This window comes from Triticum aestivum, chromosome 7B, assembly GCF_018294505.1.
Source record: "Triticum aestivum cultivar Chinese Spring chromosome 7B, IWGSC CS RefSeq v2.1, whole genome shotgun sequence".
Lineage (NCBI taxonomy): Eukaryota > Viridiplantae > Streptophyta > Magnoliopsida > Poales > Poaceae > Triticum > Triticum aestivum.
The window spans coordinates 567,280,435-567,352,317 of record NC_057813.1 but is presented as its reverse complement, the minus strand read 5'-3'; the positions used below and the strand labels follow the sequence as shown (position 1 = coordinate 567,352,317).

Below are 71,883 nucleotides of genomic sequence, written 5' to 3'. Positions count from 1 at the left end.
AGTGATGCGCTGTCGGGCCGAGACCCTCGCTGCCATCTATGAAGCATTGCCGCGCCCCCTCGCCATGACAGAAGAAGAAAGGAAGCAGGGATGGGAAGAGGCAGATGGCGAAAGGTTGAGAGGCGCCGTCCTTCCCGCTCCCCTCCTTATAAAGGGGCGGGGCGAGGCTTGGACGCCCCCTCTCGGCCAATCCGGCCTCTTGAAGTGACAGCGAGCGGGGCCGTCGACCGCCCTCCCCGCTCCATTGAAGGCGCGTGGGAATCGACCCGCACGCGCGCGACTACCACGACCCCTGCGCCTATCATTCGCTTTGCATGCAGTGAACGTGGTGCAAGGGCGGGCGCAATGGGACGCGTGGAACGACGGTTCCCGAGCGAGGGCAGTAAATGGGAGGTGGCCTCGCGTATCAAAGAGACGCGCAAGCCGCCTCTTTACTATCCACCACGAGGTGACGCCAGCATGCCCATGTCATGCGCGCGCACGACCCCCACTTCGCGCGTTCAACGCGGGTCGTGGGAAGCGCAGCGGACGGGACAGTGGCCGCGGTAAAAATCCGCCCCAACTGCCCGCGCACCGTTTTGGGCCTGGCCCAATAACGTGCGGCGCTTATGTATAGCCCTGGCCCGGGGGCTCCTGTCGGTGTACAAAAGTAGGGGTTCTCCTTTTGACCCCTTTACTTGTGCACGGGCAGTCAGAGCCTCCCACCGCGGCCACGCACAGACATGACAGGAAGGGGAAGTCGGAGAGAAGCCGAGGCCACAAGGCAAACGAAGCAACAACAAGGACCAAGACCACAAGGATCAGATGGGCGTAGCAGGTTCCCCCGGCAAGAACCCTTGCCGGGGTAGCCTCAGCGACCCCGGCAAGACCCTTGCCGGGGCAGCTTGCCCGCGCCAGCCAAAGTGAGACACCCTTGAGCCCACCAACATTCGACAAACACGTTGGGGCGAGGCTCTGGAGGCACTTCTGTGGTGGCATGCAGATCTTTGTGAAGACGAGGAAAAGACAAGACCAAATGAGGATAGGAAGGCAACCATCCTCACCGAAGAAACCCACAAGACCCCTAACGAGGTCCCTTGCCGGGGAAACCAGCGTGCCATGGCAAGACCCTTACCGGGCTACCCGGCAAGACCCTTGTCGGGCCACCCGACGAAGCCCTCTCCAAGCGCACCGGCAGGGCCACCGCCAGGCCCTCTCCAACCAAGTATTCACCGCTATTCGCATGCAGCTGCCAACTCAACCAGCTTGGTAGGCACCTGCGTGGCAGCATGCAATCCTTTGTGGAGGCTCCACCACCGCGCCACCTCAGCTGCCTGCCTGCCTACATGGCGCCGCATGTATCGCTGGCCAGGGCGCGTGTTGAAGCATGAAGGAACAGCAACGTATGGGACGGGCCTCGCTCCCATCCCTGATAAAGCGAAGGGACACCTAAGCCTCACATTAAATGCGTCTTGTCCTGTAATGCTAGCGATAAACTCACAATACTGTAGCACTTTCCACCTCCTGTGTGCCACTGTGGCAGCCCCTTTTTCCTATAAAAGGAGGCCCATGGCGCACGGAGAGGGGATTCGGCTCTTTTGAACCCCTCGGCACCCAGAGCTAGTTCGAGAGCTTGAGAGCACTAATACATCCACCAAAGCAGGATCGTAGGGTTTTACGCATCTTTGCGGCCCGAACCTGGGTAAATCCTCCTTGTGTCACCTGTTAGTCCTGCTCTTCTCACGATCCCCGCGCCCTGCAACCGTAGAAGGGATTCCAGTGATCCCATAGGTGTCGTTTTCCACCGACAGGGCAGCATCAGATGGCATCCATCAGTGTCCTCAGACAGATGCTGGTGTAAATTTGTGGGCCAGCGCTGGAGATGCCCTAACTATCATGCTATAATCGCTAACAGTCCTCCATTATTTGGCAGGGAACAGTTATCCCTCGATCAAAATCAGATCAGTGGTGTTTCGCACTCCTCCCGCGTAAGAGTGTAAACTCTTGCTTACATAAAAATGGAGCAAGTGGACGGCACTGTAGCACGTCATATCACTCAAACTAGCCCGCCTAACGAGTGGGAAAGCACTGCCCTCGTCTTTTTGTTCTGGATTTCTATCGATCGATGGCGCGAAAATGTTACGCTACGCAAGTTCTAAAGGAAAAGGCGGCACACTTACAACTCGTACGTGTCGCACCCCCGACAGTCCGGCTTGCACGCCGCTCACCAGAGGGGAAACGCGTTGTCTTCCAATTCCACAGACATGTGGGACTGTAATTGAATAAACCATTGATAGCCGAAACCTAATCGCTCGGCGGGCGTCGGCTGAGAAGAGAGAAACGGGGGAGGGAGAAGAGATCGTCCGCCCGCCATGCAAGGACTCCAAGAAATATATGGTGATAATGTGAAGTGGGCCATGCTGGAGTTCGGACCGCTTCTAGAGCCTGCTCTGACTGCCTTGGCCCCTCAAGACGCCAGCTGCCCGCCACATGCATGCATACCAAGTACTAAAAAACTGGGCTATAAGCTCGCTTATGTGGAGGAGAGAGAGGCATTGACAAAGTCAAGGAGTGGGCTCTGCAAGAGCCCGTCTCTACACGTGCTCCTAGGTATAAAAAAATAATTCTAAAAAAGGCATAAAAACAATTATGTCTAAAAAAAGAAAGGTAAAAAACATTTGAGAGGAAATAGATAGAGAGAAAGTGAGAAAAAGTTGTAACCTTATAGTCAACCTTATAGTCAACAGTATGGTAGCATTACATGAGGAAGGAGGGAGTGGTGCACATGCCAAGTTCACTGGGCTGCCATGTTTCACACTCCTCCGTCGTAACAGTGGAGACAATAGCTTTCATCAAAAATAAACAATGAATACTCGTTACTCGTCCTCTATATCGGAAAGAATACTTTCATTCGCTGACATGTGGGACGTCGACCATCCTGGTCCACCTGCCATGCACAAAATTATCCTGGTCTACCCCGGTCGTATCGTAGGCCCAACCTTTCCCACTGTAAGTTGTTCGGACGAAGGAACCATCATGGCTTTGTTGAATTCCGCTTCTTCAAGAAAACTTATTGTACCCGCAATACTTCTACCACACGCGAAGACTGGACGGCACTGTACCACGTCATATCACTGAAACCCACTAGGCCAAACTAGCCCGCCTAGGTCATCTATTTTGGAACGGAGGGAGTACGTCTCTGCACTGCTATGATTTTGTGTTGTACGTCTCTATACTTTTGCTACGATTTTCCTACCCTATGAACCAAATGAGGCCTGAATGTATCTGTGTCGACTATTGTCTGATCGATCGCTAAGCCTACAATTTTAGGAGCTAGGGCTATTGGTCGATCAACGACGGAGAAGTATAAGCGTACCATGAGCTCATCAGCCCCAACGTTTATCTTCGGTGAGTGTTTTGCAAGTACTATAGCTCGCACGGTAGCTAGCCTACTAACACCAAGAATCATCAAACAAGCCCTACTGATATGATAAACAGTTCAAACTTACATCTAAGCATGCCATATATTACATCAAAAGCTGGTGAGGATACATCTGTTTCCATAACTCGGAGAGGGTTCGCATGATTCACTATCTAACAAAAGTAGCAAGTACCGCCCACACAAGACAGTGCACTAGCCCTGAGATGGTTTGATAACACGCATCGTTCTGGTAATTAAACACAGGGCAATGCAAACTACCCTGAAGGATTAGCGCAACCAACTATTTCTTGTATCGATCTCTCGGGCAATGACCACAGCACGGACAGCGGCATGGGAATCGATCTCTTGGGCGATGTCCACAGGACTGACTGCAACATCGAAATCGACCTCTAGGGCAATGTCCACAGGATGGACAGCGGCATCGGAATCGATCTCTGAGGCGATGCCAACAGGACGGGCCGCGACATCGGAATCATCAAGGACGTCCACCGCTACCTACACAACCCTAACATATTAGCAAGCACATTGCAAATAATCAAAAACCACAACTATGGTAATAAGCCATTATTTTTTACCTTGTGCAGCTCATCGGGGGATCTCATCCCTCCCAGGGCCATCTCCTCGTCCTCAATGGGGGCCATCACCTTGCCAGGGGAATACTGCTTCTCAACGGCGACTATCTCCTCAAACTCGGCCTTGAGCCTCGCATAGGTGGCCATCAGGGTTTCTGGGGTAGGCATGGTGGGGCCCTTGATGTTCTTCCAACTTTCTTTGAGGAGTTTGTCCGCCAACGTCGTCAACTCTTTGTCCAGTGCTTGTTTCTTGGAGTTCTTCGTCTCCATGGGTTGGCCCGCCAACATGGTCAACTCGTTGGTCGGTGCTCACTTCCTGGAGATCGCTGTCTCCAGTGGGTTGTCCGCCGGCAACTCTTTGCCTAGTGCTCTAGGATCCATCAATGAACTGACAAACAAAAAGCAATCGAAAGGAAACCACAATCACAATGAAAACGGGAAAAGAATAGGATGTGAGAATCGGTCGGTGCTTCGCAAAAAGAAGATTCTTGGAATGAAAATATAGCAGCATAACTGATTCACACACCTTTCCTTCATCGGTACAGAAGAAAAATGGCAGAGGTGAGTAGCCTGGAGTGAGGATTTCTTCAAGAAAGGGAAGAAAGGGCTTCAACGAGCGTTCCAGTGAAATGATGGTTGCTTCGTCCAGTCCAACTTGGAGGCCACCTTACCACTACTGGTAAAGGTGTGGGTTTTGTGATATGACGGGTCATGACGGCCACACCGGGGTGACAGGTGAGTCTCGACTGTAGCACCTCGTTGTGATTTGGTGGATGGCACGCGGGCTCGGATGCTTTGAGACTAGACACAGTGGGGAGTAACATACACTAGTAACATACACATATCCCTAGACTATATTACTACCTTCATAGTGGGTAGTAACATAAGTGTGGTAACATGCAAAGCTTTATTTATTAGGTTATATACTCATCATTAGTATTGCATTGGGACATGTGATGTTACAGTAACTAGCTAAGTTACTCAAACTACCTCTTTCCTCATTAACTCATTGACACATAAGCAAATTTGCTGAGTTGGACTCGATGTTACTGCTGAAGTTACTCCCATTGTAGCTAGTCTGATGTCCCACATGTAGATAGAGCAGCTAGTCATATAGGAGTGCTCAATATTGTGCACCACGACCAAGGTAGAGAGGAAAACGAGAGAATTACATAATTAATGCATGAGTTTAATTAGGGTAGTTTTGTAAAGTACGAGATACATTCCTCCAATCGCAAAATGCCTTGGTTCATGAGATTTGAGATTTGAGCCCTATAAAACGGAAGGGAGGGAGTACTGCACGCGGTGGAGTCTAGTCACTTGTTGAAATCTCTAGAAAGGCAAAAACTCATTTCCGGTTTACAGGGCTATACTACTCCCTCCGTCTAGGTGTGTAAGTCATCTTACGAAAACCAAATAGTCCCAAAACACTTAGGCGCAGTGCATTAACTTCTACCTTGTTTATTGTTTCTTGACATATCAACCAATAAAAGATGAGAGGTGTGCATGATTTTAATGACTTGCAGTGGCTAGTTCATTGCATGCAATGCTATTAATTAGCAAATAAACATTGGTGACCCCAGGAGGAAACGGTGCTAAGCGCGTGGACCTAGCAGAATCAGTATCAAACAATGGATGATGGAGTTTAATTGTTAAACAATTCAATGAGGGAAGCTTAGCTACAAATTCAACGACTTACTCACCTAGACGGAGGGAGTAGCAAGTACTAGTACTACAATAGTGGGCTCAAATAGCAATTTTGTCTCATGCAAGAGCCTGGCTACTATATGCATGCTCCAAGGCACCGCACCTTGTGCGGGAGGGATAGCGTGTAGCGAAAGCTTCTACTTACTGATCCTGCCTTTGCATCTATGATAGGTGGGCCCAATAGGTGGTTGTCCCTCCTGTCATGCAGCCAAAGGCAGGTGCAGTTAAGGCACCAGAGCTCAGTCCGCGAGGGAGAGGGCGTTGTAGTAATCAAATTTCTCGGTCTTGTACGAGTTGACGCGACACATCAAAGCACTCCACTCGATATAAGTCTCTTTACACATTTCAAATGGACTACAACATACGGATGTATGTAGACATATTCTGCTTCGTATGTAGTCACTTGTTGCAATCTCTAAAAAGACTTATATTTGGAAACAGAGGGAGTACAACGCATGCATGCATGCCCTGACTTTCCTTTTGATACTTGCATGTGTTGATTTGATGCACCTTGCGAAATTTTGACTATAAATTTAACTAACCAAATTTTCATGCATGTCGCAAAAAATTACGGGGCTGTTTGGATTGTGACTATGTTTGTCTTATGTTTCCACATTATTTTTCCCACACTTTCCTAACTTGAGTTGCTCAAATTGTTAGACACACTTTGGCTTGCCTAAGAGAATCTTGCCACAATTTTTGTGTCTATGACATGTGGGGTTCACTGCTAATAAAATAATTCTTGTCTTAGGTGTGGCTAATAAAAAAGACTTATATTTAGGAACGGAGGGAGTAGAAAATATAAATAATAATGCATGTTGGGGCAACCCACGTGTCCGCTAATTTTAGCCGTGGGCTTGTTCACAATTTTTACGAGGGGGTGGTTGTTCATTTAATGGAGGGACTTGTAGTACCAGACTTGAACGATACAGAGTGCGACTTGGCACACCGTAACACCACTTGGAACAAGCGGGTAGCTATCTCAGAAAACAATCAACAACCAAAAAAATGCGACCTGGCATGTAGTACACAATTTTAAACGATTGTTTTGATGGAGTGAAAAAGGAAAACTACCCCCCTACGTATATATAGGCCGGAGCCTCCGCGCTTGCTTGCTAGGGTTGCTCTATTCACACACTCTCATCCTCTCCAGATCTAAACAAGATAGGGGTGGTAACACTGTCTTTCTCCCTTCAAAAAACACTGTCTTTCTATCCTCACCGTTGGTTACAGATCCGGACATATCCCCCTCCGCCGGTGAAGGGGAGGAGGGGCAGCGTCTAGTCCATCATCGATAGCGAGGGAGGAGACCCGCTGCTAGCCGCACCGTTATCTCTGGTCGAGCGCCAGCGCGGGAGCTCCTCCGATCCCTTCGTCGTTGCCTGTGGGCAGATCCGGCCTGTCGTCGCCCACCTATCCACATCCCGACGACCTTCAGGTACATCTTCGTTCGAAACCGCCTTAGCTCTACTTCCCCAGCTCGCTACGCGCTGCATGTGCATCATTTTCTACCTCTCAGCCCCTCTCGATAGGATGGTCCAACGTCACCTATTTTTTTCGTCTATTGTTAGAGGTAAAGCTACTTCATGGAGTCGAATCTTGTACTCCCTCCGTCTGAAAATACTTGTCATTGAAATGGATGTATCTAGATGTATTTTAGTTCTAGACACATCCATTTTGATGACAAGTAATTCCGGACGGAGGGAGTACTTGGTTCAAACAAGAAATAAAGTGGGGGTGGGAGAATTTAGTATGTACATCGGACTTGGTACAAATAGGAAGGAAAGGGGGTGAAAGTAGTACAGACTGGTCATCCAACCGGTCTCTTGGTCGAAAAGGGAAATATAGGGGTAGCGCTGTACACAGTGGTATGACCAGGACTAAATTTGCTATCCACACATAGGAGTAGGTGGCTAGAGTGAACAAAAATGGGACCAACCCAGATATGTTTCTTGGATGTTTGTTTCTCGGGGCAACAAACTATGAATCACCACTTTATGCCCCTATTTATGTACATGGTGTTGGACTGCTGGTGCACCCACTGTCCCATGCCCTTGTACCAAATATTTAGCTGTTTTTAATCTAATGTCCCTGGTAAAAATGAAGCCATGCCACTGTTATAAGCCATGACAAGTTTAGCCAAATGTTTTTGCCTGTAATTGTTTGAGACTCTGACTGTTTCCTCTGTACCTTTTTGTGCAAACAGGGATATCCAATTCACCTGGTTGCTGTTGTGACCTTTTGGTGCACTGCACAAAACTCTTCTTAAAAGAAGTGACTTTTGTGCTGTTTAACTGGAATGTCAGAATGGAACAGTTGGTTCATTTCGGTGGAACTGCACAAAGGGAGATCTGTGTTCCAATCCTCATCATCCATATTGGCGCCATAACCTTCCTTTAGGTAAGAATGATATTTAATGCATGTGTTCATCTCTATTTTCCGACTGCCATGAGAAAATAATGCTATTTTTTACTAGTACACTTGTACTCCCTCACTGACAAAACCAATTCTGAAATAGAAGGCCAATCATGTACTTGGTTTCACCAACTGGTGAGGAGAAAGAGAAACAGAGCATGAAGAGGAAGAAGAAGAAGAATAAACAGTGCCAAGGCGATCTTGCTGAAGCCAGAGGCCTCAGTCGAGGCCATTCAAGGGCTCCGGCAACGACTACCTTACATGTGAGACGATCCTCCAGGGAGCCCTTCCACTTCTGCTGTCTCACTTAATTAATTAGGAGTACTTAAGTACCACTAATTTATTGCTGCCTAATTTTCCTGTCGGAGTTAAACAAATCTTTAGTAGGACCCTATGCTGAATCATGTACGTGTGTATGTTTGTCTATGGAGGTGAATCATGTGGTGGAGCAGGGAGGGAATATTATTAGTGTCATGACATAATAGTGCTATTGTTTTGCATGTCAATTTATTGCCATTGGTTCAATGAGGCAATGTTTTGCGTATTGTCCATCATGAATTTGATGCTACTGTTTGAGTAATATGCTAATGTCTTCCTATCCTTTCTCACTAAGCTAATGAAGGTTTCACCTTGTTCCTACTTGTGCAAACAGGGATCATGTTGTGCCAATCATACATTTTAGTGGAACTACACAAGACAATACAATGAACTGTATCCCAGCCAGTGCTTTAACTCTGCTGGAAGTTCTTGATAATCTTTCGATATAATCTCAGCACTGGTAAACAAGAGTGATTTCAACCATACATTTGAAGTGCACAAAAATATATACTATTGAGTGATTCCAGTGAGTGCTTTATCATCTCTTATGGGACTACATGAATAAGCTTTTTTTCTCAGGTTGGTACGGGCCTAAGGCCTTCATCCATATTAGTTTGTTGTCATCTCTATTTGTATCGTGCTACTGTCATGAGAAACTCCTTTATCTTTGCACGTTAAAGTTTTGCAACCTATGATAAATGGCAATGCTTTGAGTGTTGAGCTAATTGGCACTGATTAAATAAACTAATACCTCTCTTTAAGCAAGACTACTATGTTGCTAACTTTACCCATTAAGATAATGAGGGTGCTTCTATTTGTTAGTGTATGTTTCATCAACTAGTCCCACTATTACAGTAATCTCACTCTCTCAATATATGTGCCAACAGGGATGCTCGATTTTGGTGGAACTGCACAAAAACTTTAGGTGCTTCATTGCCTCGACAACTTCCGTCCTTTCCTGTCAGTCGCTAATCTTGGCTTGCTTTCTTCCTTTGCTATCAGTCGCTTCGCTTATCTCGGCTTCCAGTCAAAGGAAATAGTAATTGATATGCTACCTCACACAGGTTAGTACTGGTCTTTATCCTGATTATTGTGCTTGTCATGTATTGGTAATTTGGTATTGTGCTACTGTTTGCCGATTTTATAAAGGAGTAACTTGGAGCCTGAACTCGCAGGCAAATCATTGCATTGGGTGATTTCAGTAGAACTGCACAAAATGATCAGATGGACAGATACTTATGCTGCTACCATGTACTCCAAAGTTCACTCAGACAAGCATCGATGTTGACAAGAAGTGCCTATATTCATTCGAGTATCAACCGGCGTCAACCAGTTGTCAAACTCCCAAGTATTAGGAGAGTGAACGCCAAAAATATTGCTTGGCGCATAGCCCAGAAGAACACAGTCCAGTCTTTGGTCCCAACTTGTGCCTTTTGGTTATCGGCAGATATGGTAGCGAACTGTATGGCATGGAGTCTAAAGATTCCAGACAAGTTGGTTGACGCGTATATTCATCTGGCACTTAATCAGTCTGCACGCCAGGGATGCTCCATTTCAGTTGAACTGCACAAAAAATTTGGGTGGTTCATTTTCTCAACCGCCTCCTTTCTCGTCTGCAATGTAGAATTTTGGCGAGCTACAGGACCAAGATGAGCCAGTAAACTAGTTGGATGAAAGTAGTGGCCAAGTTGCTCAAACCTCGCTCGGCACGAGGCCACTATTTAAGGATAAACCTACAAGCAAAGTTCAGATTGTCTATGCTGCATCTTATGTACTCGAAAGTTTACTCGTACAAGAACTAATTTTAGCAAGAAGTACCTCCGACTGAACACCATTTACCAGTCTGTACCCTAGGTAATTAAAGTTCGTCCATGGATCATATTGGCTGTGATCTCAATCATTTGGATGCATAAACATACTGAACATGTGTATATCTGAATCTTTTTGTGAATTATGTATGAATATTGTCGTGTGATCTATCAATCATTTGGATGCATAGATATGCTGAGCTTGTGTATATATGAATCTTTTGAGTTGTTGATAGTGAATGTTGGCTATGAATATGAACGTGTCCTGTGAACCTGAGTTTGATACGAATGTTTACCTTTTCTGTTGTATTTGTGTGTGAACTTGTTAGTATGCCTACTGTGGGGTATGTGACGTGTGGGTGTCAACGGCACACCTTCTTCCCGAGAAGAATTGCACCTGCTTTGTTAGGGTAGCAACGGCGCATCAGCTCTTTTTAATCTTTTTATTACTCTGTCTTCCCCTCTCCCCCGCTCAACCCCTGTCGTAATGTTTTCGGCCTCAAAACAAACATAGTACTGCGTTGTTTTTGGGGCTTGATGAAAAATCGAGTGCTGGTTTCTGTAGGTTGGCCCTCCCAAGAAATGGGCTGCTGGTCCACCACGACGGACTGGGAGGCTAAAAATACAAGTTGTATGGTGAACAGGCAAGTAAAAAATGCTATCAAGAGACATCCACTGAAGAAAAAAATCGCTCCTGATGTGCTTCTTCAGTCGTGCCGCCGCCCCCTCTTTAATCCAGTTCGCTCGGGGATCTGGTATCATTTTTTTCAGAGGGCGAACAAGTATCAGCTAGGCCTATGTTTTTTATTTTAACATGCGTAGCCCACGACATACGGAGACAGTGGTTTCAACTTATTTTTTGAGGTCCATACCAGCCTATGGGATTTTTCTTAAAGATCGGCAACCCAATGTATTTTTTAATAAAACGCAGGTCTCTGTTCTATTTATCTATATATAAGAATAATAATGTTGTGTCCAATTTATGTTTTCCCTTCTAACCACATTATATATATTTATATTATTAGTATTATCGTATATTTTATAGAGACTTGTATATACATTATAAAAACATCCCACGTGTTATTAACTTATAAAAGTAAATTTTTAACAGAAGTTGGCAAGGAAAATCCTGGTTGTTTTTGACTCACATGCAAAGAAAATCCTGGTGATTGCGTACAAAAGCTTGCGAAGATTTTAAGGACCAATTTAATAATAATGCGCTCATTTTTATTTTGAGCAATAACTCGCTAATTTGTTAATTATATATGTATATAATGTGCCTCTCCGGTTTATTCTTTGATATTAATTGCTCCTTCTAACATAACATTATATATATAATGAGCCCAGCTAATTTTTGTATTTCAAGGAAGTGCAAATGGGCTGGGATTTCTTAGAAAATATAAATGGGCCTGATTGATGCGAAATTATTTGTTCACCCAGCCCAGCAAATGGACTGTATATTCTAGAAAACATGGGTCAAATATATGCCACATTTTTGCAGGCTGTATGTGAGCCAATAGGTCGAAGCCTACGCAAGGCATTGTAAACTTGGTCAACAAATGATTGTGGCATCCACAGCCATTGGATTTATATCCAACGGCCGGCATGCACCTTCAATCTCTCATCTTCTTCCTCCAGCGTCGCCAGCACTGCCTGGTCCGGCCTCCGGCGGCTAGCGGCTCTGCATAGCACGCATCACTGCGAAGCGCTACCCACCGCCGGCCAGGCTATCCCTCCACCCCTCGACACCTCCTGTTATTCTCCAAGACTGCAGCCCCACGCCGCAACACAACCAGTTATAACCCTTCTCCTCCTCTCAATCTGCGACTCCACTGCCGCGTCTTCCCATCTCCGAATTGTCCCGTCCGGGGCATTGCTGTCGTCCACCGCCTCGCTGTGCTCGGTGTGGCGTGGTCAACAAACGAGAGTCATCGGAAGAGGACTGTACGTGGAGAGCCTGACGGCTGGGACCCACGAGGTCCATGGTCGCACGCAAGGAAAGTTCCTCCTTATTAAGATGAAAAAATGTTTCCTCCACCTGACAGCTGGGACCCACCGGCTGTATCTTCGCACGGAAGGTTGTTTTGCAAAAAAAAATATTCATCCCGTTAATAGCTGGGACCCGTCAGATTTGGTGGCTGACTTGTGGGCCTACTAAGTGGACGTGTACGCACGGCTTTGTCAACTTAATCAACAAATGATTCTAGCAGCTGGACCGTTGGATGTTAATCCAACAACCATGCTCCTTCTTCAACCTCTGTTCTTGCTCCTGTCTCCCGTGGGTGGCACCGCGGCTGTGTTGTTGCGCACCCGAACCAGTCAAGTTTCCCACTCCTCTCCATCTGCGACTCCACTACCCCGTCTTCCCCATCTCCGGGTCATTCCAGTCTAGGGCCTCGCCGTCGTCCATCGGCCTTGGTGTGCTCGGCACGGTGTGGTCAACGTGGTCAACAACCGAGAGTCATCAGAAGATGACTATACGTGAGAGGCTGACAGTGGAGACGCACCACGCCCATGGACGCATGCATGCAACGGAACGCGGCGTGGTCAATGTGGTCAAGGAACAACTTCCATCGGAAGTGTACTGTACGCGGAGAGGCTGACAGCTGGGTCCACGGCCGCAGCAAGGAAGTGCCTCCTTATTACGCGGAAAATAATGATTCCTCCACCTGACAGCAGGGACCCACTAGACGGGCCACCGTATTTTGCAAAAAAAATGTTTCCCCCTGACTGCTGGGACCCACCTGATGGGCCACCATATTTCGCGAAAAAAATGTTCCCCCCGCTGTCAGCTCGGACCCACCGGAAGTGCCTCCTTATTAAGTAGAAAAAATGAATACTCCCCCTGCTAGCTGGGACCCACCTTGGTGGTAGGCTGACTTGTGGGCCCACTAAGTTGACGGGGATGGAGGGCTTTGTCAACTTAGTCAATATGAACGATTCTAGCTCCAGTGACCGTACGATGTCCATCCAACGGTCGTAGTGCTTCTTCAACCTCTGGTGTTCTTGCTCCAGCCGCCCAAAGCAGTGCCGGTCGTGCCGCGTGCTCCTGCCTCCCATGGTCGGCTGTGATGCCGCGGAGGCCTCACCACTCCCTACTACTCCTGCCGCTGGCCAGGCCATCCCTCTACTCACCCACACCCTCTGTTATTCTGCGGTGACGACAGCCTCACACTGTAGCCGAACGAGTGAACCCTCATACTCCTCTATGCGTGGTCATCCACTGTCACGTCTTCCCCGACTCTGCGTCGACCCCTTCCTTCCTAGGCCTTGCCGTCATCCACCGCCCTGGTGATCTCGGCGCGGCGTGGTCAACGTGGTCAAGGAACAACATCCATTGGAAGAGTACTGTACGTGGAGAGGCTGACAGCTGGGTCCACGGCGGCCGCAAGGAAGTGCCTCCTTATTATGCGGAAAATAATGATTCCTCCACCCGACAGCAGGGACCCACCGGACGGGCCACCATATTTCGCGAAAAAAACGTTTTCCCCCTGACTGCTGGGACCCACTAGCTACATCTTCGCACGCAAGGAAGTGCGTCCGGGCAAAAAATAAAAAAACGATTCGCCCCCCTGACTGCTGGGACCCACCATCTACATCTTCGCACGCAAGGAAGTGCCTGACAGTCGGGACACACCTGGTCGAAGCATACGTAGCGTTGTCATTCTGGTCGCGAACGTGTATGTACATACCGGTGGATGTAGAGGCGCACGCGTGTCGTAGTAGAGGGACGCACGTAGCATGTACACGTACGTACAGCGGCCAGTGTGCAAGAAAGAAAATGCGGCTACATACGTACATACAGGCGGGGTCTCGAACGCCTACTCGCGCATACGTACGGCCAGGGCTCGTGTAAATGGCTGGGTCAAAACGGAGAAACAGCATCGTCGTCGTGTTCATGGGGAGCCAACCGGCTGGGGCGGAACGGAATGCGTCATCGTGTTCATCGGGAGGGCTTGGACGGAACAGGCGATGGAAACGAGGCCTGGCATACCGCAGAACGGAGGAAACGGCCTTGTGTTCGACCGTCCATGTTCAAAACGGGATCATGTTCATCGGGAGGGGTCTGGCGTACAGCAAAATGGAGGAAACAGACCTCCTACGGTCGAAACGGGGGTCCTGTTGATCGGGAGGGGTGTGGCGTACCGCAAAATGGATGAAACGGGCTTGTGTTGGAGCGCTACGGTCGAAACGGGGGTCCGGTTCATCGGGAGGGGTGTGGCATACCGCAAAACGGTACTCCACGGGATATTGTTCATCTCCACCGTCGACCTCCTCGAGCCTCCACGGGCTACTGTTCATCCACCGTCGACCTCCTCCAGCCTCCACGGGCTCCTGTTCATCCAGCCTCCACCGCGCGCTACTCCACCGGCTACTGTTCAACCACCCCCTCTCCATGGGCTCCTGTTCAATCACCCCTCCATGGGCTACTATTCATCCACCCCTCCACCGTCTACTGTTCGTCCAGCCCTCCATGGGGTCATCCTGTTCATCCAGCCCTCCACGTGGTCCTGTTCATCCAGCCCCAACCGGCTCGATCGATCGGGGTCCTATTCATCCAGAGGCAACGCCACGGGGTCCTGTTCATCCACCCCCACCGCTCAATATTCATCCACTCCCCCCTCCCGCAACGCTCATTGTTCATCCAGAGGCAGCATCGATCGGCTTCAGTTAGCAGCAGTAGCGAAGGAATTGCTGGATCGCTCGGGTTCAGTAACGCGTAGCCTGCAGTGCAATTGCTCGGGTTCAGTTAGGCAACGCCTCGCTCGGGTTCAGTTAGAGCCCAACGCCTCGCACACACGCGCATACGTGTACGAGAGAAACACGCATCGCTCGGTCCCCGACCACCCACCGTAACCGGGAAATCCCCGAAATTTTCCTCGCCCTCGCTTCTATCATGGTTTTTTCCATCATGGACGTCCCAAAGAATGTCATGCAGTTGCTTCTCTGGCCCGCCCAGGACGAAAATCCCATTTTCTGTCATGATTTTTTGTCATAGAAGTAGGAGCCCACCACATCTATGATGATACCATGTTTTGTCACAATTATCGTCATAGAAGTGTCATAAGTATGACAGGAAAAAAATTCGTTCGGCCCAAAATGTCACGGATGTGTCTTTTTTTGTAGTGTTCGTCGTCGCCGGCGCTTTTTTGCACGCTCCAATGCCGCCATCTTATTCTTCACCATGGTGGCGGGCTGCGCACAGGTGGAGCAGCAGCGTCGAGGGCGGAAGAGGACGCGGTGGAGAAGCAGAGGAAGAAGAAGGGGAATGGGAGTGCATTGTGCAGACGCATCGGCCTCGACGCCTTTTAAAGGGCCTACTTTCAAGTGGATGGCGCGTGGGCCCGAGCAATCCTGTCAAATCCCACAATGATGACCCACAAGTATAGGGGATCTATCGTATTCCTTTCGATAAGTAAGAGTGTCGAACCCAACAAGGAGCAGAAGGAAATGATAAGCGGTTTTCAACAAGGTATTCTCTGCAAGTACTGAAATAAGTGGTAACAGATAGTTTCGTGATAAGATAAATTGTAACGCGCAACAAGTAACAAGTGTAAATAAAGTGCAGCAAGGTGGCCCAATCCTTTTTGTAGCAAAGTACAAGCCTGGATAAACTCTTATAATAGGAAAAGCGCTCCCGAGGACACATGGGAATATCGTCAAGCTAGTTTTCATCACGCTCATATGATTCACGTTCGGTACTTTGATAATTTGATATGTGGGTGGACCGGTGCTTGGGTGTTGTTCTTACTTGAACAAGCATCCTACTTATGATTAACCTCTATTGCAAGCATCCGCAACTACAACAAAAGTATTAAGGTAAACCTAACCATAGCATGAAACATATGGATCCAAATCAATCCCTTACTAAGCAACGCATAAACTAGGGTTTAAGCTTCTGTCACTCTAGCAACCCATCATCTACTTATTACTTCCCAATGCCTTCCTCTAGGCCCAAATAATGGTGAAGTGTTATGTAGTCGACGTTCACGTAACACCACTAGAGGCTAGACAACATACATCTTATCAAAATATCGAACGAATACCGAATTCACATGACTACTAATAGCAAGACTTCTCCCTTGTCCTCAGGAACGAAGTAATTACTCACAAAGCATATTCATGTTCATAATCAGAGGGGTAATAATGTGCATAAAGGATCTGAACATATGATCTTCCACCAAATAAACCAACTAGCATCAACTACAAGGAGTAATCAACACTACTAGCAACCTACTAGCACCAATCCCGGACTTAGAAACAAGAATTGGATACAAGAGATGAACTAGGGTTTGGAGATGAGATGGTGCTGATGAAGATGTTGATGGAGATTTCCCTCTCCCGATGAGAGGAGCATTGGTGATGACGATGGTGATGATTTCCCCCTCCCGGAGGGAAGTGTCCCCGGCAGAACAGCTCTACTGGAGCCCTAGATTGGTTCCGCCAAGGTTCCGCCTCGTGGCGGCGGAGTCTCGTCCCGAAAGGTTGCCTTCTATTTTTTTCTCATCGAAAGACTTCATATAGGAGAAGATGGGCGTCGGAGAGCCACCAGGGGGCCCACGAGGTAGGGGGCGCCTAGGGGGGGCGCCCCCCACCCTCGTGAGCAGGGTGTGAGCCCCTTGGCCTTCATCTTTGGCGACGATTTTTCTTTATTTATTTTAAGGTATTCCGTGGGGTTTCAGGACTTTTGGAGTTGCGCAGAATAGTCCTCCAATATTTGCTCCTTTTCCAGCCCAAAATTCTAGCTGCCGGCATTCTCCCTCTTCATGTAAACCTTGTAAAATAAGAGAGAATAGCCATAAGTATTGTGACATAACGTGAAATAACAGCCCATAATGCAATAAATATTGTCATAAAAGCATGATGCAAAATGGACGTATCAACTCCCCCAAGCTTAGACCTCGCTTGTCCTCAAGCGAAAAGCCGATAGCAATAAATATGTCCTCATGTTTAGAGGTAGAGGCGTCGATAAAAATAAAATACGAACATGAGGGCATTATGATTATTTCCATAACAGCAACATAAATAGATTTTGTCATATGATTACTCATGTTCAAGTGATGATCTTTTCACAAAGCCAAAGTACGAATCAGAAACCTTATTGAGCACCAACAAATTATAACCTCAGTCATTGAAGCAATTGCAATTTATCATAACATCGGAAAGAGTCTATGTCAGAGCTTAAAAGCAAGTCCACATACTCAACTATCACTTAGTCCTTCATAATTGCTAACACTCACGCAATACTTGTGGTTACGGAGTTTTAATCGGACACAGAGAAAGATAGGGGCTTATAGTTTTGCCCCACAACCTTTTACCTCAAGCGTAATGTCAACAATAATAATTCATGCTCCCCCACATCCAATTATATATATATATATATATATATATATATATATATATATATATATCATGTTCTTTCCAACATGTTGAGCTTGCCAAAGGATAAAATGAAAAAGGAAAGGTGAAGATCACCGTGACTCTTGCATAAGGTAGAGGGTAATAATAAAAGATAGGCCCTTCGCAGAGGGAAGCAGAGGTTGTCATGCGCGTTTAGGGTTGATGCACAAAATCTTAATGCAAAAGAACGTCACTTTATATTGCCCCTTGTATGTGAACCATTATTATGCAGTCTGTCGCTTTTATTGCGTCCACAACAAGTTCGTACAAAGTTTATTTCTCTGCACTAATAAGTCATGCATATTTAGAGAGCAATTTTTATTGCTTGCACCGATGACAACTTACTTGAAGGATCTTACTCAATCCATAGGTAGATATGATGGACTCTCATGGCAAAACTGGTTTAAGGGTATTTGGAAGCACAAGTAGTATTTCTACTTGGTGCTGAGAATTTGGCTAGCATGAGGGGGAAAGGCAAGCTCAACACGGTAGAGGATCCATGACAACATACTTTATCTCAGATGTAAGAAAACATAACTCATTATGTTGTCTTCCTTGTCCAACATCAACTCTTTAGCATGTCATATTTTAATGAGTGCTCCCAATCATAAAATATGTCAATGATAATATATCTATATGTGAAACCTCTCTTTCCTTATTACTTCCTATTAATTGCAGCGATGACCAAAGCTATATTTGCCAACTCCCAACAACTTTTAATAATCATACTCTTTCTATGTGAAGTCATTACTTTCACTAAGATCAATATGAACTCTTTGATTCTTTTTATTCTTTTTCTTCTAATCACCCAAGATCATGGCAAAATACTCAAGCCCTTGACTCAACACTAATCTTTATTATATAGCTCACGGACTCAATTACAAAGAAGGATCATAAAGCAAAACTCAAAACTAGATCATGCCATGACTTTATTCTACTAACTCAAGATACTACTAATAGGATCGAACTAAGAAAAACGGTAAAGATGGGAGTTGTGAAGGTGATACGATACCAGGGCACCTCCCCCAAGCTTGGCAGTTGCCAAGGGGAGTGCCCATACCCATGTGATTATGTCCTCGGAGGTGACGGAGGTGGTGATGATGACGGTGGATAGTCGCACATCGAGCGTAAAAGTTCCTCCAATTTGCGGATAATGCCCTTGAGCCCAGCAATATGATCCTTCAACAAAATATTCTCCTGTGTGAGATACTTGTTCTATATTAAGGGCTAACTCAATCATCTTGAAGGCTTCAATCTCTGTTGGAGTGAAAAGGTTAGGTAAAGGTTGAGGGATATCTTCTTCTTTCACCACCGGAGCTTGAACCTCCATTGCCCTCTTGATTCCTTCATCCTTGTTGATCTCTTCTGGTTCCTTTCTTTTCAACTCTATCTTCAATAGCCAAGCATCCTTGTCTTCGTTGTTGAAGGAGGGAGAAGTCATGGCATTCTAAATCTGCAGCAGCAACAGCTCGAAACAAAAACAGAGGAGATTTGCGTGATACGAGAGTCAAAACCTTCGGGAGTATATATAATGAATTTTTACCGACCAAAATACGTATCGTGCAAGGAAACAGAGTCCGGAGGGCACACGAGGTGCTCACGAGGTAGGGGGCGCGCCCAAGGGGGTAGGGCGCGCCCTCCACCCTTGTGGAGGCCTCGTGTCCTCCTCGGACTGCTACTTATTTTTCTATTTTTCTAAATATTCAAAAACGGAGGAATATTGCCTTAAAAATTGTTTTGGAGTCGGTTTACTTACCGTATCACATACATGTTCCTTTTTGGAGTTTGGAACATTCTGGAAAGTGTCCCTTATGTATTCCTCCGGGGTTACGGTTTCAATAATATTGGTTTCAACATTTATAGGATTACCTGAGATATAGTGTTTGATCCTTTGACCGTTTACCACCTTCGGATTTGTGCCTGCGAAGTTGTTGATTTTTATGGCACCGGAATGATAGACCTCCTCGATAACGTAGGGACCTTCCCATTTAGAGAGAAGTTTTCCTGCAAAAAATCTTAAACGAGAGTTGTATAGCAATACATAATCACCTACATTAAACTCACGCTTTTGTATCCTTTTGTCATGCCATCTTTTAACCTTTTCTTTAAACAACTTGGCATTTTCATAAGCTTGGGTTCTCCATTCATCAAGTGATCTAATATCAAATAACCTCTTCTCACTGGCAAGTTTGAAATCATAGTTGAGCTCTTTAATAGCCCAATATGCCTTATGTTCTAGTTCGAGAGGTAAGTGACAAGCTTTTCCATAAACCATTTTATACGAAGACATACCCATAGGATTTTTATATGCAGTTCTATAGGCCCATAATGCATCATTCAGTTTCTTGGATCAATTCTTTCTAGACCTATTGACAGTCTTTTGCAAAATTAATTTGAGCTCTCTATTGCTCAATTCTACCTGACCACTAGACTACGGGTGATATGGAGATGCAATTCTATGATTAACGTCATATTTAGCAAGCATCTTACAGAAAGCACCATGAATAAAGTGTGAACCACCATCAGTCATTAAATATCTAGGGACTCCAAACCTCGGAAAAATAACTTCCTTAAGCATTTTAATAGAAGTGTTATGATCAGCACTACTAGTTGGAATAGCTTCTACCCACTTAGTAACGTAATCAACAACAACTAAAATGTGTGTATATCCATTAGAGGCAGGAAAAGGTCCCATATTATCAAAGCCCCAAACATCAAATGGTTCAATAACCAGTGAATAATTCATAGGCATTTCTTGACGTCTACTAATATTACCAATTCTTTGACATTCATCGCAAGACAAAACAAACTTACGGGCATCCTTGAAGAGAGTAGGCCAATAAAAACCGGATTGCAATACCTTATGTGCAGTTCTATCTCCAGCGTGGTGTCCTCCATAAGCTTCAGAGTGACACTTGCGTAGGATCTGTTCCTGTTCATGCTCAGGTACACAACGTCTAATAACACCATCTACTCGTTCTTTATAAAGATGTGGGTCATCCCAAAAGTAATGTCGCAAGTCATAGAAAAACTTTCTCTTTTATTGGTATGTGAAGCTAGGTGGTATAAATTTAGCAACAATATAATTAGCATAATCAGCATACCATGGAGTGCTACAAGAAGTGCTTATGACATTTAATTGTTCATCGGGAAAGCTATCATCAATAGGTAGTGGGTCATCAAGAACATTCTCTAACCTAGACATGTTGTCTGCAACAGGGTTCTCAGCTCCTTTTCTATCAACAATATGTAAATCGAATTCTTGCAGCAGGAGAACCCATCTAATAAGTCTAGGTTTCGCATCTTTCTTTTCCATAAGATATTTAATAGCAGCATGATCTGTGTGAATAGTTACTTTAGAATCGACAATATAGGGTCTGAATTTATCACAAGCAAATACAACTGCTAAAAGTTCCTTTTCGGTAGTAGCATAATTTCTTTGAGCATTGTCTAGAGTCTTGCTAGCATAATGGATAACATTCAATTTCTTATCAACTCTTTGCCCTAGAATAGCACCTACAGCATAATCACTAGCATCACACATAATTTCAAAGGGTAAATTCCAATCAGGTGGCTGAACAACAGGTGCAGAGACTAATGCTTTCTTAAGTATTTTAAATGCTTCTACACAATCATCATCGAAGACAAATGGTACATCTTTTTGTAATAAATTAGTCAGAGGCCGAGAGATTTTTGAGAAGTCCTTAATGAACCTCCTATAAAATCCGGCGTGACCAAGGAAACTTCTTATACCTTTGATGTCCTTGGGACATGGCATCTTTTCAATAGCATCAACCTTGGCTTTATCAACTTCAATACCTCTTTCAGAAACTTTGTGCCCCAAGACAATACCTTCATTAACCATAAAGTGGCACTTTTCCCAATTCAAGACAAGATTAGTTTCTTCACATCTCTGCAAAACTCGAGCAAGATTTCTCAAGCAATCATCAAAAGAGGAACCATAGACGGAAAAGTCATCCATGAAAACCTCACAAATTTTCTCGCAAAAGTCAGAGAATATAGCCATCATGCATCTTTGAAAGGTAGCAGGTGCATTACATAAACCGAAAGGCATACGTCTATAAGCAAAAGTACCAAAAGGGCATGTAAAAGTAGTCTTTGATTGATCTTTAGCCGACACAGGTATTTGAGAAAAACCGAAATAACCATCTAGAAAGCAATAGCGGTGTGTGTGTTTGCATAATCTTTCTAGCATTTGATCAATAAAAGGTAAGGGGTAATGATCTTTCGTAGTAGCCTTATTTAATTTGCGGAAATCAATTACCATCCTATAACCTGTGATAATTCTTTGCGGAATCAATTCATCTTTATCATTAGGGACAACAGTAATACCTCCCTTCTTAGGAACACAATGGACATGACTTACCCACTGACTATCAGCAACGGGATAGATTATACCTGCCTCCAAAAGCTTGAGTATTTCCTTTCTTACCACTTCTTTCATTTTAGGATTCAAACGTCTTTGAGGATCACAAACTGGTTTGGCATCAGCTTCCAAATTTATTTTATGTTGACATAGAGTGGGACTGATGCCCTTAAGATCATCGAGAGTATATCCAATAGCAGCACGGTGCTTCTTCAGAGTTTTCAATAATCTTTCTTCTTCATGCTCTGAAAGGTTAGCGCTAATAATGACAGGATATATTTTCTTTTCATCAAGGTAAGCATACTTAAGATTATCAGGCAATGCTTTAAGCTCAAACACGGGATCACCCTTGGGTGGAGGAGGATCCCCTAGGATTTCAACAGGCAAATTGTGTTGCAGAATAGGTTCCTGTTTAAAGAATACCTCATCTATTTCCCTTCTTTCATTCATGAACATGTCATTTTCATGGTCTAGCAAATAGTGTTCTAAAGGATCACTAGGAGGTACGACAATAGAAGCAAGACCAATAATTTCATCCTTACTAGGCAATTCTTCCTCACGATGGTGTTTACTAAATTTAGAGAAATTAAACTCATGAACCATATCATCCAAGCCAATAGTAACAACATTCTTTTTGCAGTCTATCTTAGCATTAACAGTATTCAAGAAGGGTCTACCAAATATAATGGGACAAAAGCTATCTTGTGGAGAACCAAGAACAAGAAAATCAGCAGGATATTTGGTTTTTCCACACAAGACTTCAACATCTCTAACAGTTCCCACTGGTGAAATAGTATCTCTATTGGCAAGTTTAATTATGACATCGATTTCTTCTAACTCAGCCGGTGCAATATCATGCATAATTTCTTTGTATAAGTCAATGGGTATGGCACTAGCACTAGCACTAGCACCCAAATCACACAAGCCATGATAACAATGATCTCCTATTTTAACAGAAATAACAGGCGCGCCTACCACAGGTCTATGTTTATCTCTATCACAAGGTTTAGCAATTCTGGCAGTTTCACCACAAAATTGAATAACATGCCCATCAATATTATCAGACAAGAGATCTTTAACAACAACAATATTGGGTTCTACTTTAACTTGCTCAGGAGGTGTATAAGTTCTAATATTGCTTTTACAAACAATAGTTGAAGCTTTAGCATGATCCTTCATTCTAACAGGGAAAGGTGGTTTCTCAACATAAGAAGTAGGAATAATAGGATCATTATAAGTGACAATCTTTTCTTCAACTTTAATAGGTGCAGCTACTTTTACTTCTATGGGAGGATGATATTTAAGCCACTTCTCCTTGGGGAGATCAACATAAGTAGCAAAAGATTCACAGAAATAAGCTACTATCTCAGAGTCAAGTCCATATTTAGTGCTAAACTTACGGAAAATATCGGTATCCATAAAAGATTTAACACAATCAAACTTAGGTGTCATACCTGACTCCTTACCTTCGTCGAGGTCCCAATCTTCAGAGTTGCGTTTAATTCTATCCAATAAATTCCATCTGAATTCAATAGTCTTCATCATAAAAGAGCCAGCACAAGAAGTATCGAGCATGGTGCGATTGTTATCAGAAAGCCGAGCATAAAAACTTTGCATAATCACTTCTCTTGTGAGCTCGTGATTGGGGCATGAATATAACATTGATTTAAGCCTCCCCCAAGCTTGAGCGATGCTTTCTCCTTCGCGAGGCCAAAAATTATATATATAATTGCGATCACGATGAACAAGATGCATAGGGTAATACTTTTGATGAAATTCCAATTTCAATCTTTTATAGTTCCATGATCTCATATCATCACATAGCCTATACCATGTCAATGCGTCTCCCTTCAAAGATAAAGGGAAAGCCTTCTTCTTAACAACATCATCGGGTATACCTGCAAGCTTAAATAGTCCACAAACATCATCTACATAGCGTAGATGTTCATCAGGATGCTTTGTTCCATCTCCTGTAAAAGTATTAGCTAGCAGTTTTTCCATCAAACTCGAAGGAATCTCAAAAGGAGTTTCATTTTCAATAGGTTCAGTAGGTTGAGTAGGTTGAGGAGAAACTCTTTGCTCTACTAGATGGGGTGAAGATACACCGAACAAGACCCTCAGACAATTACTTTCCATAGTAGCAAGTGACAGAAAATTTCAGCACACTAAATAAATTTTTCCTTACCAAATTCCACCAAAGGCGCTTCACTCCCCGGCAACGGCGCTAGAAAAGAGTCTTGATGACCCACAAGTACAGGGGATCTATCGTATCCTTTCGATAAGTAAGAGTGTCGAACCCAACGAGGAGCAGAAGGAAATGATAAGCGGTTTTCAGCGAGGTATTCTTTGCAAGTACTAAAATAAGTGGTAAAGATAGTTTCGTGATAAGATAAATTGTAATGCGCAACAAGTAACAAATGTAAATAAAGTGCAGCAAGGTGGCCCAATCCTTTTTGTAGCAAAGGACAAGCCTGGACAAACTCTTATAATAGGAAAAGCGCTCCCGAGGACACATGGGAATATCGTCAAGCTAGTTTTCATCACGCTCATATGATTCGCGTTCGGTACTTTGATAATTTGATATGTGGGTGGACCGGTGCTTGGGTGTTGTCCTTACTTGAACAAGCATCCCACTTATGATTAACCTCTATTGCAAGCATCCGCAACTACAACAAAAGTATTAAGGTAAACCTAACCATAGCATGAAACATATGGATCCAAATCAGCCCTTACGAAGCAACGCATAAACTAGGGTTTAAGCTTCTGTCACTCTAGCAACCCATCATCTACTTATTATTTCCCAATGCCTTCCTCTAGGCCCAAATAATGGTGAAGTGTTATGTAGTCGACGTTCACATAACACCACTAGAGGCTAGACAACATACATCTTATCAAAATAGCGAACGAATACCAAATTCACATTAATACTAATAGCAAGACTTCTCCCTTGTCCTCAGGAACGAACGTAATTACTCACAAAGCATATTCATGTTCATAATCAGAGGGGTAATAATGTGCATAAAGGATCTGAACATATGATCTTTCACCAAATAAACCAACTAGCATCAACTACAAAGGAGTAATCAACACTACTAGCAACCTACTAGCACCAATCCCGGACTTAGAAACAAGAATTGGATACAAGAGATGAACTAGGGTTTGGAGATGAGATGGTGCTGATGAAAATGTTGATGGAGATTGCCCTCTCCCGATGAGAGGAGCGTTGGTGATGACGATGGTGATGATTTCCCCCTCCCGGAGGGAAGTGTCCCCGGCAAAACAGCTCTGCCGGAGCCCTAGATTGGTTCCGCCAAGGTTCCGCCTCGTGGTGGCGGAGTCTCGTCCCGAAAGGGTGCCTTCTATTTTTTTCTCATAGAAAGACTTCATATAGGAGAAGATGGGCGTCGGAGAGCCACCAGGGGGCCCACGAGGTAGGGGGGCGCGCCCCCACCCTCGTGAGCAGGGTGTGGGCCCCATAGCCTTCATCTTTGGCGATGATTTTTCTTTATTTATTTTAAGGTATTCCGTGGGGTTTCAGGACTTTTGGAGTTGCGCAGAATAGTCCTCCAATATTTGCTCCTTTTCCAGCCCAGAATTCCAATTGCCGGCATTCTCCCTCTTCATGTAAACCTTGTAAAATAAGAGAGAATAGCCATAAGTATTGTGACATAACGTGAAATAACAGCCCATAATGCAATAAATATTTTCATAAAAGCATGATGCAAAATGGACGTATCACACAACAGTCGTGCACCGGATACGTAGCGAAAGGTGGCGCGGAAATTTAGGCGCCCCTGTCTATCCGTCCCGTTTACTGCAGTGCGCTCTGCCACGCATGCTTCCCCAAATTTTTGAATCCCGTGAGATCCGGGAATCGCAGTAATCAATCGCGCCAAAGATTTTGCGTCAAAACAACACTCGAAGAGTGCCAGCATAAGTTCACTCGACGACCTCTGAATCGATGAAGGCGACTGAAATGAAGCCGAAGTTTCAGCATGGACCTCGAACTTAGTATGAATGCTTGTGAAGCACAAGAGTCAAGGCAGGGCCAACTTCAACTTTCTTTTCACTCGGACCTCAATCCATTCGGGGGCTAATGACGATGCCATAGACCTAGTGTAGGTCCGTAGACCTGACCTATATGCCCTACCCAAGGTCACTACCTTAGAAGCAAGGACATTCAAAGCACAGTAGGAAGTATCATCTGAAGCCATCGAGTGCAATCCACTCGACCAGTCACCTCACTCGGATACCCCCAATTTCACTCGACCTGGATGAAGTCATTCGACCATACAGGAAACCACTCGGAGTATAGAAGACCTAGAGTCACTCAGGATGGCAACGGTCAGGCGTTCACTCCGTAATCTTAAAGATCATTGATAACACTTTATAGCTGGCGTTACCAGTAACACCCTATCTTAATGTACATTGAACTCCTGTAACGGAGGACGGCCGGGGTCCTGGCGCACTCTATATAAGCCACCCCCTCCTCTGGGACAAGGGTTCGCACCCCTTGTAACACACATCCATATTCCAGTCGACCGCCTCAGGGCACCGAGACGTAGGGCTTTTACCTCCTCCGAGAGGGGCCTGAACTCGTAAACTCGTGTGTACAACCTTGCCGTAGCTAGGGCCTTGCATCCTCTTACGTACCCCCTACTCTTACTGTCAGACTTAGTACCACGACAGTGAGCGCTAAGGACGAGAAGCGGCTATTCGGTAGAAGGGTGTTATTCCCAAAAGAGCTAACCTCTGACCATGGAGGAAGTTGAATCAGGGAATCAGGTGGAAAGGGAGAGGTGGGTGGCTTCCGCTCACGGACCCATCACCCTCCTGCCCTAGAGGAGGACCAACAGTGGTGATGGCGCTGCCATCACTGGGACTCAGATGTCATGACCTTACGAGTCTTGACATAAAATTTCCCCTGCTGTAACCAACTCAGGCAGTTTAGCCTACTTAATGCATAGAAGTTTTATATCTTACTTGTGAATTACATATGGGACCAAAGTTTCCCATTTGTATTTTATCTCTGTCCATTTCGCTTACAATTTAGTGCCACTGTCTCTTGAACCTTCCACTAGAATTAACCGAGATATAGCCTAGGTCGGATCAAAATAGTCTCTTGTTTAGGAATCGATGAAGGCACATAGCTTATATGTGTGCACACTCGCCGGCGGCAGACAACTCTTGCTGAACCAAGTCATAATAGAAGTACTTATGTTCGTTGGCCAAAAGTATCGACCATAAGGATTTTATGTTGCGTCCATCATCAACACACTCCTTTTTAGGTGACGTTCGCCAGAAGTCTACCTTGCTCGACTAACTGGCCCCGGTCGACACAAGAGGAGTAGTATTCGGGAATCCTTCTTGTGTTCGATTAGAGCTCCTCAATATTTTCCTAGTATATTACTCAAAGAATGGAGGATTTTTTAGAACACCCTTGATCTTGCCGGATAGGAACGATGCTCGACAATTAGTATTAACTTCATAGCAAACTGTGGCAACGCACGAGTATATTTGCTAGTAAAACAAAAATCTAATAACTAGTTGCAACAATGACAAACTGCGAGGTGATGAGTTTGCTCGAATGTGACCTTCCTTATGGATAGGGAAGATATGCTAGTGGACTCACCATGCTTTATGAAAAAATCATTTTAATTTTTTTGCTTTTTAAAAAATTGTTTGGGATTTCAACAAAAAATCTGAACTTCAAAAAGTGATCCATATTTTTATTTTTTCTTTCAAAATATCACAAAGTTTAAAATTGTTCTTACATTTTAAGAAATGTGAGTATGAATCTTTTTTGGATTTCAAATAATGTTCACAAATTTTAAAATTGTTCCAAAATTTTAAATATGTTCATGAATTTAAGAAGATGCTCACCAATTTTAGAAAACTTTTTATGATTCAAAAAAATGTCCTTGAATTTTAATAATTGCTCCAAAATTGCAAAAGAATTGTCATTTAAAAAACATTTACTAATTTCAAAGTATGTTCCCAATTGAATTCACGAATTCAAAAAAAATCAGGAATTTCAAAATTATTTCAGGCATTAAAAAAATGTGCACGATCTTCAGAAAATGTTTGTGAATTCGAAAATTGTTCACTAATTTCAAAATATGTCCCCAATTTAGTTCACAAATTCAAAAAATATTCATAAATTTTTAGTTGTTTCAGGCATTCAAAAAATGTTTATGAAATTCAAAAATGTTTGCGATTTAAAATATTGTTCACTATATTTTTGACTATAAGCTGTAGGGTAAAACCCCACTGCAATTTTAATTAAATAAAAATAGAGGCCTTACAAGAATAAAAGTCTCTAGCAAAAGGAAAAAACAAAGAAAGAAAGAAAGAAAGAAAGAAAGAAAGAAAGAAAGAGAAGCTAAGTAAAAGGCTTGAGATAAGCCAAGGAGAAGGAAGAAGGAGAACAAATAGAAAAACAAAACAAACTAGAGAAAAGACTATCTATCTATCTACAACAGGGCTTTCAACCATGAAATGAATTGAGCAGCATATTTGCTCTTGATCCTGTGGGAGAACTGCTTCAATTCCCTGAAGTAAATGTGCTTCCAGCCTTGAAAAGATGGTTGTATATTCTCAAAATTCTTGTTATTTCTAGTTATCCAGATGGCCGTGATCCTAGAATGATTATCTCCATGAAGAAAGGTATTCTCAGCTTTTCTTTTAGGTCTTTAAACGCCTCTAACACGGAAAATTTTTGGGCTCTTTCAAGGCAAATAAAGCCCTAACACCGCTTGCCAAAAAGGACACCCCCAGAATAAGTGGTGTCCCCAATTGAGTTCACTGATCCAAAAAAAGTTCATCCATTTCAAAAATGGTCTTGGCATTCGAAAAAAATGCACTAGTTTGAAGATGTTCACAAATTTTAAAAAATGTTTGTCAATTTGGAATAACTTCATGAAATTTCACAGAATGTTCACGAATTTAAAATAAAATCAGGAATTTGAAAAATGTTCATGAATTAAAAAAATGTTCACATATTTGAAAAAAATCATGATTTTAAATACTGATATCAATTTTGAAAAATCACCAATTTAAATCAGTCTTTCACAATTTTTAGCAAAGTTCACGAATTTTGTAAGAGACTCACTGATTTGAAATGGAAAAGAAAAAGAAAAATAATAAATGAAAGAAAACGGACAGTACAAATGCGGAACCGGACTAAATGGGCCGGCCATTTCCGCAGGGAGTTGTGTGGTTTCGCTATCCTTGTTGAGGCCCAGGCCTAGAACGCTACAGTCGGATTGTCAGAGAAAGTGGCGCGCTTTCGACATTGCACTTTACTGCTGCACCGGATTATTGTTGACTCATGGGACGGAGCGGTCGTCTTCATTGACCATTCATTTGGTGCTGCTTTCTGGGCACCCACAGCCCCAGCCCCAGCCCCACATGTTGTCTATACTGCGGGAGTGCGGGGTCAGTGTAAACTGTCACCATCCATCCCTCCAGTCGGTCGCATTGAATTGAATTGAACCGGCCTCCAGCAGCGATTGAATGAAGCAAAGCAACTGGGCTGGGGAACATTGACGACACCCGTCAGAACCTCCGCGTGTGCGTGGCCGTGGCGCACAGGAGGACGACACAGTAGCAGTAGGTGTAGGTGTATCTGGCCGGCCACCGGTATTCATTGCCATGGCTCGGGCATGCTCAGCAACGGATCCCGTCGGTCTGGCCGGCCTCCGTGTGTCCGTCACCGCCAGCAGCAAACGGCGGTGGCGTTCAGGATTTCCTTTGTCCTTCACATTTGTTTTGCTGAGGTGGAGCAAGGAAGGGTTCAAGTTTTTGAACTGCTAGGGCACGGTATGTGGATCCGTGTTGGGGTGGTGACAGACAGTCAGAGCGACGGATGGATCGGGCGGGATCATCGGTGTGCGCATTGCATCCGCTTGGCACCTCTGTGGGCGTGGGGCGGCGTGCGGGGCGACACGAAAGCTGGGCGCGACCACCGCTCCACTAGCCGCGGTAACGATAAACAATGCAATGCGCCCCAGTAAAAGAAGAGAACAAAAGCGTGGAGGGCAAGGGAACAACCGCGCCGGACAAAGCCTCTGCGTCGCCTTGGGCTCGGCGGCCAGCGCTGGCTGGCATGCCTCCAACTGAACCCCAGTATCCCCGCGCCTGGCGCTACTAGCCTCGGCTGGCGCGGAGAAGAGAAGAGACGCGGCGCGGCAGGCACGCACGTAGGCCAGGTCCGCGGATCACGCCGCCTTGCCTCTCCCGTCCCACCTCCTGCTAGCTCCCGCTCCCAGGTGAGGTTCGGGGGCTGTTTGATTAGCATTACCACACTTTATCACATATTTTTGTCAAATTTGCTTAAGGTTAGTTAATCAAAATGAAAGGCATAAGTTGACAAGTCTAAGAAAATCTTACCACATTTTTTGTGTGTATATCATGTGGGATCTAAATGTGGCTTGGCTAAGATGTGGCTTGAACCAAACACTCATCTAAGTTAATCAAACTTTTCTAGTTTTAGGTGTGGCAACATTTGGCAAAGTTAGTCACAAACCAAACAGCCCCTTGTTCTGGCAGTCGGGGCCAGCCCAGCAGCGAGGAGGTGGCTCGCTCGCTCGCTCCTGTTGTCGCGCCTCCTCCTCGGCCTCGGGTCGCGAGTTGGCCACCCACTCCCTCCACGCGGACGGCACTAGCGACACGTTGGAGACTAGCTAGGCGCATTTCAAATTTGAAGTTTGCACGTCGCCTCCTCAGTTAATACTCGCTGCTGCAGTCGCAGTCGCGCCGGTCTCCTCGTTCCCCGGCTCCGGCCCAGCAAATACGCGGACCCAAAGAACCAACACAAACACGCCCGCCCGCCTCCGCTCCGCACGCTTCACTTCATCCCCATTAACTACCTCGCAAGTCGTTCCAGTGATACGTGCGCCGCTTCGATCGTCCTTGGACAAGAACAACGGAGTCCCCGGCGGAGCGGGAAGCCATGCCGTTGCCGCGGAGCAAGGCTAGGAGGAAGGGCTTCCGGTCGCAGCTGGAGCAGGAGGTGCTGCGGCTGCAGGAGGTGCTGCGGGAGGAGACGGCGCTGCACGCCATCCTCGACAACGCGCTCGACCACGCCGCCGTCACCCTCGCCGACATGTCCTACCTCCCCACCCACGTAAGCGCGCCGCCGCCGCCATTCTCTGTCTGGCATCCTTGGCCACGACCTGACTAGAGCATGTATGAATGCGCTTTCCATTGCTCCAGGCCCAGGAGCTGCTCTCCAACATCTCCGCCATGGAGGCCGCCGTCTCCACGCTGGAGGAGGAGATGGTCGCCCTGCACTTCCAGCTCATCCAGGAGCGCAACGAGCGGCGCCTCGTCGAGTACCGCGCCAACGCCAAGCAGCGGCCGCTCCCCCTCTGCTCCCACCGCTCCGCCGCCAAACCCGAGCCCGAATCCGACGTACGTACGCCCGCCCGCCTCCCCCCTCTCCTCGCCACCACATTCTCCGCCCCCGTATCTGAACCCATCCATGGCGCTCTCTCCGTACCAGGACACGGCGAGCGACACCAGCAACTCCACCAGAGGGGAGAAGCCCCACCCCAGCGCCGCGGCCCCGAAGCTGCACAGGCAGTTCTCCGTCAAGGCCCTCGGCGGCGGCGCCAACCCGAACCACCTGTCGGAGGACATCGTGCGGTGCATGCGGAACATCTTCATCTCGCTCTCCGACTCCTGCCGGGAGGCCTCCCGGACCACCCCCTCCTCCGCCGCCGGGGAGAGCCAGCGTGCCGGCCCGTCGCCCAGTGGGATCGCCGCCTTCTGGTCGCTGTCCGAGCCGTCCTCCATCTCCTCCTGGGTGCAGAGCCCCCAGGTCGACCTCAACCAGAACAACAACCTGCTGGCATCCGAGACCGTCTTCGACCCGTACAAGGCCCGGGAGAAGCTCAGCTGGGCCGACATCGGCGGCTACGGCGCCGCGTCGGAGGTCTCGTGGATGTCCGCCGGGAAGAAGCAGCTCGAGTACGCCGCAGAGTCGCTACGGAAGTTCAGGTACGGTGTCAACCAATCCATGCTATATTCAGAGTCTACTGACTATATGAGTAGTTAAGACAGTGTACCAAACAAGACAACAGCACACTTTATCTAGCCCAAGAAATTACAATTTTAGTTCCAAAGTTTGAATACCATAAAACATGGACAGAGTTCTTAGCATTTCATGATGCTTTGGGCAATCAGTACTGATGGACGCTTATTAGAGTGCAGGTTGCTGATTGAGCAGCTGGCAGAAGTAAACCCTGTTCATCTCGGCGACGATGCGAGATTGGCGTTCTGGATCAATCTGTACAACGCATTGCTGATGCATGTACGGTGAATTGACAAACTCGCTTTAGTTGTGTGATTGTGTAGCCTTTCTGGTTGAAGCTATAGGCTCCATTGATGGTTGAGGCGAGATTTGATGGTGCTTTGTGTCCTTTACAGGCTTATCTTGCTTATGGTGTTCCACGAAGTGACATGAAACTGTTTTCACTAATGCAAAAGGTTTGCTTCAAAACTTCTTGATTCTTGCTCATTAAAACCTATATCCATCTAACTATTTTTCCATTCCTCAGTACTTTGTGATGCTTTATGTCTAACATTTTTGCAATCCTATTATTCTAGGCTGCATATACAATTGGAGGGAATTCATTCAGTGCAGCATTCATCGAATATGTTATTTTGAAGATGAAGCCGCCGAATCACAGACCACAGATGGTATGTGAGCTGCAGTGCATCTTTGTGACAAATCTGCTTGTTTGTTCATGAATGCAAACTGATGACAGCTTCTTCTTTGTTTTGCTTAAGGCTCTGCTTCTTGCCCTTCAGAAGATAAAGTCACCTGAGGACCAGAGAAAGTTCTGCATTTCAACAGCGGAACCACTTCTGACATTTGCCCTCAGCTGTGGAATGTATTCTTCGCCTGCAGTAAGTTTAGATAATTCATTTGACGACTTCCGATACAAATGTAGCACCACCATTTTTCTACCTTTTTGTACTTAACTGACGAGCATTTATCACTGCAGGTGAAGATATACACAGCCAGCAACGTAAGGGAAGAGCTTCAGGACGCGCAGCGCGATTTCATCAGAGCATCGGTAGGAGTGAGCCGAAAGGGGAAGCTTCTGATCCCCAAAATGCTGCACTGTTTTGCGCGAGGATTCGTCGACGACAACAGCTTCCCTATCTGGATATCGCATTTCCTGCCTCAGCAGCAGGCTACATTCGTCGAGCACTGCGTGTCTCAGAGGCGGCAAAGCCTCCTGGGCACCCGGACTTTCGGCATCATCCCGTTCGACTCTCGGTTTCGATACCTCTTCCTGCCTGATATGGGATCATCGAACTGACTGGTAAGCTAAGATAATGTCCAACATTTAAACTGTATTCTGACTAGTACTTGTGCAACAGCATGTGTATTTCCATGTACTGAATATCTGTATGTTGTAACAGTCGATCATCAAGTCAGAGGTGCAAGGAAGCCCTATATTGTCGGCTGTCGAACTGAGCTGTTTCGGCAACAGCAAGTGCTCGACCAGGTCTAGGATCACAAGTGCACATCCAGTGATCATCCGCGGCGGCCGGCTGGATTAGAAGACCGATATCCTCCTCGGATGTCAGATAAATCTTGAGCACGTAAGCTGGATTAATTGGCTGGTTTGCCTCGACCTCTTGTCGAATTCAGCGCAAAATGTTGTATATGATAGTGGTTGATGTCTAACTAGCTAGCAAATAAAATGAAGGTGATCGTTATGAAGGTGTTGTGTATCTAGTATCTACTGACTACATGTATGTGGCAAAATGTATTGTGTGCCTGCAGCTATGATCTGCGGTACTTGTCATGTAGTGGTACAATTTATAAGCAAGAAAGGAAACCTAGATTGTTGACAGTTGAACCTAGCAGCTTCAGCAAGTGCGCAAGTCGAAAGGATTGCAAGTGCAGTGAGTTCAGCAGGTTTGTTTCAACAGTTTGCAACAGCTTGGCTAGAAACAGACAGGAATCTTCAACTTCTCGTCGAATCCATTGAAAGATGCTGTATTTGATGCAGAATAAAATTCAGGTTATCAGTTGAAGGCATTCATTCATTCATGCTGTATCTCTGTTGCTCATGGTCCTGACGATGCCAAAAATGTATTGCTCTGCTTGCTGTGTCATGTACAGCTATAAGCAAGTGGTAGAAAGTACAGAAATTCCATGACGATGCTCCCTCCCTCCCTACTATGATCTCTTCACCGCATGATCGCCGTGGTTCCTTTCGGAATTTCCGCCGCGATTCACTCTTGTGAGAAATGCAGTCCCAGTTTGGCCATGAACGTGCCTGTCATTTCTCCTGGGCAAGAGCTTCGTTCATCTCATGGCCCGTCCTCGCCATCCTTGATGAGGTTGCAGATGTCCGAGCACTCTGTCAGGCTGCACAGAATTAATCGCATACATGCAACTCATCAGTTAGTCGCCTCCGGTTGTACTAGTACGCGAGGTGCCGTTGCTGATTGATTACCAGTAGAGGCGGCTGCGGAACTGCCCCTCCTTGAAGACGACGAGGGGCCTCCGGACATTGAGGGGCCCCTCGCCGCCGCGGATGCAGGTGGCGACGCACTTGGAGGTGCACTGCAGCGCCTTGGCCGACTTGGGGTGCTTGATCCTCACCTGCGCCTTGTCGTCCCCTACAAGCTCGTTCGATCACCTCCATCATCAACTGATTATATGCCTGTGATGTGCCATCGGTGGTCTCTCGCGCCGATGAAGGGGGTACGTACCGGAGAGCGTGGGCGGGATGTTGGAGAAGTTGTCCGACGACTGCGGAGGCGGCGTCGAGAGGATGGCGGCCGCCAACGCGAACGCCACCACAGCCGGCGCCTGCCCCGCCATCCCCGCGCGGCACAACGACGACGAGGAGGACACCAGCGCCGTGGCCGGCCTCGTCTCGTTCGTGGTCTCTGCTCGCTCTGGTCAGCCACTCAGCCTCGCTGCTCTCTGTGTGGTTAAGGGCGCGTCTTGCCTTTTTTTTTTTTTGAGAATTAGGGCGCGTCTTGCGGTTGTTGCCAGTACGGGACGGTGGAAGCCCACCAGCCCACCTGAGAGGAAAACGCGGAAGGGGACACGGCCCACGTGGCATGGCCCTGGCCCTGCGTCCCGCGGCCCAGCGACTATACCGCCCGCTGAGGCTCTGCGCCGCTCTTGCGCCGACCGGACTCCGCGCCCGCCGCGGCTTCTCCCCGAATCCCACCGACTGACAGCCAAGGACTGCCCCGCCGCCTCGCGCCGCGTCGCGTCCGCGCTACGCTGATCCGTCAGCGGAGTGAAGCAGACCGTTTCTGGCGGCGTGGAAGGGGGTCTTTCGGAGCAACGGCGAGCCCCCTACCCTAAACCCTAGGCGCGACTCGCCCCCGCCAGGCGCCCCCCCCCCCCCCCCCCCCCCCCCCCCCTCGCCGGCGATGAACCGGCGGCCGGAGCTCTGCAGGAACTACCAGCGCGGCAGGTACCCTGATCCGTCCCCGCTCTAATTCCGCCGCGGCCACCGATTCCGATTGGTTGCCCTTGCCCTGACCCCGCCACGCGCGCACGCCGTGGATTTGTATGTAATGCTGGTTCTGGATGCTGCGTGCAGCTGCAAGTACGGGGCGCAGTGCAGGTTCGTGCACGCCAACTCAAACCAACAGCAGCAGCAGCAGCAGCAGCAGCAGGCGAAGCCCAACCCCTTCGGGTTCGGTGCCGGGAGCAGGCAGCAGCCGCAGCAGCCGTTCGGTGCGCAGTCCCAACAGTTTCAGCAGCAACAGCAGAAGCCCAATCCGTTTGGGTTCGGCGTGCAAGGCGGCGCCGCCCAGCAGCGGAACGAGCCTGGCCCAGCCAAGGTTCGTCTGCCTCCACCTTAATGGGGAAGACATCTTCCTCTGTATGATATTTCATCAATTGCACAATTATATCATTCATATGGATAGCTCTGTGTGACTGGTGAATTGTTGTGTCAGCCTTTTCAAAATAAGTGGGTGAGGGATCCCTCGGCGCCGCCGACAAAGCAAGCAGAGGCGCAGCCAGCACCACAGGCGGCCCACACGTGAGTCTCAATGCCATGATGCTATGATACTTATGATCTTACTTGACTTGGTTATGGGCGAGTCACTAACATCGCAAGTTCTTCTCTCAGATCCTGTACAGACCCCGAGTCCTGCAGGCAACAGATATCTGATGATTTCAAGAATGAGGCTCCCCTGTGGAAGCTTACTTGTTATGCTCATCTCAGAAGGTAAATCACACCTTATGCTAAATGCCGCTTCAACAGCTGCCCTAGGCTATGTAGATGTTTATGCGCATAATATTTGGTTTTGTTGGCACACAGTGGTCCTTGTGACATTACGGGGGATATTAGCTATGAGGAGCTGAGAGCTAAAGCATACGAAGAGGGCAAACAAGGGAAGCCTATGCAGTCAATAGTAAGCTTACTGGCAGTACCACCCTTTCTTTTTCATGGTATTTTTTTGGCACTTGAAGTATTTAGTCAAACATTACTGCAACTACATTGTTTTGATCTCATATGTACTAGCGCAATGCTATGTAAGTTGTAACACAATTTTTTTATGGAATTTTATGTTACATTAGCAAGTGGTTACTATATGTACCTTGTGTTCCTGCATTCCTGCTTTATCATCATTGGTAGAGTCATAGAGATATGTGGAAACTTTCCTTGTAGACATGGTCTATGCCCGTGAAAATGCTCCAACATAGAGACTTCTAAGTGTGGGTTTAACAACAAAGAAAAACAGATCAACCTTTGTAGACTGGTCACTGTAAAGTTGGTTAATTGTTTCCGAAATTTCTTAAGAACAAACTATCATTCCTTAATTTTTCTTTCTTCAGGTTGAAGGAGAAAGAAATCTGCAAAATGCAAAGTTGACGGAGTTCACTAATTTGCTGAACAAGGCACGTGCAACACCAAGCTTTCCTACTGCAAGCTCCTTCCCAGAAGTGAAAAATAACTCAACCTTTGGGAGTTCTCAAACTAATGGACCACCTGTGTTTAGTAGTTTCAATCAACTTGGAGCAGCAACAAATTTTGGATCTGGGCCAAGGTAATACTCTGATTATGGTCTTGAATAAACCGTTGATTCGGTTACTCTGTTAGTAGTCGGCGCTTTGAAGAATACTCGGTTACCATAAATTGTTATGAATATGACTGATCATTTTCTTTGCATCAATATGAGTGATCATGTTTATTGTGTTCTTGTGTTTATAATCTGAACTAATGCATCTTATGCAGAACTGCCGCGCCAGGAGTTCCAACGAATACCATTTTTGGTCAGCCTACACAGTCTACTCCATCGTTTGGTGCCCCTACTTTTGGCAGTACTGGAATGAGATTTGGAGTTCCAGGTATATGTCTTAGTTGATCTTTGAAACCGTAGTTCTAGTTTTTGGGTCTAAGTTCAAACTAGCTTCATGATCAAACTATGTACAAGAATTAATGAATAGAGCAATTGAAATTATGGTCTAATATGCACTGGGCCTAGAAATTTTACTTCTTTGTTCTCCTCAAATTGTGTTAACTGTCATGAATGTTTTTATTTGTTCACCACACGCAAATGGGTACAGCGAAATGACCAAGATGAAAGGCCTGTTGAATGAAAATGCAAAGAAAATATTTGCATTTCCCCTTTTGATGTACAATGTCAAATTTTGTTTTATGTTACTCTTTGGATATTCTTTCATGTCAACATTGAGCTCAAACCTAAATTGGTTGCATATCTGCATGACTACACCATCAAGAATGATTTCATACGATATGTTGCCCCAGATGAACAATAAAAATCAACTAACGGTCTGAAATCAGATTACTTTTAACTGTTTGAGTCTATCCTGTCTCCAGATGCTGTCCATCTTTTCTGATTTCTGACCGTTAAATAATTTGGCACATATTGATAAATGAATGTTATACAATCATTTTTGGCAAGTTCCACGAGGCTGTTTCCGTCTTGTGTATGTGCACCATGAGGAACCAGGAACGGGGTCATAGTTTTCTAATTTGCATGAAAGAAGGTGGTGCATTTGGCATTCATCAAGTGAAACTATGACCACTGGACGGAGATATGCATTAGCACAAATACATCGCACCTGTTCAAAAGTTCATTCTTTGCCTTGCATATTAAGTATTCAACAATCTTCTTTGAAATAGATCCTGTTATTTTCACCCTCTTATGGTTATAAACATTTGCTTACATCCCTTCTTTAGGAGATCTGCAGAAATTATTGTGCTTGGGTGCCTTTTTAACATTTTTGAAACTTGCATATGCAGTTGGGAGCCAGACATCAAAGCAATCATTTGGGAGTTACCAAGGCTCGAGCATGTCCAGCAACAGCAATTTTCAGAACTCTACTTCGTCTGGCCATCACAGAGACATTGATAAGCAGTCAGTGGAGTTACTTAATGGGATGACACCTCGTACAAGTGCCATGGACCAGGCACCTGTTGAGTAAGTTCCTTCATTATTCTAATTTATATATGTACTCTGGGCAAGAACCATAACCTATTAATGAGAAATAATTGAACACAGATTCTTAGATTATGTGGTGAAGGTTTTTAGTGTATTACTTCCTTTAATATTCTTAGTAGAAATATTATTTGTACAAGTTTCAATTAATATTTGTACTACTTTCTTTACTATAAAATTATGCACCTTGGTAAGACACAGTTTTAGGAGAATATAAAAAATCAATTAAACCTGTCTGTTTAACCATATTATAATATATTTTGTTACTTTGTTAATTTTGACTTATGAATTTATAAAGTGTCTATCTGTAACAGAGTGAAGTTTCACTACTTGTGCTTACCCTTGCCCTATGTTTTTATTGAACAGAGACAGTAGAAATGAAAAACAGGATGATAGCATTTGGCTGAAGGAAAAATGGGAAATTGGACAGGTGTGGCTACTTTCCTCATATACATCTATGGTTTTATTTCTTAAGAATGTTTGGCCACAAACAATTGTCTTTCCTGGTGGCAGATTTCTAGTTGTTTCTGTAAATTTCTCTTCACCATTATGGCAAGATCACGTTACTTCTTAACTCATTCACAAGCTATGGCATGCGTGCATAGCTCATCTCCAAGTTATTTCCAGCATCTAAATTGGTGACACACACACGATTTTGCTGCTTCTTTTTGAAGGCATAATATTTTAGTTTTCAGGGATTTATGCCTTGATTTCTTATCTGTTTACTTACATTACAGTAGGTTCTTCTCTACCAACTATAGGGAGCACATATAAATTTTTCCGTGTCTGGATAATTAGACATTCCTGGTGGGAGTCTGGAAAAACAGTGAAACTTCTGCTAGGAGATATACTAAATTCTTCCTGTTCTATATGAAAATTGTGTAGCATAAATGGTACTGCTTAGCTAGTTTTTTATGTTACCAACTTTGCGGCATTTATTTACATGAAACTCCTTTTCAGATACCGCTGGATGAGCCGCCACAGAGGCACGTTAGCCATGTATTCTAATAAGTCCTGGAATTTTGCAATTGTGGAGGCATGATCCAGTCAGTGCCCTTTATGTGGTCTCTTTCTATGTAGTTGAGGTGGCATCAAAGTCTTCTCCCCATGAGGTATATATTTCGACTATTTTGATCCTTGTCTTCTTGAAGAAATTCTCATCTGCCGTTTGTCACCGCATATCGATTTTCTGCTATGTTTCAGCTCGGTGATGATACGGCGAAGCAAGCTGGAGAGTGTACAACAATGTAGATGCAGGCGGGTCGATTCGATGCTGTGCTTGGCACCACTTACGTTTGCTTGCCCCCGTTTATAGAAGAAGGCAACTAGAGCTAGAAACCAAAGAGTTGAGCAGTCTCAGCTGCATGCAGTACATCATGTGTTTGTTACATGCCTTATTCATGAAGTGATATGTGGAGGAACCAAAGTAAACACGAACTGATTCTAGCCGAACAAAAAGGAAAAAGAGTGTGAAGTAAACCAACACTTGTCACGCTGTGGAATCACAGGACCGCGTGAAGGTCGTCACACTTTCCGGATGTTGGATAGTACTTCCTCCGTTCAGAATTACTTGTCGCAGAAATGGATGTATCTAGATGTATTTTAGTTTTAGATACATTCATTTTTGCGACAAGTAATTCCGAACGGAGGGAGTAGTAGCACCTGCTTCGAAACTCAATGCGCTTATGGGAAATAATTGGATGGCAATCCTTCAGCACCCCTTTTGGCCATTCATGCGCCAAACACAATTATCTTACTAGTTAGCCTGCATGAGCTTTTGACAAGTTGCTCTTTCGTCTGTTGTCGAGTCTGAAGAAACGTTGTCATGCGAAGCCATCTTCAGATTAGTACGTGCTCCGCCATTACTGCGGCGCCCTGTGCTGGTGCTGTGCAAGGCCGGCAGAGAAAGGCGGGCAGGAGCGATGCGACGCCACGTCCACGCGCGGCCTCGTCCTCACTCACCCACCACGGGCCTCCCCCATTACTCGCCGCCTAGCTACTACATACTGCTACTGCTGCGTGGACGGCGTCCTTGCATGACCCATCCAGTGCAGCTTTGGAAGCGCATGTTGCTTTCATTTCGCGGAGTTTTAGGCCGACACGGACGCAGACAAGCTCCGCTGTAACGAAGAATTATTGGCCTGCCCCTCCTCCGCCATTGCCGCCAAAAACGTGCTAGACTGGGGCAGCAGCTGCGCGTGCCACCCCTCCTTAGTCTGTTTAGCATAAATGGAAGGAAATGTGCGTGAAGCAAGAAACACGGGAACATGCATGTGCGTGCGGAAGGAGCTCGCAGTAACATCCACCGTTGTGACCCTTCCTTTTGGCCGCTCCCATGTTGCCCGATCAAGTCGAGGAAAAGGCGAGCCAAGGGTCTCTGGTGGTGTATGTACTGCGCTGCAAAAGATGCGCACGACGACGAGATCATTATCATTAGCGAAGAGGAAAAGCTCGTTCCCTCGGAAAACACAAGGAGGACGAACGAGCTCATCGCAAAAAGGAAGAAAAGAGGAGGGAGGGAGAGAAAGCAAGAAACAAGCAAAGGATCGTCTCAGGCGCCACGCAGAAATACGCTTTCTCCGTGTGATGCAGCAGCGACGCCATACTCATGTGATGTGAGGGTGCATGCTCGTTACAGTTGGACGGAGAGGTTGGGCCATGGCAAGCGGGGCCACGCACCGGCACCTAGGATCGAGCGAGCGAGCTCCATGTCCACGTACGTACAAGTACGTGTGCATGCTACGATTGGGCCATGTACAACCTCTCGTAGCAGCATCATTCCCATGGCCCGTCGACATGATCCAATGCAGTGCGCATTGATGGCTTTGCCACGATCCAATGATGCCAAGTGAACTGGACCAGGACCGACGAGTTAATGATGGGATAATCGACCGATTCGTCTGTCTGCTATGTCACCACACGTACTTTTTTTTTTTTGCTTCAAGATAACCACACACGTTTTTTCCTCTCTCGTAGGTGTCTAGGCCATGTATCAGTGTGTGCTGTGGCCGGCCATCCTCTCAGTCTCAGGCAATTTGGTCAGCCTTCGCTCCCTATTCCCCTCAAAGCTAATTTTAAAAAGAGACAATTCATTCACTCATACCTCGTGCTATAATTTATGTGTTTTTCCTATATCGTGCCGAACACACTCTGATGTCAATTTCCGTAGCTTTCTAATCGTGCATAATTCAAGAGTGCATAACATATAAATCGTGTTTCACTTATGCCTTTCTAGGCCCTCTTTGGAACACGGGATAAGAAAAAGGAGACATGAACAGGAAAAATGCAGGTTTGTCTTGGAGTTTGAAAGGCAGGAATTAAATAATATAGGGCGTGTTTGGTTGTCAGTATAGAGCCCAACCATGCCCGGGCGAGAAGAAATTGGCCTTTGGTTACATGCATTCACTGTTGGACCTGCATAGCAACTTTAAAGCACCTCCCAGCCAGTCCCGATTGTAACGGCTGATTCGGTCGTTTTTCCTCGGCCAAACTCGGGCAATGCAGGAGAGCGGGATGCGGCGCCAAGCTCATGCGATCAACGGAGATGGCGAGAGCTCACACACATCTCTGGAAAAGCGATGGGACGAATTGGGGTCATCTCCGGCCGATTCAATCGCCCTATATAGCCACCTTCACCTCACCTGCCAAGAATTAAAATTGGGAAAAGGCTAAGCTTTTATTTTGTCAAGTAGTCTAATCACCCCCCCTCTAGACATACTTTTGATACTACAAGTGGTATCAGAGCCTTGGTCTCCATTTGCTTTGATTTTCATAGCTTTTGGCGGTCATAGCCTTGGTTTCACAACCTAGGAGAGTATGGCGTCTAGCGAGAGAAATTATCACCGTAGAGGTCCTTACTTTGATGGTACTAATTTTGCTAGTTGGAAGCATAAGATGAAAATACATATTCTTGGACTTAACCCTGCCGTATGGGCTATTGTGTGTATTGGCTTGCAAGGTGAATTCTTTGATGGGAGAGAACCAAACCGTGAAGCTACCGTGGAAGAGTTGAAGATGCTGCAATACAACGCTCAAGCTTGTGATATCCTCTTCAACGGATTGTGCCCCGAAGAATTCAACAAAATCAGCCGTCTTGAGAATGCAAAGGAAATTTGGGACACTTTGATTGACATGCACGAAGGTACCGACTTCGTCAAGGAATCCAAATTGGATGTGCTTCAAAGTCAACTTGACAAGTTCAAGATGAAGGATGGTGAAGGCGTCGCTGAAATGTACTCTAGGCTTGCTCTCATCACAAATGAGATTGCCGGCTTAGGAAGTGAAGAGATGACCGACAAATTCATCATCAAGAAGATCTAAGAGCCTTGGATGAAAAATATGATACCGTGTGCACATTGATCCAAATGATGCCCAATTACAAGAATCTCAAGCCAACGGAGGTCATTGGAAGAATTGTTGCTCATGAGATGTCACTCAAGGATAAGGAAGAGCTCCACAACAAGTCAAGTGGTGCTTACAAAGCCTCATGTGAAGCTCCCACATCATCAAGTGAGAAACAAACCTTCAATGAAAATTGAGCCTAATGGTGAAGAATTTCAACAAGTTCTACAAGAGTAGAGCAAGGAAAGAAGTTCCAAGTCAAGGTCCTACAATGACAAAAGATCTTCGAGTCGAGAGCGTAATTGCTACAATTGTGGAAGACCCGGACACTATTCCAATGAGTGTACGGCTCCCTACAAGAGAAGAGAAGAATCACCTAAGAGAAGAAGTAGAAGAGAAGAATCACCACCAAGAGAGAGAAGGAGTAGAGATGATCGTTATGAACGAAGAACATCCGGGAGGAGCAAGGATTCGGAAAGGAAGGACAAATCATCAAAGAGCTACACAAAACGAAGACATCAAGCTCATGTTGGTGAATGGGTATCCGGCTCCGACTCCGAACATCACTCCAAGAGAAGCTATCACTCCGACTCAGAACATACTCAAGATGAAGGTGTTGCCGGTCTAGCACTTGTGTCAACCAACTCCTACGACATATTTGATTCACCAAATGAAGGACTTGGAAGATGCTTCATGGCTAAAGGCCCTAAGGTATTACACCCCGAGTATGTTGATTTCAATAGTGATGAAGATGACTTGCTAGGTGATGATGATTTACTTGTTGACAACTCTAGTGATGAAACTATGATGAAATGTCAATTAATCATGCTAATGAAGATAAAACGAATGACAATGATAAGGAGAAAATTGAGCTTCTAACTAAAGAACTAAACACTCTTAAGTTAGCTCATGAAACTATCTTAGGAGATCATCGAGAACTTTTAAGGACTCATGAGAAATTACGTTTTGAAAAGCTCAACCTTGAGCAAGAACATGAGTTTTTAAAAGCTATCAATGATGATCTTCGCAAGAAAAGTTCTTCTTACATTGCCAAGCGTTTACTCTTATCTACTTACATGCCTCAAGTCAAGTCTAGTAACAAGAACAAGAAAGATTCTTCCTCTAGTAGTAACAACAATCATCATGCTAAATCCAATGTTGTTGCTTCTAGTAGTTCTCTTGATTCCACTAATGATTCTCTTAGCCAAGTTACACTTGAGCAAGAAAACAGCTTATTGAAGGGAATTATAGAGAAAGGTGTTTACAAGAGCCTTGCCGGAAGTAAGCAATTCGAGGAAATTGTACGCAAGCAAGGAAGGCACCGGAAGAACCAAGGTGTTGGTTTTGAACGAAAGTTCAATGCCAATGGAGTTGAGTGGGAAGAAGATCAATACCCCAAGACGAAGTTTGTTCCTCAACAAGAGAAGTATGATCCTACTTCTTTCAAAGGGACACAAGCACAAGATGATCTTCCACCACAAGACCACAAGCAGAAAGGCAAGGACAAGCTTCAAGAGGATATTGATGCATTTGAAGAAGCTCCTAAGGCCTTGGTCAAGTGGGTTCCCAAGACTACATCAAGTTCTACTTCATCAAGTACGACTACAACTCCAAGGATTCCCATCAAGATGGTGTGGATCCCGAAGAAGAAGAACTAGAGAGTTCTTGAGGGTGACTCCGCCAACATACTTCACTCTTATCATTTTGGCGAGGACAAGTGCAACCAACTTCCACATCTTGCACTAGTTCATGGAGTCACAACCCTCTTGTTGGTAAGACAAGGGACAAGGTAACCCAATGCTTTCATAGACATCATCTTGTGTGTGCATCACTCTATGTCTATGGATATCCTTGTTTGTTCCTTGTGGGACTAACCCGTGTAGGTATTGAAAGTGCAACTCACTCCAAAGGATTGCTCCAAAAGATCTACATCAACATAGAGCATCCACATCTTCAACACCTACAAAACCCAAGGTAGTTCATCCCTCTTTGGGGGGGGGGATCTCATATCTAGGGGGAGCTTTACTCTAAGAATTGAGCTAAAGCAACTCTAATGATGTGAACACATCAATGCATTATGTAAAAGTGGCAACCCCACTTGAGATTAAACGATGAGTATGACCTATGATCAAATGTTCTCATTTGACTGCTAAGTCAAAATACTCATATATAGATGACCTAGTCATCGCCAATTGCTTGATAGATGCTAGAATTGGTTGTGCATGCTTTGTCACATATTTTATCTGCTATTTTATTGTGTGAGCATGTCGTTTGCATATTTTACTCATTCGAGGACATCCACTTGTAGTTTTGCTTGTTTGGCTTCTTTTCCTTTTGCAAGTGGATGGACAAGAATGCGTAAGAACCCTCTCTAGCTATCTATGCTATTCTTGTCTCAAACTCTATTCATGCTACATCACAAAGTTTGATCAAGTTAGATTCGAACCACTCTGTGTGAGGAGCACTCGGAGTCCCCGGTTCGTCATAGACTTAAACTTCCATAATTTCTTTGTGCGTTTCGGTCTGACTGATTCATCCTTTTCGGTCATACCGAGATCACTAAGTCGATCTAGGTTTTCAATCTCGGTGCAACCGATTTGAACTTTTCGGTCACATCGAGTTGCAGCAACTGCTTGTAGTTATGCATCTCGGTGCCACCGAGTCGTTCCACTCGGTCACACCGACAGGGTCAGGCTATATATACCCCCGGACCAAAATTTGGAAATTTCTCCAAATCCCTTCGCCCGCGCTCAGCCTGCTCTGCCTCCCTGGGTCTCCGGATCGTCCTCCTCATTGCCAGCCGCCTCCCGCCGTTGGTCTCCGCCGCCGTCAACGGAAATCATCTCCGCCGTTGCCGCCGTAGCAAGTCCACCGCCGAACTTAGGGTATGGACCTGATCCTTGTGCTAATCTCATTCCGATTCCCAGCACATTGATTTGCCATGTATCTTGCCACAATTGAGATCATCCTATCCAGCAAAATAGATTAGTTTCGATTAAGAATTTAGGGTTAGGTTCCCGCCGAAATCATCTCGGACCAACCGAGTTGTGGAAATCGGTTCCACCGATTTGGTTTAGGCCATTGCACATGTGATTCTCAGTCTGACCGAGAATTGCAAATCGGTGTGACCGGGTTCAGGACTTTGTGAAACCCTAGCAGTCTTGGTGCCACCGAACTGTGACTCGGTCTGACCGAGTTCACTAGTTTAGGTTCCAAAAGCTGCTTCAGTATCACCGAGTTTATAAATCGGTAGATACGAAATGCTTTCTATGAAAAACTAAAACTAAGTTTTTAACTCATTCTTTTGCAAAAAACCCTCTGTGCTTTGTGATGCTCATCCCCTCTATATCATCTATATCTATTCACAGGGTCTGCTGTCAGAGTTTGCGCTATGTCAGATCAGAGTGACAGCCTGAACAGAGATGAAGAGCAAGTTCATTTGAGTGAGGGCACTAGTCCCTCCAGTACCTCAGATGAGGGCAATAGGAGCACACCCAGCAACTTGCCAAAGGCTGCCACCAGGGCCAGAAAGAAGAGAACCTCAGATTCTGAAGATGAGGACTATGTGGCAGAAGAGGATGAAGCCACATCCAGGAAGGTGCTGAAGAAAGAATATGGCACAGCTGCTGCCACCAAGCCTGGCATGAACAGGAAAGTTCCAGCCAAGAGAACACCTATGTTGAAGGTCTGAGGATCAACTCAAGAGACTGTGAGATCTGAACCCAAAGAGCAAGAAGTGGCTGAAAAGAAAAGGAAAGAAAGAGCTAAGAAGACTATGGCCAGAGTTGTTGGAAAACCCTCTATGATGGAAGAAGAGGAAGAGGTTGCTGCACCAGCACCTAAAGCTCAAAAGCTTATGGGAGATGCTATAAGATCAGGGGATGCTCCATCAAAGCCCCAAGAAGCTCCCAAGGAAGCTGCACCTAAGCCTAAAGCTGCACCCAAGAGGAACACCAGGAGTATTCCTGCTGCAGAGAAGAACAAGGCCCCAGTGCCTGAAGCTGCTGAAGAAGAAGGAGATGATGAGTCACATGTCTTGAGGAAATTGAAGCCCAAAATTCCAGATCACAATGATGCTCATCCAGTAGCTGAAGACATGAAGCTCAGGAAGGATGCAGGACTCAGACAATGGAGATTGACAGATCCCTATGCTGTCGGGAGAAGGACTGCTGTGGACTACAGGTTCCATACAAAGGAACAACATGACTTCTATGAGATAGTGCTGCTTGATAAGAAACCAATCGTCTGTGATATGAGATGGGTGGACTGGGAGTACATCAGGAAAAATGAAGAGCATTATCCAGGAGTTTATGCCAGCTTCAAGTCTTGTGGGGTAGATGACTTTGTTGGGCAGAAGCTCACAAAGTGGAATGATGAGCTTATTATGAAGTTCTACTCCACAACTCACTTCTACCCAGATGGAAGGATTGTCTGGATGTCTGAAGGTACGAGGTACCAATCAACAGTTGAAGAATGGGCAAAATTGATCAATGCTCCTAAGGAGAATGAGGATGACTTGGATGTCTATGCCACGAAGAAGAAGGATGACAACTCCATGGCACACATGTACAGAGAGATCCCAAATGCTGCTCTTGAAACTCATAAGTTTGGATCAGTACATTTTCTGCTGTCAGGATTGCCAACAATCAATTGGATCCTCAGGCATACTCTGTTGCCAAGGTCAGGTGATCACAAGATGATCAGAGGCCATGCAATTAATTTGCTTCACATATTTGATGTGCCTCAGAAGTTCAAAGTCATGAGCTTAATTGTTGAAACTATCAAGAGGACAGCCGCTGAGCAGAAGAGAAGTTGTGGGTATGCCCCACAGATTCAGGAGCTCATCAACTCCAAGATGGGCACTGGCACTTACCTCTTGGACAAGGAACACATGCCCATCTACCCATACTTTGAGGACAACACTGTAGTGATGGATGAGAATGAACCGTCATCCGTGCAAGCACAAGAAAAGAAGGAGAAATCAAGGACAGAGAAGGCTGCAAAGATGCCAACCATTGATGAGGCATCTCAGTATTTCCTGAAGAGCAAGCAAGATCAGCTTGGCTACTTGATTGCCTCCACTTTGAGGATTTAGAAGGGTTTGGCCACCCTGACAGAAAACCAGGAGAGCTTGGAGAGAATCATGGAGCAGAAGTTCTATGATTTAGATGTGAAGGTCACTGAGATACAGTCAGTTGTTGAGCAACTACAGGAGGAAGTGGAGGAGAAGAAGGGCAAGTCTACCACAAATACATTTGCTAGAGTGCCCAAAGGCCAGAGATCTGCTGTAGTGCCAGTGACAGACACCAGAGCAACTTCATCTGCATCAGCAACAGTTCAGTGCCACCAGCTCCAGTAGCCACTCCACCAGCTCCATCAACCTCAACTGATGCCTTCGTCCTTGGAGTCATTTCTACACCACCACATCAAGACCAAGCCTGAGAGTCGATTTAGCACTATGCATTTTTATGAACTTTTTGGTAACTTGTTGACGAAGGGGGAGAAATGTATAGACCATAGGCTTCGAGAGAGAGTGTTGCTTTTGTTCTCTCTTGTTTTTGGTGGTTGAACTTTATTTGTTTGCTTGTTTGAGATACATTCTGCGTTTGTGTGATACTTGGATGATCATGTGTTTGATCATATGCTATGCTACATTATTGCTTGATTGGATGATATTATCTCTTATATCCTCATATGATCATTCACTTTGCTTGGTGATGAGTACATGCATTTAATTATTATCATTTTGAGCGCTCCACCAAGATGTATGTGACATGGAAGAGTAACCCATGATCCTAACTCATTGTGCATTTGCAGTCCAAAGCAAATCTTAAACTATGCACAAATTTAGGGGGAGCTCTTGTTTTTCACATACTTCTCAAAGCGACAATGTTTTCAATCTTATTATCATTCGTCGAAGCTTTGATCTATATGTTGTCATCAATTACCAAAAAGGGGGAGATTGAAAGTGCAACTATCCCTAGGTGGTTTTGGTAATTCCTAACAACATATAGCTCATTGAGCTAATGCTATTCCAAGATAAATATTTCAGGAAAGCTCAATGATTGGCATGGCATGGATGAGAAAAGTGGACCCCTCAAAATGCTAAGGACAAAAGGATTGGCTCAAGCTCAAAGCTCAAGACTCTACATTTTCTATTTTAGTGATCCAAGATCACATTGAGTCTATAGGAAAAGCCAATACTATCAAGGAGGGATGAGGTGTTGCTTAATGAGGCTCTTGCTCAAAGTGCTTAGTGATATGCTCAAAAGCCCTCAACTACTTTCTCACATCCACATATGACCTAAACCAAAAGTCAAACTCGGCCCCACCGATTCTTTCTATCCGGCGCCACCGAGTTCAGATGTCATAGCCACTGCCACAAACCCTAGGCAAATCGGTCTCACCGATAGGGATCTCGGTCTCACTGAGATGGGATTGTAATCTCTCTATTTCCCTTCGTAACGTTTCGGTCCCACCGGGATGAGCGATCGGTCCCACCGAGATTGCAATGTAAACTCTCTGTTTCACTTTCGTAACGTTTCGGTCCAACCGAGATGAGCGAATCGGTCCCACCGAGTTTACCTGACCAACTCTCTGGTTAGCTTATTACCAAAATCGGTCTCACCGAGTTTGTGTAATCGGTCTCACCGAGATTACGTTATGCCCTAACCCTAACTATATCGGTCCTGCCGAGTTGCATGTCGGTCCCACCGAAAATCCTAACGGTCACTAGATTTACTGAATCTGTTTGACCGAGTTTCTCAATTCGGTCCCACCGAGATTGGTAAGTTGTGTGTAACGGTTAGATTTTGTGTGGAGGCTATATATACCCTCCACCTCCTCTTCATTCGTGGAGAGAGCCATCAGAACATGCCTACACTTCCAACTTACATTTTCTGAGAGAGAACCACCTACACTTGTGTTGAGGTCAAGATATTCCAATCCTACCATATGAATCTTGATCTCTAGCCTTCCCCAAGTTGCTTTCCACTCAAATCTTCTTTCCACCAAATCCATATCCTGTGAGAGAGAGTTGAGTGTTGGGGAGACTATCATTTGAAGCACAAGAGCAAGGAGTTCATCATCAACACACCATTTGTTACTTCTTGGAGAGTGGTGTCTCCTAGATTGGCTAGGTGTCACTTGGGAGCCTCCGACAAGATTGTGGAGTTGAACCAAGGGTTTGTACGGGCAAGGAGATCGCCTACTTTGTGAAGATCTACCCCTAGTGAGGCAAGTCCTTCGTGGGCGACGGCCATGGTGGGATAGACAAGGTTGCTACTTCGTGGACCCTTCGTGGGTGGAGCCCTCCGTGGACTCGCGCAACCGTTACCCTTCGTGGGTTGAAGTCTCCATCAATGTGGATGTACGATAGCACCACCTATCGGAACCACGGCTCAAAAATCTCCGTGTCTCCAAATTGTGTTTGCCTCCTCAAACTCCTCCCCTTTACCTTCATATGCAATTGTGTTACTTTCCGCTGCTATACTCTAGAATTGCATGTGTAGGTTGATTGCTTGACTTGTGCTAAGTTGCTAAAACCTGCCAAGAATTAAAATTGGGAAAAGGCTAAGCTTTTATTTTGTCAAGTAGTCTAATAACCCCCCCTCTAGACATACTTTCGATCCTACATATAGTAACTCCGTAGAAGCTAATGTAAAGAATTGGCAATTAAAATGCATTTGACAAATACAACTTGCATATGAGAAAATGAAAGGAATCGAAAAAATTGGACGCCCTAGAAGAACACTTTTCGGGCTGACCATAAGATTGAGAATTAGGGCATTTTAGTTCATCGTAACTATCGGATCTGGGTTGGACTAAGGATGATTGTTGGTCGGTTTAGTGGTCCGTGGATCGCCACCACGCGGGCCTAAGACACAACATTGCTGCATCGAGCAACAATCATGATCATTTTCGTGTTCGATGTCGGCGAAGTCGCGTCTCGGGTGAATGCTTGATGTGTGTCTCGCTCGAATATGATATCTTTCTCGCCTGCCTAGCCTTTCTGCTTTGGTCATGGCTCTCAGCATCTCCACCCGTTAAGCCCCCCAGGAGGCATTTTTTGCCGCTTGGGGGGTGCCGACGAAAAATTTAGCCTGGGGGTGAAAATATTTCCACTCGTTGCACCCCCGATGGCGCGTCCTCCTCGCCCGTCCGCGCCCAGGCCGGGCCCACTCGCCCTTTAATTTCCTTTCCTTGCGACGAGCAGCCAGCTGAGAGTGCCAGCTGGCGGCGACCTATGACCAATCCATGGGCATGGAGTCGCACACCGGGCACCAGTTCTTCCCCATCCTCGCCTGGATTATCGCCGATGCCGACCTGGACGGCCGCACGCTCGACCATGCGGTGGACGAGCTCGAGGGGGTCGTGGACCACCATGCCGCCAACGCCTACGCGGCCAGCGACACGCCGGTCCGGTGCCTCCTCCGTCACTACGTCTTCGAAAACACCCACGACCGTGTCGCCGCCCTCCGCAGCGAGAAAGCCCCGGCCCGTCGCCAGGGACACTGCTGCGCTGCCCTTGCGCCCCAACCGCGGCCTCCTTGTGAATGTGCAGACGGGCATCGACCTACTGCTGGGCTCGGAGCCACCCATCATCGTGATGCACTCCTTCTTGCTGCGGGACCCGCGGCAGAGCAGCCGCCACGAGTGGTATCCGGCCCGGCTCGCCGGCGTCCACTCGGCCGTCGCTAACGCGGTCCGCAGGCTGTCTCGGGCGCGGTTGGAGCTGGGGGTTGTGTTCTTGTTGGTGGACAAGATCCACTGCGAGCTCCACTCCAGCCACACACAGGCGAGCACGAGCGAGCTCCGCCTTGGTCACGCACAAGCGGGCGCGTGCGAGCTCCGCGCCAGCCACGGTGCCTCCCATGCGGCTCGGCATCTGTGCGTGGGTAGGCAGAAGAATAGAGAAAAGAGAGGAGAGGGAGGAGAGGAGAGAGAGGGGTGGCTGGCTGACGTGGGCCAACTAGATTCTTAAATAAAGCGTCGGTGCCCCCAGATGCCCCCTGATGGCCTGGGTGTGGCCTGGGCTCGCCGGCTGTATTTTTGGCTTAAACCGGCAAAAAGTGAGGTCCCGGGGGCCCGAGTGGGACTTTTTTGTCCGCCGGCGCCCAAAAAGTGGCTTGGGAGACTTGTTGGGGTCACTAGTGGAGATGCTCTCACAACAAAGTTTGCTTCGGTGGCCTAATGCCAAAACTAGCCCACAAACCCACTTCAAAAAGCATGCATGCCATGGCCTACCCATCGGAAAAGCCTTCAAATCAAAGCCGACGTTAGAGCATCTACACTTGGACCTCTTAAAACCGCCTGTTACTATCTGGTTATGATTTTTTGACCCAGACGCTTCTTAAACGGGCCTCAAACACCCGGACTGACAAGCACCCTTTATGTCTAGCCCAAATATGGTGCGGATATGGGGTTGCCCGGGCATGCCCGCCATGTCGGACCCGACAGCCTGACCCCACCCCAAATTGCATCAAATCCACCAAACCCTTCCTCCTCCTCCTGCCGCCCTCCAACCAATCCCGTGCCCGGACCCTCGCCATCCTCCATCCTTGCTCCCAATACTCACCTCCGGTCCCTATCCACCGCCGGAGATGTCGTCCAACCCAACCCACACCACCGCGATGGAGAAGTACTCCGCCTCATCCGTCGGCGGTGTCAATTCATCGGCGGCGACTTGCAAGGTGGAGAACATCACCCGCAAGTTGCGATGACGCGGGCAGCAAGAGAGGGACGCTGCGGTGGCAGCACACGGAGGTTCAGATGTGGTGGAGCAGCTGTCTCATCCGTCGTGCCCGGATCCCCGCACCCCTTCCCTCCGAGCGCCTACGCGGATTATGCTGTCCGACCCTGTTGGGACAGAGGATGATCTGACCGCCGGCTGGGCCATTCCGGAGAGCTTTGCGACCACGCAGATGCCGGCGGTCAACGTGTGTGACTCACCGCAACTCGTTCGGGCACAGATGAGAATGGTCTCTGGCAGTGCCCGGGCTGCCGTCGACATGTTCGATAGAATGACCAAACAAGAGTCGGTGTGTTTTATTTGCTCTTGTCCGATCAGATTTTAGCATAGACCACTAGTTCATTTCTCTCATGATCAATGCTTGTAAACTATAATAATGTAGGAGGCATTCTTGTCGAACATGATCAATGACAATGAAGATCTGACCGAAATGGAGTATGAATTGGAGGCCACCACTGCATTTGAAGTTGGGACAACATCCGATCCCAATCCGAGCAAGAAGAAGGAGAAGACCAAGACGCCGAAGGCAAGAGGTCCGGCATTCTCAAGATTTGAGGACATCTTGTTGGTCAAAGTTTGGTTGGGCACAACGGTGGATCCAATATGCGGCACCAAGCAAAAGGCGAACACCTACTGGACGAAGATTTGGAAGGAGTATCACGAGCAAAAGGAGTATGTGGAGCCGCATCCTATCGTGACCACTCGCAATGTGGCATCTCTCCAACATCGTTGGGGGATCATTCAAGGGGAAGTGAACAAGTACGTTGGCTACTACTCACAAGTGACCAAATGCCCTCAAAGTGGGACGGGAGTCATGTTGGGAACGTTGCATGGAAAACAAAAAAAAATACACACATGCAAGATCTCTCCATGGAAATGCATAGCTACGAGCGGGGGAGAGCACCTACATATTTGTGTAGATTGCTAAGCGGAAACGTTTATTGACACGGTTGATGTAGTCGTACTGTTGGGGAACGTAGCATGCAATTTCAAAAAATTTCCTACACTCACGCAAGATCTATCTAGGATATGCATAGCAATGAGAGGGGAGACTGTGTCCATGTACCCTCGTAGACCGAAAGCGGAAGCGTTAGACAACGCAGTTGATGTAGTCGAACCTCTTCTAGCTCCGACCGATCAAGTACCGAACGTACGGCACCTCCGAGTTCTACACATGTTCAACTCGATGACATTCCTCGCACTCTTGATCCAACAAGGTGTCGGGGAAGTAGATGAGTTCTGTCAGCACGACGGCATGGTGATGGTGATGGTGAAGTGATCCGCGCAGGGCTTCGCCTAAGCACCACGATAATATGACCGATGTATAAACTGTGGAGGGGGGCGCCGCACACAGCTAACAATTGTTGTTATCTGTTGTAGGCGCCCCCTCCCCACATATATATAGGTTGGAGGGGAGGAGAGTAAGCCAAGGGGGTGCCCCAAGTAGGAGGAATCCTACTTGGGGTCCTCTCCAATTCGGCCAACTCCCCCTCTCCTATTCCTATTCGGAGTAGGAAGGGAAGGGGGGGGGGGTCCTATTCCTTTTTTCCTTTTCTCCTTCCCCTTTCCTTCTCCAATTTGGCCAGCACATATGGGGGGCACACCAGCCTCTTTGTGGATGGTGCGTTTCCCCTCTTGGCCCATAAGGCCCATATCTTTTGCTGGGGGTGCCCAAAAGCCCTTCCGGTGACCCGATAAGTACCCGGTGCTTCCCGAAACACTTCTAGTGTCCTAATACCATCGTCATATATATCAATCTTTACCTCTCGACCATTTCGAGACTCCTCGTCATGTCCGTGATGTCATCCAGGACTCCGAACAACATTCGGTCACCAAATCACATAACTCATATAATACTATCTCGTCAACAAACGTTAAGCATGCGGACCCTATGGGTTCGAGAACTATGTAGACATGACCGAGACACCTCTCCGGTCAATAACCAATAGCGGAACCTGGATGCTCATATTGGCTTCCACATATCCTATGAAGATCTTTATCGGTCGAACCGTTATGACAACATACGTTATTCCCTTTGTCATTGGTATGTTACTTGCCCGAGATTTGATCGTTGGTATCTTCATACCTAGTTCAATCTTGTTGCCGTCAAGTCTCTTTACTCATTTCGTAATACATCATCCTGCAACTAACTCATTAATCACTTTGCTTGCAAGGATTCTTACGATGTGTATTACCGAGAGGGCCCAGAGATACCTCTCCGATACTTGGAGTGACAAATCCTAATCTTGATCTATGCCAGCCAACAAACACCTTCAGAGATACCTATAGAGCATCTTTAGAATCACCCAGTCACGTTGTGACATTTTATAGCACACAAGGCATTCCTCTGGTATCCGGGAGTTGCATAATCTCATAGTCGGAGGAATATGTATTTGACATGAAGAAAGCAATAGCAATAAAACTGAACAATCATAATGCTAAGCTAACGAATGGTTATTGTCCATCACACCATTCTCCTAATGATGTGATCCCATTTATCAAATGGCAACACATGTCTATGGTTAGGAAACTTAACCATCTTTGATCAACGAGCTAGTCTAGTAGAGGCTTACTAGGGACGCAGTGTTTTGTCTATGTATCCACACATGTATCAAGTTTCCGGTTAATGCAATTCTAGCATGAATAATAAACATTTATCATGATATAAGGAAATATAAAATAACAACTTTATTATTGCCTCTAGGGCATAGTTTCTTCAGTCTCCCACTTGCACTAGAGTCAATAATCTGGTTCACATCACCATGTGATTTATCACCAATATATCACATCTTTATGTGCTTAACACCCATAGTTCACATCGCCATGTGACCAACACCCAAAGGGTTTACTAGAGTCAATAATCTAGTTCACATCACTATGTGATTAACACCCAAAGAGTACTAAGGTGTGATCATGTTTTGCTTGTGAGAGAAGTTTAGTCAACGGGTCTCCCACATTCAGATCCGTATGTATGTTGCAAATTTCTATGTCCACAATGCTTTGCATGGAGATATTCTAGCTAATTGCTCCCACATTTTATACATATCTAGATTGAGACTTAGAGTCATCTAGATCAGTGTCAAAGCTTGCATTGTCGTAACTCTTTACAACAAACTCTTTATCACCTCCATAATCAAGAAACATTTCCTTAGTCCTCTTAGGTAACTAAGGATAATTTTGACTAATGTCCAATGATCTACTCCTGGATCACTATTGTACCCCCTTGCCAAACTCATGGCGAGGCACGTAACAGTTCTGGTACACAACATGGCATACTTTTTAGAACATATGGCTGAGGCATAGGGAATGACTTTCATTCTCTCCATATCTTCTGCCCGTGGTCGGGCTTTGAGTCTTACTCAACTTCACACTTTACGATACATGCTAGAACTCCTTCTTTGACTGATCTATTTTGAACTCCATCAAAATCTTGTCAAGGTGTGTGCTTTGTGAAAGTCCTATTAAGCGTCTTGGTCTATCTCTATAGATCTTGATGTCCAATATATAAGCAGCTTCACCGAGGTCTTTCATTGAAAAACTTTTATTCAAGTATCCTTTTATGCTATCCAGAAATTCTACACCATTTCCAATCAACAATATGTCATCCACATATAATATTAGAAATGCTACGGAGCTCCCACTCACTTTCTTGTATATACAGGCTTCTACGAAAGTCTGTATAAGACCACATGCTTTGATCACCTCATCAAAGTGTATATTCCAACTCCGAGATGCTTGCACCAGTCCATAGATGGATCGCTGGAGCTTGCACACTTTGTTAGCACCTTTAGGACCGACAAAACCTTCTGGTTGCATCATATACAACTCTTCTTTCAGAAATCCATTAAGGAATGCAGTTTCGACGTCCATTTGCCAAATTCCATAATCATAAAATGCGGCAATTGCTAACATGATTCAGACATACTTAATCATCACTACGGGTGAGAAAGTCTGATCGTAGTCAACTCCTTGAACTTGTCGAAAACCTTTTGCGACAAGTCGAGCTTTGTAGACAGTAACATTACCATCAATGTCAGTCTTCTTCTTGAAGATCTATTTATTCTCTATGGGTTGCCGATCATCGGGCAAATCCACCAAAGTCCACACTTTGTTCTCATACATAGATCCTATCTCAGATTTCATGGCCTCAAGCCATTTATCATAATCTGGGTTCATCATAGCTTCTTCATAGTTCTTAGGTTCACCAAGGCCTAGTAACATGACTTCTAGAATAGGATTACCGTACCACTCTGGTGTCGATCGTGTTCTGGTTGACCTACGAGGTTCGTTAGTAACTTGATCTGAAGTTTCATGATCATTATCATTAGCTTCTTCTCTAGTTGGTGTAGGCATTAGGGGAATGGATTTCTCTGATGATCTACTTTCCAAATTGAGAGAAGGTACAATTACCTCATAAAGTTCTACTTTCCTCCCACTCACTTCTTTCGAGAGAAACTCCTTCTCTAGAAAGGACCCATTCTCAGCAACAAACATCTTGATTTCGAATCTTTGATGGAAGGTATACCCAATTGTTTCCTTAGGGTACCCTATGAAGACGCACTTCTTCAATTTGGGTTCAATCTTATCAGGCTGAAGCCTTTTTTGACATAAGTGTCGCAACCCCAAATTTTAAGAAATGACAGATTAGGTTTCTTGCTAAACCACAGTTCATATGGTGTCATCTCAACGGATTCAGATGGTGCCCTATTTAACGTGAATACGGCTGTCTCTAATGCATAACCCAAAAATGATAGTGGTAAATCGGTGAGAGACATCATATATCGCACCATATCTAATAAAGTGCGGTTACGACGTTCAGACACACCATTACATTGTGGTGTTCCAGGTGGCATGCGTTGTGAAACAATTCCACATTGTTTAAATGAAGGCCAAACTCGTAACTCAAATATTTGCCTCTGCGATCAGATGTAGAAACTTTATTTTCCTGTTACGATGATTCTCCACTTCACTCTAAAATTTTGTGAACTTTTCAAATGTTTCAGACTTGTGTTTCATCAAGTAGATATACCCATATCTACTTAAATCATCAGTGAAGGTGAGAAAATAATGATACCCACCGCGTGCTTCAACACTTATCGGACCGCATACATCGGTATGTATTATTTCTAGTAAGTTATTAGCTCGCTCCATTGTTCCGAATAACGAAATTTTAGTCATCTTGCCCATGAGGCATGGTTCGCGAGTATCAAATGATTCATAATCAAGTGATTTCAAGTCCATCCAAATGGAGTTTCTTCATGCGCTTTACACCAATATGACCTAAAGGGCAGTGCCACAAGTATGTTGCACTATCATTATCAACTTTGCATCTTTTGGCATCAATATCATGAATATGTGTGTCACTACGATCGAGATTCAATAAACCATTCACATTGGGTGTATGACCATAGAAGGTTTTATTCATGTAAACAGAATAACAATTATTCTCTGAATTAAATGAATAATCGTATTGCAATGAACATGATCCAGTCATATTCATGCTCAATGCAAACACTAAATAACATTTATTTAGGTTCAAGGCTAATGCCGGAGGTAGAGGGAGCCTGCGATGGTGATCGTATCAAGCTTGGAATCATTTCCAACACACATCGTCACCTCGCCCTTAACTAGTCTTTGTTTATTCTGCAACTCCTGTTTTGAGTTACTAATCTTAGCAACTGAACCAGTATCAATTACCCAGGAGCTTCTACAAATACTAGTAAGGTACACATTAATAACATGTATATCAAATATACCTTTGTTTACTTTGCCATCCTTCTTATCCGCCAAGTACTTGGGGCAGTTCTGCTTCTAGTGACCATACCCTTTGCAGTAGAAGCACTCAATTTCAGGCTTAAGTCCAGCTTTGGGCTTCTTCACGGGAGTGATAACTTGCTTACCATTCTTCTTGAAGTTCCCTTTCTTTCCCTTGCCTTTTTTTTCTTGAAACTAGTGGTCTTGTTAACCATCAACACTTGATGCTTTTTATTGGTTTCTACCTTTGCTGATTTCAGCATTGCAAAAAGCCCGGGAATCATTTTCGTCATCCCTTGCATATTATAGTTCATCATGAAGTTCTAGTAGCTTGGTGATAGTGACTAGAGAACTCTGTAAATCACTATGTTATCTAGAATACTAACTCCCACTTGATTCAAACGTTTGTAGTACCCAGACATTCTGAGCACATGCTCACTAGCTGAGCTATTCTCCTCTATCTTTTAGGAAAAGTACTTGTCAGAGGTCTCATACCTCTCGACATGTCCATGAGTCTGAAATACCAATTTCAGCTCTTGGAACATCTCATATGCTCCGTGGCATTCAAAACATTTTTGAAGTCCCGGTTCTAAGTCGTAAAGCATGGTGCACTAAACTATTAAGTAGTCATCATATCGAGCTTACCAAACGTTCATAACATCTGCATCTGCTCCTGCAATAGGTTTGTCACCTAGCGGTGCATCAAGGACATAATTCTTCTGTGCAACAATGAGGACAATCCTCATATCATGGACCCAGTCCGCATCATTTCTACCATCATCTTTCAACTTAGTTTTCTTTAGGAACATATAAAAAAACATAGGGGTGTTACAACGTGAGCTATTGATCTACAACATAATTTGCAAATACTATCAGGACTAAGTTCATGATAAATTAAAGTTCAATTAATCAAATTATGTAAGTACTCCCACTTAAACTGACATTCCTCAAGTCATCTAAGTGTAACATGATCCAAATCACTAACCCATGTCCGATCATCATGTGAGATGGGGTAGTCATCAATGGTGAACATCTCTATGTTGATCATATCTACTATATGATTCACGTTTGATCTTTCAATCTCCAGTGTTCCGAGGCCATGTCTGTACATGCTAGGCTCATCAAGTTTAACCCAAGTATTCCGCGTGTATAAATTTGGCTTACACCCGTTGTATGTGAATGTAGAGTCTATCACACCCACTCATCACGTGGTGTCTCAACACGACGAACTGTCGCAATGGTGCATACTCAGGGAGAACACTTATACCTTGAAATTGTAGTTAAGGGATCATCTTATATTCCTACCGCTATACTAAGAAAAATAAGATGCATAAAAGATAAACATCACATGCAATCAAAATATGTGACATGATATGGCCATCATCATCTTGTGCTTTTGATCTCCATGTCCAAAGCATCGTCATGATCTCCATCGTCACCGGCTAGACATCTTGATCTCCATCGCTGCGTCATGGTCATCTCGCCAACTATTGCTTCTACAACTATCGCTAACGCATAGTGATAAAGTAAAGCAATTACATGGCGTTTGCATTTCATACAATAAAGAGACAACCATAAGGCTCCTGCCGGTTGCCGATAACTTTTACAAAACATGATCATCTCATACAATAACATATATCACATCATGTCTTGACCATATCACATCACAACATGCCCTGCAAAAACAAGTTAGACGTCCTCTACTTTGTTGTTGCAAGTTTTACGTGGCTGCTACGGGCTTCTAGCAAGAACCGTTCTTACCTACGGCATAAAAACCACAATGGTGTTTCGTCAAGTTTGATGTTTTAACCTTCAACAAGGACCGGCCGCAATCAAATTCGATTCAACTAAAGTAGGAGAAACAGACACCCGCCAGCCACCTTTATGCAAAACTAGTTGCATGTCTGTCGGTGGAACCAGTCTGATGAACATGGTCATGTAAGGTTGGTCCGGGCCGCTTCATCCAACAATACCACCGAATAAAAATAAGACATTGGTAGTAAGCAGTATGACGATCACCGCCCACAACTCTTTGTGTTCTACTTGTGCATATCATCTATGCATAGACCTGGCTCGGATGCCACTGTTGGGGAACGCAGCATGCAATTTCAAAAAAATTCCTACGCTCACGCAAGATCTATCTAGGAGATGCATAGCAACGAGAGGGGAGAGTGTCGAGGGAGTCCTAGATTAGGGGGTCCTCGGGTGTCCGGGCTATTCGATATGGGCCGGACTGATGGGTTGTGAAGATAAAGCAGAAGACCATCCCCCGTGTTCGGGTAGGACTCCTATATGCGTGGGCGGCAAGATTGGTGTCCGGATGTACTATTTCCTTCCCTTGTAAACCGACTCTACGCAACCCTAGGCCCCTCCGGTGTATATATAAACTGGAGGGTTTAGTCTGTAGGGGCTATCAGAATAATCATAGGCTAAATAGCTAGGGTTTAGCCGTTACGATCTCGAGGTAGATCAACTCTTGTAACCCCTATACTCATTGAATACAATCAAGCAGGACGTAGGGATTTACCTCCTTTAAGAGGGACCGAACCTGGGTAAACATTGTGTCCCCATTGTCCCTTGTTACCATTGATCCTTAGACTCACAACTTGGGCCCTCCTACCCGAGATCTGTCGGTTTTGAAACCGACATTGGTGCTTTCACTGAGAGCTCCGCTATGTTGTCAAGAGAGGAATCGATGGCTTGCCTCGTCATCAATGACGATGTTGTTTCCAAGGAAACCTTTCTCCTTGGTCAACACTTTGTGTTTGGCGGCTTCGTGCTACGTGCCAACTCGACCGATCACCTTGAGCAGGTTAACAACTACGCCCCTGGTCACCAGATCAGATTTGGAAGTTTGAATTACACCGCCGATATCTCAGGAGACCTTATCTTTGAGGGGTTCACGGCCTCGGCCGACGCTCCCCACCCACACGAGGGAGGCCCTTCGGATATGCTATCAGATCCCGTCCAGGGGTCAACGCTGGTATCTGCCTCGGCCCTAGATCCGGGGGGGACGTATCGTTCGAAGATGGGAGGATAAACCATGCCGGACTCTCTCTTGTCGCGGAGCTTCCAGCCGGAAACCCAGATGTGACCACACTGTCGACGAACCCGAAGTCAAACGGGACGCTCCCATCATCGGGAAGCGAGACTCGCTTCTGGATGTCAACTCCAAACTATCGAGGTATACGTCTAAGGGAGTCCTGGACTAGGGGGTGTCCGGATAGCCGAACTATCATCATCGGCCGGACTCCAAGACTATGAAGATACAAGATTGAAGACTTCGTCCCGTGTCCGGATGGGACTTTCCTTGGCGTGGAAGGCAAGCTTGGCAATACGGATATGTAGATCTCCTACCATTGTAACCGACTCTGTGTAACCCTAGCCCTCTTCGGTGTCTATATAAACTGGATGGTTTTAGTCCATAGGACGAACAACAATCATACCATAGGCTAGCTTCTAGGGTTTAGCCTCCTTGATCTCGTGGTAGATCTACTCTTGTAATACCCACATCATCAATATCAATCAAGTAGGACGTAGGGTTTTACCTCCATCAAGAGGGCCCAAACCTGGGTAAAACATCGTGTCCCTTGTCTCCTATTACCATCCGCCTAGACGCACAGTTCGGGACCCCCTACCCGAGATCCGCCGGTTTTGACACCGACATTGGTGCTTTCATTGAGAGTTCCTCTGTGTCGTCACCGATAGGCTCGATGGCGTCTTCGATCATCAACAACGACGCAGTCCAGGGTGAGACTTTTCTCCTCGGACAGATCTTCGTATTCGGTGGCTTTGCACTGCGGGCCAATTCGCTTGGCCATCTGGAGCAGATCGAAAGCTACGCCCCTGGCCGTCAGGTCAGATTTGGAAGTTTGAACTTCACGGCTGACATCCGCGGAGACTTGATCTTCGATGGATTCGAGCCACAGCCGAGCGCGCCGCACTGTCACGATGGGCATGATTTAGCTCTGCAGCCGGAAAGTGCCCTAGAGGCCGCACACGAGCCCGCTCCGACCCTCGATTTGGAGCCAGCTACGCAGATCGAGGACGGGTGGCTAGACACCGCCTCGGGGGCTGCAACCTTTACGGCGATGGAGCCGAATACTGGCCTTGTCCCTTGTGAAGCTCGTGAATCTGAGGTGTCGGACTCCTCGCCAGACTCCGAACCTCCCGCGACCCCTCCAATCGAATCCGATTGGGCACCGATCATGGAGTTCACCGCCGCGGACATCTTTCAACACGCACCTTTCGGCGACATCTTGAGTTCGCTAAAGTACCTCTCGTTATCAGGAGAGCCCTGGCCGGACTGCGGTCAGGACGGTTGGGATGCGGACGACGAAGAAATTCAAGGCCCACCCACCACCCACTTAGTAGCCACTGTCGACGATCTAACCGACATGCTAGACTTGGACTCCGAAGACATCGACGGTATGGACGACGATGCCGGAGACCACCAAGAACCAGCGCCTACTGGGCACTGGAAAGCCACCTCATCATATGACATATACAAGGTGGATATCCCAAAGGATGGGAATGGCGAAGGAACAGCGGAGGATGACCCCTCCAAGAAACAGCCCAAGCGCCGGCATCAGCGGCGCCGCTCTAAATCCCGCCACAGCAAGAATGGAGATTCCGGCACCGGAGATAATAATACCCCAGACAGTGCCGAAGACAACCCCCTCCAGCAAGATTCAGCACAGGAGGACGGAGAAGCCAGCCCTCATGAGAGAGCGGCAGACGAAGAGATAGAGGATGATAATTACATGCCTCCCTCCGGAGACGAGGCAAGCCTCGACGACGATGAATTTATCGTGCCTGAGGATCCCGTCGAACAAGAGTGTTTTAAACGCAGGCTTATGGCCACGACAAACAGCCTCAAGAAAAAGCAGCAACAGCTTAGAGCTGATCAAGACCTGCTAGCCGACAAATGGACTGAAGTCCTTGCGGCCGAAGAGCATGAGCTCGAACGCCCCTCCAAAAGCTACCCCAAACGTAAGCTGCTCCCCTGATTAGAGGAGGAGGCATATAAACCGGCATCACCAGCGCACAATACGGCTGACCGACCACCCCGTGGCTGCGACAGAGAGGCCTCTAGGCCCTCCACTAGAACCGTACCCCGGCATCGCTCGAAAAGCACAAGGCCACAGGGGAACGCTCTGGACTTGCGAGATATTGGAGGATAAGGCAAGACAATCAAGATGGATCTATGATCGCGTGGGCGCCCCATGTTACGTGACGACAACCGTCGCGCCGGACACAGCAAGTCCGACCGGGCCGAACACAGTAGACAAAGCTCTTTTGAGCTTCGTCGTGATATAGCCCAATACAGAGGCGCCGCACACCCACTATGCTTCACAGATGAAGTAATGGATCATCAAATCCCCGAAGGGTTTAAACCCGTTAATATTGAATCTTATGATGGCACAACAGACCCCGCGGTTTGGATCAAAGACTATCTCCTTCATATCCACATGGCCCACGGTGATGATCTTCACGCCATCAAATAGCTCCCACTCAAGCTTAAAGGACCAGCTCGGCATTGGCTTAACAGCTTGCCAGCAGAATCAATTGGGTGTTGGGAGGACCTGGAAGCCGCATTCCTTGATAACTTCCAGGGCACGTATGTGCGACCACCAGACGCTGACGACCTAAGCCATATAATTCAGCAGCCAGACGAATCGGCCAGACAATTCTGGACACGGTTCTTAACTAAGAAAAATCAAATCGTCGACTGTCCGGATGCGGAGGCCCTCGCGGCCTTCAAACATAACATCCGCGACGAGTGGCTTGCCCGGCACCTGGGACAGGAAAAGCCGAAATCCATGGCAGCCCTCACATCACTCATGACCCGCTTCTGCGCGGGAGAGGACAGCTGGCTAGCCCGCAGCAACAACCTCAGCAAAAATTCTGGCAGTCCGGATATCAAGGACCGCAATGGCAGGTCGCGTCGCAACAAGAACAAATGCCGCATTAACAGCGACAATAATGAGGATACGACAGTCAATGCCGGATTCAGAGGCTCCAAACCCGGTCAGCGGAAAAAGCCATTCAAAAGAACTACTCCGGGTCCGTCCAATTTGGACCGAATACTCGATCGCTCGTGCCAGATACACGGCACCCCCGAAAAGCCAGCTAACCACACCAACAGGGACTATTGGGTATTCAAGCAGGCAGGCAAGCTAATTGCCGAAAACAACGACAAGGGGCTGCATAGCGATGACGAGGAAGAGACCCGACCGCCGAACAATAGAGGACAGAAGGGTTTCCCCCCACAAGTGCGGACGGTGAACATGATATACGCAACCCACATACCCAAAAGGGAGCGGAAGCATGCACTCAGGGATGTATACGCGATGGAGCCAGTCGCCCCGAAGTTCAACCCATGGTCCTCCTGCCCGATCACTTTTGATCGAAGGGACCACCCCACCAGCATCCGCCACGGCGGATTCGCCGCATTGGTTTTAGACCCAATCGTCGATGGATTTCACCTCACCAGAGTCCTGATGGACGGCGGCAGCAGCCTGAACCTGCTTTATCAGGATACAGTGCGCAAAATGGGCATAGACCCCTCAAGGATTAAACCCACAAAGACGACCTTTAAAGGCGTCATACCAGGTGTAGAGGCCAATTGTACAGGCTCAGTTACACTGGAAGTGGTCTTCGGATCCCCGGATAACTTCCGAAGCGAGGAGTTAATCTTCGACATAGTTCCGTTCCGCAGCGGCTATCATGCTCTGCTCGGACGTACGGCGTTTGCAAAGTTCAACGCGGTGCCGCACTACGCATACCTCAATCTCAAGATGCCAGGCCCTCGAGGAGTCATCACGGTCAACGGAAACACTGGACGCTCTCTCCAAACGGAAGAGCATACAGCGGCTCTCGCGGTAGAAGTACAGTGCAGCCTCTTAAGGCAATTCTTGAGTCCGGCCGTTAAGCGACCGGACACGGCTAAACGCGCCCGGAGTAACCTACAACAAGACCACCTGGCACGTTTCGAGCACGCGTAGCAATGCGGCCCCAACCCCAGCCCCTGCAAAATTGCAAGATTAGTCCTTCGCGTACATCATTGCGCTCTGGAGATACCATGGGCATAGGGGGAGGGGCACGACCACGATCGGCCCAGAATGCGGCTTAACCACACCAAGGGCTCTCAAGTGTGTCGTTCTTTTTTTCTTTTTCTTTTTTTACCCACAGGACTCCGTTCATCAAAGGCCCTGTCCGGCAGTAGACCTGTCAAACTCATGATGCAACAGCCAGGAAGGAGAAAGGCTACAACGAATATCCAGGTGGTCTCCATTACAAGCATTAAATCTGTTTTATACACCATTCCGCAGCCTACCCCTGGAGGGGGACATGTTTAATAGTCCCATCCCTTGCTTATCGCACTATTTGTATCCTTCTGCATTCATGGCAGTATTTCTTGAATAAACAATGCAACACCTTTTTGCTTATAATTGCATTTCTTTCTTATACATATGTTCATTTATGACATGTTGCATCCGTACACTTTGGTACGGCTAAATACACCAGGGGCTTATGTTTCCCGCATCATGGTGTGATAAGTCCGAACACTTTCACAAGTGCGGCACCCCGAACTTATAGCATTATATGCATCGGCTCCGAATCATGTCTTGGGTCAATAGTTGGGTTTGCCTGGCGCCCATGTTTTGGTACCTTACGTTCCGTTGTATCGGCTAAGGTAGCACTGGGAGAACCACTGCGATTGCGCCCCAGTTGAGCTGGGCGAGCGCCTCAGTGGAGAAAGCTAAAACTGACCGTCATGATGAGGCGAGAGCCGGTCGCTGTTCGAGAGGTTTTTTCGAGTCCCTAAAGACTTATGCCGCTTAGAGCGAGGAACCGGCTTTGTCCGGCCCAGGCGTGGATAGCGCCCCAAATTCGGCCTTCCGAACACTAGGGGCTTCGCCGAAATTTAAAATTATAGAATTCTATGGCTAAGTGAGAGTGTTCAAGCATTATAAGTCCGGTTGCCTCGTTCGTTGTGTTGAGCGCCTCCCTAGATGGACCCAAAAATGGGAACAAGAGTGCTCAAATTTATCCCGAACACCCCAGCACTCGTGGCATGGGGGCTGAAGCCGACGACTTGCCATCTCTCAGATTTGATAAACGGCCGCACAGAAGGTAATATTTTAAATTAACAAGCGTTGCTTAGCGCATATGAACAAAGTTTTCAGCGCACAGGATAACAAAATGCGAGTCTACTCAAATATTACATCTTTGGAGCACTCACCCGCAATAATGCGGGCACCCTTCAGGACACTCTTATAATACATCTCGGGCGTGCGATACTCCTTGCCCGGCGGTGGCGCGTCCGTCACAAGCTTCTCAGCATCCATCTTGCCCCATTGCACCTTTGCGCGGGCAAGGGCCCGACGGGCACCTTCAATACAGGCGGAGTGCTTGATGACTTCAACCCATGGACACGCATCCACCAGCCGCCGCACCAGGCCGAAGTAGCTCCCAGGCATGGCCTCCTTGGGCCACAGCCGAACTATGAGGCCCTTCATGGCCTGTTCGGCCACCTTGTGGAGCTCGACCAGCTGCTTCAGCTGGTCGCTAAGGGGCACCGGATGTCCGGCCTCAGCATACTGAGACCAGAAGACCTTCTCCGTCGAGCTCCCCTCCTCGGCCCTATAGAAAGCGGCAGCATCGGACACGCTGCGGGGCAGATCTGCGAACGCTCCTGGAGAGCTCCGAATTCGGGTAAGTGATAGGTAATTCACACTCACATGCTTGCTTTGCATGAAAAATGCCTTACCCGCCGCTATTTTCTTCAACGCCTCGATTTCCTGGAGGGCCTTGTAGGCTTCGGCCTTAGCGGCTTTGGCACTCTCAAGAGCCGATGCAAGCTCGGACTCTCGAGTCTTCGAGTCGCGCTCCAAACTCTCATGTTTTTCCACGAGAGCCTGGAGCTCTTGCTGTACCTCCGCCACCCGCGCCTCCTGCTTCTCTCGCTCGGTGCGCTCCGCGGCCGCATTACGTTCGGCCGCGGACACCGCCTCCTTCAGGGTCGCCACCTCGTTCGTGGCCCCTGCAATACCCACGTTATCCTTGTCATTCTTCTTGCAACCAAATCCTTTTCTGTAAGGTACAATTTTAATAAGGTGTTACTCACCTTCCTTGTCCTCGAGCTGCTTCTTGGCACGGCCGAGCTCGTTCTCGGACCGCTCGAGGCTTTGCTTCAAAGTATTGACCTCCGCAGTCAGTGCGGCAGAGGTCAGCAGCACAGCCTGCAATCCCATATTGACATATTTTTTATGACTCCTGCGTATATCTTTTTAGATCCTCAGTCCGGCTTTTCTTTCCGAACACCGAACCGAGCATCAGGGGCTACTGTCTATGCGGTACTATTTTACATATATCAAAATTCTTACCTCAAAGCCTGTTAGAAGGCTGCTGCAGGCTTCGGTCAGCCCGCTCTTGGCGAGCTGAACCTTCTGAATCACCGCACTCATGACGGTGCGGTGTTCCTCTTTGATGGAAGCGCCGTTGAGCGCCTCCAGCAAGCTATCCGGCGCCTCCGGTTGGACGGAGGCCGCCGGCGTCACGGTCTTGCCCTTCTTACGAAGGGGCCGCCCGCCGGACTCCGGAGCCACTACAGGTTCCGGTGCGGAGTCCGGTGCAAAGTCCGGGAGGTTGCCCTGCGGCACCTCCGGGGCCTCCTCCTCCTGGCGGGTCCCTTCCCGGGATCCCACCTCGGCATCGTCCGCATCACGGGGGTGGAGGCGGTCGGAAGGGAATCCATATCCGACGCACCCAAGGACCCGCTCGACGAAGCGGGAAGATCATCCTTGGGCGGACTGCGGGGTTGCATGCGGCATTAGAAAGACACCATGTGGCGAAAAGAAAAATCATGAAGTTATTCGGGAGTCCGGATACTTACGATCTCGCCAGGGGCTTGGCCCTTGAAGGCCAATCCTCGTCGTCATCGCCGACGTTGGCAGAACAGTCCAGGGGAAGAGTCCTTCCCTTCTTGGACCCTTCGGCCTTCCTCGTTGGGGAGGCCTTCCTCTTCTTCCCTCCCCCCGCTGGGGGAGAGGCCTCTTTCTTCTCCTCCTCGCCTTCGTGGGAGGAGTCCGCCTCGGAGTCATCGTCCGATGACACCTGAAAACGGGAACTCTTTCGAGTGCCCGTGGCCTTCTTCTTGGCCTTCTTCTCCGGCACCACGTGGGGTGCCGGAACCAGCAGCCCCGTTAAGCGGGCGTCCGCTGGGTCTTCTGGCAAAGGGGCCGGACAGTTAGTCTGCTCGGCCTTCTTCAGCCAGTCCTGTCAAAGGAGAGGGAGTTTAGATCCCGCATAGAGTCAAACTATGGAAAACAAGTGTCCCGTAAAGGGTAAAATCGCTTACCTCGCTAGCCGGACGCTGCGAGCTGAATCCGCGATCTTCGGTAGCGGATGCGGGAGCCTCGGCGCCCTTAAACAGCACCCTCCAGGCCTCTTCGTACGTAGTGTCGAAGAGCCCGCTCAAAGTCTGGTGCTGCGCCGAATCGAACTCCCACATATTGAAGTCCCGTTGTTGGCACGGGAGAATCCGGCGGATGAGCATGACCTGGACTACGTTGACAAGCTTGAGCTTCTTGTTCACTAGCTTTTGGATGCAGGCTTGGAGTCCGGTCAACTCCTCCGAATCACCCCATGTCCGGCCACTCTCTTTCCAGGAGGTGAGCCGTATGGGGATGCCAGATCTGAATTCGGGGGCCGCTGCCCATTCAGGGTCACGCGGCTCGGTGATGTAGAACCACCCTGATTGCCACCCCTTAATGGTTTCCACGAAGGTGCCCTTGAGCCAAGTAACGTTGGGCATCTTGCCCACCATGGCGCCTCCGCACTCCTCTTGGCTGCCCTTCACAACCTTCGGCTTGACACTGAAGGTCTTGAGCCACAAGCCGAAGTAGGGCTGGATGCAGAGGAAGGCCTCACACACGACGATAAACGCCAAGATGTTGAGGATGAAATTCGGGGCCAGATCATGGAAATCCAGGCCGTAGTAGAACATGAGCCCCGGGACAAAGGGATGGAGTGGGAAGCCCAGTCCGCGGAGGAAATGGGAAAGGAATACTACCCTCTCATGGGGCCTGGGGGTGGGGATGAGCCCCCCCTCGTCGGGGAGCCGGTGCGCGATGTCGCTGGACAGATATCCGACATTGTGCAGCTTCTAGATGTGCCCCTCCGTAATGGAGGAGGCCATCCACTTGCCTCCCGCTCCGGACATAGTTGGAGAAGGTTGAGGTGAGATGTGCGGACTTGGGCGCTGGAGCTCGCGTTCGAGGAGATGGATAAGCAAAGGAGGAAGAAGGCGTAGGTAAAAGGGTGGATCTTTATCCCCTTATATGGGCGGACGAAACCATGCGTCCTCACCGGCCTGATAAAATTCGCTTATCTCCCAAGTGCCGCAATCAATGGCGCGGTTGGGTTACCCACATCCGTATTGATGGGAATCCCGGAATAAGGGGAACACGATCTCTGCCTCGACAAGACGTGCCAAGGAAACCGCTTCGCTAAACGCGCTGAGGTGGTACAATAAAAACAATTCAAGTAAAGGCTTGGTGGTGGTGTGACATCACGTCACAAAATACGTCAGCAGATTGAAATTGTGTAAATATTATTCCCTCTACGATGGTATGTGGAATTTATTTTGCAGAGCCGGACACTATCCTGGTGTTCACAATCTTCTATAAATTATTCGGAGAAGGAACCCGCCTTGCAATGCCGAAGACAATATGCGCGCCGGACTCGTCGTCATTGAAGCCTGGTTCAGGGGCTACTGAGGGAGTCCTGGACTAGGGGGTGTTCGTATAGCGGAACTATCATCATCGGCCGGACTCCAAGACTATGAAGATACAAGATTGAAGACTTCGTCCTGTGTCCGGATGGGACTTTCCTTGGTGTGGAAGGCAAGCTTGGCGATACGGATATGTAGATCTCCTACCATTGTAACCGACTCTGTGTAACCCTAGCCCTCTCCGGTGTCTATATAAACCGGATGGTTTTAGTCCATAGGACGAACAACAATCATACCATAGGCTAGCTTCTAGGGTTTAGCCTCCTTGATCTCGTGGTAGATCTACTCTTGTAATACCCACATCATCAATATCAATCAAGCAGGACGTAGGGTTTTACCTCCATCAAGAGGGCCCGAACCTAGGTAAAACATCGTGTCCCTTGTCTCCTGTTACCATCCGCCTAGACGCACGACCCCCTACCCGAGATTCGCCGGTTTTGACACCGACAACGTCTATCAGGCTCGATCAAGTGGTTGTCACCGAGCCTGGCCCCGCAGATCCGCAGACTCTTATCCAGCTTTCGCTCCTAAACGAAACACTGGACATAATACAATCTCTCGCCATCACGGAAGTGTCACCTCCGAACGACACCCAGCTTGGGCTGGGGACTGAGAGCAGGGAATTTTACATCCCACCCACCTCCCACTTAATAGCCACTATCGAGGATTTAACCGACATGCTAGACTACGCCTCCAAAGACATCGATGGCATGGAAGATGATGTCGACGCCGAACCAGGTCGAAATCCGCCTATCACTGGGTGTTCGATGGCCACTTCTACCTACGACGTATACATGGTGGACACACCTGAGAAGAAGGACGATGATGGCACTCAAGACCCGGACAAGGACAAGCCCATCGATGAACCACCAAAGCGCCAGTGTTAGCGGCGCCTGTCACGATCGCGTCGGGCAAGGGAAAGTAACACCAGAGATAATGACACTCCGGACAACACCGACGACCCGGCCACCCCGTCGAGCCTGCGTTCGAGCAGGATGAAAGGGAAGAGGGTCAATACAGCCCCGAACACGCCAATCACGAGGATTCGTAAGATAGTAACTACTTACCTATCTCCGAAGAGGATGTTAGCCATGGTGACGATGATTTTATTGTCCCAGAGGAATCCTCGAACAAGAACACTTCAAGCGACAACTCATCGCCACTACGGGGAGCCTAAAAAAGAAATAGCAGCTGCTGCAAGTCGAACAAGATACACTCAACGACACATGGACCAAGGTCCTAACCGCCAAAGAATACAGCTTCGAGCGACCAGCAATGAGCTACCCCAAATGCAGGTTGCTTCCACAATTCGACGACGAGGCCTTGGAGCCAATACCATCAAAATACAATTATCCTGATCAACCGGACCGACCAGCACGTGGATGGGACAAAATAGCTCATCATGTCGAACATCAGCCCGCCCCCCTCGCCGTAGAGGCAAGTTGATAGCGGCTCCGGACTACATGTACGACTTACGTAAGGACCTGATCAATAGAGCTGGCCAGACTAGATCAATCTATGGATCAAGGGGACGTGCCCCCAGCATGAGCTGATGGCCATCAGGCCTGGCACGATGAATATAATCAAGTTCGAGGTCAGCACCAAACTCATATGTCATCCGAACCCCGTCGTGATGTTGCCCGATATAGAGGTGCTGCACATCCTATGTGCTTTTCGAATGAAGTAATGCAGCACCAATTTCCAAAAGGGTTTAAACCCGTGAACATCAAGCGGTACGATG

The 71,883-nt window shown here is 46.9% G+C and overlaps 3 protein-coding genes across 3 annotated transcripts; 2 read left to right on the top strand and 1 right to left on the bottom strand.

Annotated features, from left to right (window-relative positions):
• The first annotated feature begins 30,784 nt into the window (after positions 1-30,784).
• LOC123156885 (uncharacterized) lies at positions 30,785-33,908 on the top strand. Its single transcript, XM_044575080.1, has 9 exons — positions 30,785-31,156; positions 31,246-31,443; positions 31,535-32,031; positions 32,245-32,344; positions 32,461-32,520; positions 32,641-32,733; positions 32,824-32,943; positions 33,042-33,365; positions 33,466-33,908. The coding sequence occupies exons 1-8, from the start codon at positions 30,983-30,985 to the stop codon at positions 33,360-33,362; spliced, it is 1,563 nt and encodes a 520-aa protein (XP_044431015.1). The 5' UTR covers positions 30,785-30,982; the 3' UTR covers positions 33,363-33,365; positions 33,466-33,908.
• Positions 33,909-34,094: 186 nt separating this feature from the next.
• On the bottom strand, positions 34,095-35,025 carry LOC123156887 (uncharacterized). The gene is made up of 3 exons (XM_044575083.1): positions 34,771-35,025; positions 34,512-34,677; positions 34,095-34,423 (listed from the first exon to the last, which is right to left on the bottom strand). The coding sequence occupies exons 1-3, from the start codon at positions 34,880-34,882 to the stop codon at positions 34,366-34,368; spliced, it is 336 nt and encodes a 111-aa protein (XP_044431018.1). The 5' UTR covers positions 34,883-35,025; the 3' UTR covers positions 34,095-34,365.
• A 176-nt stretch (positions 35,026-35,201) lies between these two features.
• On the top strand, positions 35,202-40,034 carry LOC123156886 (zinc finger CCCH domain-containing protein 46). The gene is made up of 11 exons (XM_044575081.1): positions 35,202-35,492; positions 35,622-35,865; positions 35,983-36,068; positions 36,159-36,257; positions 36,351-36,444; positions 36,869-37,080; positions 37,269-37,381; positions 38,301-38,478; positions 38,863-38,926; positions 39,457-39,608; positions 39,700-40,034. The coding sequence occupies exons 1-10, from the start codon at positions 35,449-35,451 to the stop codon at positions 39,502-39,504; spliced, it is 1,182 nt and encodes a 393-aa protein (XP_044431016.1). The 5' UTR covers positions 35,202-35,448; the 3' UTR covers positions 39,505-39,608; positions 39,700-40,034.
• The last annotated feature ends 31,849 nt before the right edge of the window (positions 40,035-71,883 follow it).

Bases quoted from the DNA above. Each gene is read 5' to 3' on its own strand.
- LOC123156885 (XM_044575080.1), top strand. From the start codon at position 30,983: ATGCCGTTGCCGCGGAGCAAGGCTAGGAGGAAGGGCTTCCGGTCGCAG. The intron at 32,032-32,244 runs GTACGGTGTCAA...ATTAGAGTGCAG, and splicing joins GAGTCGCTACGGAAGTTCAG to GTTGCTGATTGAGCAGCTGG. The intron at 32,944-33,041 runs GTAAGTTTAGAT...TTATCACTGCAG, and splicing joins GAATGTATTCTTCGCCTGCA to GTGAAGATATACACAGCCAG.
- LOC123156887 (XM_044575083.1), bottom strand. From the start codon at position 34,882: ATGGCGGGGCAGGCGCCGGCTGTGGTGGCGTTCGCGTTGGCGGCCGCC. The intron at 34,678-34,770 runs GTACGTACCCCC...ACGAGCTTGTAG, and splicing joins CATCCCGCCCACGCTCTCCG to GGGACGACAAGGCGCAGGTG. The intron at 34,424-34,511 runs GTAATCAATCAG...AATTCTGTGCAG, and splicing joins TTCCGCAGCCGCCTCTACTG to CCTGACAGAGTGCTCGGACA.
- LOC123156886 (XM_044575081.1), top strand. From the start codon at position 35,449: ATGAACCGGCGGCCGGAGCTCTGCAGGAACTACCAGCGCGGCAG. The intron at 36,445-36,868 runs GTAAGCTTACTG...TTCTTTCTTCAG, and splicing joins GGAAGCCTATGCAGTCAATA to GTTGAAGGAGAAAGAAATCT. The intron at 37,081-37,268 runs GTAATACTCTGA...CATCTTATGCAG, and splicing joins AATTTTGGATCTGGGCCAAG to AACTGCCGCGCCAGGAGTTC.